This window comes from Pan paniscus, chromosome 1, assembly GCF_029289425.2.
Source record: "Pan paniscus chromosome 1, NHGRI_mPanPan1-v2.0_pri, whole genome shotgun sequence".
Lineage (NCBI taxonomy): Eukaryota > Metazoa > Chordata > Mammalia > Primates > Hominidae > Pan > Pan paniscus.
In genome coordinates, this window is record NC_073249.2 from 215,015,210 (window position 1) to 215,086,375 (window position 71,166).

General features: G+C 45.1%; 4 protein-coding genes and 1 pseudogene across 5 annotated transcripts in view; 3 read left to right on the forward strand and 2 right to left on the reverse strand.

The window, feature by feature from the left end:
• Positions 1–23,358: 23,358 nt before the first annotated feature.
• On the reverse strand, positions 23,359–26,326 carry LOC134728976 (PRAME family member 1-like). Of its 2 annotated transcripts, XM_063596263.1 has the most exons (3): positions 26,040–26,326; positions 25,050–25,628; positions 23,359–24,105 (listed from the first exon to the last, which is right to left on the reverse strand). In XM_063596263.1, exons 1-3 carry the CDS (start codon positions 26,324–26,326, stop codon positions 23,547–23,549), a joined length of 1,425 nt encoding a protein of 474 aa, XP_063452333.1. In that variant the 3' UTR covers positions 23,359–23,546. The 2 variants fall into 2 exon arrangements, with proteins under 2 accessions (XP_063452333.1, XP_063452334.1); XM_063596264.1 differs by lacking the exons at positions 25,050–25,628; positions 26,040–26,326 and adding an exon at positions 24,574–24,704.
• Positions 26,327–39,286: 12,960 nt separating this feature from the next.
• Positions 39,287–42,107, forward strand: LOC129395019 (endogenous retrovirus group K member 104 Rec protein-like; annotated as a pseudogene).
• A 6,298-nt stretch (positions 42,108–48,405) lies between these two features.
• Positions 48,406–55,332, reverse strand: LOC117978269 (PRAME family member 18). The gene is made up of 3 exons (XM_034951110.3): positions 52,407–55,332; positions 51,442–52,020; positions 48,406–50,314 (listed from the first exon to the last, which is right to left on the reverse strand). The coding sequence occupies exons 1-3, from the start codon at positions 52,691–52,693 to the stop codon at positions 49,780–49,782; spliced, it is 1,401 nt and encodes a 466-aa protein (XP_034807001.1). The 5' UTR covers positions 52,694–55,332; the 3' UTR covers positions 48,406–49,779.
• A 6,834-nt stretch (positions 55,333–62,166) lies between these two features.
• On the forward strand, positions 62,167–65,813 carry LOC100968969 (PRAME family member 17). The gene is given in 3 exon segments (XM_034951112.3): positions 62,167–62,453; positions 62,850–63,425; positions 64,449–65,813. Coding segments are annotated over 3 exon segments (1,422 nt in total). The 3' UTR covers positions 65,008–65,813.
• Positions 65,814–70,617: 4,804 nt separating this feature from the next.
• The window catches only part of LOC134728979 (PRAME family member 15-like), a 9,167-nt gene continuing 8,618 nt past the window's right edge, over positions 70,618–71,166 (forward strand). The window contains exon 1 of the mRNA XM_063596271.1: positions 70,618–70,681. The gene's annotated coding sequence lies outside the window, so the exon portion shown is untranslated. The remainder of the gene's footprint in view (positions 70,682–71,166) is intronic.

The following is a 71,166-nucleotide window of genomic DNA, read 5'->3' on the forward strand; positions in this document are numbered from 1 at the left end:
GGATTATGGAAAAAATGGCCCTTGTGATACTGTGGATACTCCATGTGTATCATGAAAGTCCAGCAATTGACCAGGCACAGTGGCTCACATCTGTAATCCCAGCACTTTCAGAGACTAAGGTGGGTGGATCACTTCAGTCAGGAGTTCGAGACCAGTCTGGCCAACATGATGAAACCCTTTCTCTATTAAAGACACAAAAATTAACTAGGGGGTTGAGCCAAGATGGCCGAATAGGAACAGCTCCAGTCTACAGCTCCCAGCATGAACAGTGCAGAAGACGGGTGATTTCTGCATTTCCAACTGAGGTACCAGGTTCATCTCAATGGAGAGTGTCAGAAAGTGGGTGCAGGACAGTGGGTGCAGTGCACCGAGCGTGAGCCAAAGCAGGGCAAGGCATTGCCTCTCCTGGGAAGGGCAAGGGGTCAGGGAATTCCCTTTCTTAGTCAAAGAAAGTGGTGACAGACGGCACCTGGAAATTCGGGTCACTCCCACCCTAATACTGCACTTTTCCAATGGTCTTAGCAAATGGCACACCAGGAGATTTTATCCCATGCCTGGCTCAGAGGGTCCTATGCCCATGGAGCCTCACTTATTGCTAGCACAGCAATCTGAGATCAAACTGCAAGGCAGCAGCAAGGCTGCGTGAGGGGCGCCTGCCATTGCCGAGGCTTGAGTAGGTAGACAAAGCAGCCAGGAGGCTGGAACTGGGTGGAGCCCACTGCAGCTCAAGGAGGCCTGCCTGCCTCTGTAGACTCCACTTCTGAGGGCCGGGCACTGCCAAACAAAAGGCAGCAGAATCCTCTGCAGACTTAAATGTCCCTGTCTGACAGCTTTGAAGAGAGTAGTGGTTCTCCCAGCATGCAGCTGGAGATCTGAGAATGGACAGATTGCCTCCTCAAGTGGGTCCCTGACCCCCGAGTAGCCTAACTGGGAGGCACACCCCAGTAGGGGCAGACTGACACCTCACATGGCCAGGTACTCCTCTGAGACAAAATTTCCAGAGGAACGATCAGGCAGCAATATTTGCTGTTCACCAATATATGCTGTTCTGCAGCCTCTTCTGCTGATACCCAGGCAAACAGGTTCTGGAGTGGACCTCCAGCAAACTCCAACAGACCTGCAGCTGAGGGTCCTGACTGTTAGAAGGAAAACTAACAAGCAGAAAGGACATCCACACCAAAACCCCATCTGTACGTCAGCATCATCAAAGACCAAAGGTAGATAAAACCACAAAGATGGGGAAAAAACAGAGCAGAAAAATGGGAAACTCTAAAAATCAGAGTGCCTCTCCTCCTCCAAAGGAATGCAGCTCCTCACCAGCAATGGAACAAAGCTGGATGGAGAAGGACTTTGATGAGTTGAGAGAAGAAGGCTTCAGATGATCAAACTACTCTGAGCTAAAGGAGGAAGTTCGAACCCATGGCAAAGAAGTCAAAAACCTTGAAAAAAAAATTAGAAGAATGGCTAACTAAAATAACCAATGCAGAGAATTCCTTGAAGGACCTGATGGAGTTGAAAACCATGGCACGAGAACTATGTGACAAATGTACAAGCCTCAGTAGCTGATTCAATCAACTGGAAGAAAGGGTATTAGTGATGGAAGATCAAATGAATGAAATGAAGTGAGAAGAGAAGTTCAGAGAAAAAAGAATAAAAGGAAGTGAACAAAGCCTCCAAGAAATATGGGACTATGTGAAAAGACCAAATCTATATCTGACTGGTGTACCTGAAAGTGATGGGGAGAATGGAACCAAGCTGGAAAACACTCTTCAGGATATTATCCAGCAGAACTTTCCCAATCTAGCAAGGCAGGCCAACATTCAAATTCAGGAAATACAGAGAATGCCACAAAGATACTCCTTGAGAAGAGCAACTCCAAGACACATAATTGTCAGATTCACCAAATTTGAAATGAAGGAAAAAATGTTAAGGGCAACCAGAGAGAAAGGTCGGGTTACCCACAAAGGGAAGCCCATCAGACTAACAGCGGATCTCTCGGCAGAAACTTTACAAGCCAGAAGAGAGTGGAGGCCAATATTCAACATTCTTAAAGAAAATAATTTTCAACCCAGAATTTCATATGCAACCAAACTAAGCTTCATAAGTGAAGGAGAAATAAATTCCTTTACAGACAAGCAAATGCTGAGAGATTTTGTCACCACCAGGCCTGCCCTACAAGAGCTCCTGAAGGAAGTGCTGAACATGGAAAGGAACAACTGGTACCAGCCACTTCAAAAACATGCCAAATTGTAAAGACCATCGAGGCTAGGAAGAAACTGCATCAACTAACGAGCAAAATAACCAGCTAACATCATAATGACAGGATCAAATTCACACATAACAATATTAACCTAAAATGTAAATGGGCTAAATGCTCCAATTAAAAGACACAGACTGGCAAATTGGATAAAGAGTCAAGACCCATCAGTGTGCTGTATTCAGGAAACCCATCTGATTTGCAGAGACACACATAGGCTCAAAATAAAGGGATGGAGGAAGATCTTCCAAGCAAATGGAAAACACAAAAAGGCAGGAGTTGCAATCCTAGTCTTGGATAAAACAGACTTTAAACCAACAAAGATCAAAAGAGACAAAGAAGGCCATTACATCATGGTAAAGGGATCAATTCAACAAGAAGAGCTAACTATCCTAAATATAGATGCACCCAGATTCATAAAGCAAGTCCTTAGAGACCTACAAAGAGACTTAGACTCCCACACAATAATAATGGGAGACTTCAACACCCCACTGTCAACATTAGACACATCAATGAGACAGAAAGTTAACAAGGATATACAAGAATTGAACTCAGCTCTGCACCAAGTGGACCTAATAGACATCTACAGAACTCACCATCCAAAATCAACAGAATATACATTCTTCTCAGCACCACACTGCACTTATTCCAAAAATTGACCACATAGTTGGAAGCAAAGCACTCCTCAGCAAATGTAAGAGAACAGAAATTATAACAAACTGTCTCTCAGGCCACAGTGCAATCAAACTAGAACTCAGGATTAAGAAACTCACTCAGTGTGTGATGTTCCCTTTCCTGTGTCCATGTGTTCTCATTGTTCAATTCCCAGCTATGAGTGAGAACATGCAGTGTTTGGTTTTTTGTGCTTGTGATAGTTTGCTGAGAATGATGGTTTCCAGCTTCATCCATGTCCCTACAAAGGACATGAACTCATCATTTTTTATGGCTGCATAGGATACCATTAGGAGGTATACCTAAGGCTAAATGACGATTTAATGGGTGCAGCACATCAACATGGCACATGTATACATATGTAACAAACCTGCACGTTGTTCACATGTACCCTAAAACTTAAAGCATAATAATAATAATAAAAGAGACTCACTCAAAACTGCTCAACTACTTGGAAATTGAACAACCTGCTCCTGAATGACTACTGGGTACATAACGAAATAAAGACAGAAATAAAGACATTCTTTGAAACCAATGAGAAAAAAGACACAACATACCAGAATCTCTGGGACACATTCAAAGCAGTGTGTAGAGGGAAATTTATAGCACTAAATGCCCACAAGAGAAAGCAGGAAAGATCTAAAATGGACAACCTAACATCACAATTAAAAGAACTAGAGATGCAAGAGCAAACATATTCAAAAGCTAGTAGAAAGCAAGAAATAGCTAAGATCAGAGCAGACCTGAAGGAAATAGAGACACAAAAAACCCTTCAAAAAATCAATGAATCCAGGAGTTGGTTTTTTGAAAAGATCAACAAAATTGATAGACTGCTAGCAAGACTAATAAAGAAGAAAAGAGAGAAGAATCAAATAGATGCAATAAAAAATGATAAAGGGCATATCACCACGGATCCCACAGAAATACAAACTACCATCAGAGAATACTATAAACACCTCTATGCAAATAAACTAGAAAATCTAGAAGAAATGGATTAATTCCTCGACACATACACCCTCCCATGACTAAACCAGGAAGAAGTTGAATCCCTGAATAGATCCATAACAGGCTCTGAAATTGAGGCAATAATTAATAGCTTACCAACCAAAAAAAGTCCAGGACCAGACGGATTCACAGTCGAATTCTACCAGAGGTACAAGGAGGAGCTGGTACCATTCCTTCTGAAACTATTCCAATCAATAGAAAAAGAGGGAATACTCCCTAACTCATTTTATGAGGCCAGCATCATCCTGATACCAAAGCCTGGCAGAGACACAACAAAAAAAGAGAATTTTAGACCAATGTCCCTGATGAACATCGATGCAAAAATCCTCAATAAAATACTGGCAAACTGAATCCAGCAGCACATCAACAAGCTTATCCACCATGATCAAGTGGGCTTCATCCCTGGGATGCAAGTCTGGTTCAGCCTATGAAAATCAATAAACAGAATCCAGCATGTAAATAGAACCAACGACAAAAACCATATGATTATCTCAATAGATGCAGAAAAGACATTTGACAAAATTCAAAAACCTTCATGCTAAAAACTCTCAGTAACTTAGGTATTGATGGGACATATCTCAAGATAATAACAGCGATCTATGAAAAACCCACAGCCAATATCATACTGAATGGATAAAAATGGGAAGCATTCCCTTTGAAAACTGGCACAAGACAGGGATGCCCTCTCTCACCACTCCTATTCAACAAAGTGTTGAAAGTTCTGGCCAGGGCAATCAGGCAGGAGAAGGAAATAAAGGATATTCAATTAGGAAAAGAAGAAGTCAAATTGTCCCTCTTTGCAGATGACATGATTGTATATCTAGAAAATCCCATCATCTCAGCCCAAAATCTCCTTAAGCTGATAGGCAACTTCAGCAAAGTCTCAGGATACAAAATCAATGTGCAAAGTCACAAGCATTCTTATACACCAATAATAGACAAACAGAGAGCCAAATCATGAGTGAACTCCCATTCACAATAGCTTCAAAGAGAATAAAATACCTAGGAATCCAACTTACAAGGGATGTGAAGGACCTCTTCAAGGAGAACTACAAACCACTGCTCAATGAAATAAAAGAGGATACAAACAAATGGAAGAACATTCCACGCTCATGGGTAGGAAGAATCAATATCGTGAAAATGGCCATACTGCCCAAGGAAATTTAAAGATTCAATGCCATCCCCATCAAGCTACCAAGGACTTTCCTCACAGAATTGGAAAAAACTACTTTAAAGTTCATATGGAACCAAAAAAGAGCCCATATAGCCAAGTCAATCCTAAGCCAAAAGAATAAAGCTGGAGGCATCATGCTACCTGACTTCAAACTATACTACAAGGCTACAGTAACCAAAACAGCATGGTACTGGTACCAAAACAGAGATATAGACCAATGGAACAGAACAGAGCCCTCAGGAATAATGCCACATATCTACAACCATCTGATCTTTGACAAACCCGACAAAAACAAGCAATGGGGAAACGATTCCCTATTTAATAAATGGTGCTGGGAAAACTGGCTAGCCATATGTAGAAAGCTGAAACTGGATCCCTTCCTTACACCTTATGCAAAAATTAATTCAAGATGGATTAAAGACTTAAACATTAGACCTAAAAACATAAAAACCCTAGAAGAAATCCTAGGCAATACCATTCAGGACATAGGCATGGGCAAGGACTTTATGTCTAAAACACCAAAAGCCATGGCAATAAAAGCCAAAATTGACAAACGGGATCTAATTAAACTAAAGTGCTTCTGCACAGAAAAAGAAACTACCATCAGAGTGAACAGGCAACCTACAGAATGGGAGAAAATTTTTGCAATCTACTCATCTGACAAAGGGCTAATATCCAGAATCTATAATGAACTCCAACAAATTTACAAAAAAAAAAAAAAAACCCCATCCAAAAGCAGGTGAAGGATATGAACAGACACTTCTCAAAAGAAGACATTTATGCAGCCAAAAGATACATGAAAAAATGCTCATCATCACATGAAAAAATTCTCATCATCACTGGCCATCAGAGAAATTCAAATCAAAATCACAATGAGATCACCAGTTAGAATGGCGATCATTAAAAAGTCAGGAAACAACAAGTGCTGGAGAGGATGTGGAGAAATAGGAACACTTTTACACAGTTGGTGGGACTGTAAACTAGTTCAACCATTGTGGAAGTAAGTGTGGCAATTCCTCAGGGATCTAGAACTAGAAATACCATTTGACCCAGCCATCCCATTACTGGGTATATACCCAAAGGATTATAAATCATGCTGCTATAAAGACACATGCACAAGTATGTTTATTGCGGCACTATTCACAATAGCAAAGACTTAGAACCAACCCAAATGTCCAAAAATGATAGACTGGATTAAGAAAATGTGGCACATATACAACATGGAATACTATGCAACCATAAAAAAGATGAGTTCATGTCCTTTGTAGGGACATGGATGAAGCTGAAAACCATCATTCTCAGCAAACTATCGCAAGGACATAAAACCGAACACTGCATGTTCTCACTCACAGGTGGGAATTGAACAATGAGAACACAGGGACACAGGAAGGGGAACATCACACACAGGGGCCTGTTGTGGGGTGGGGGGAGGGGGTAGGGATATCATTTGGAGATATACCTAATGTTAAATGGCGAGTTACTAGGTGCAGCACACCAACATGGCACATGTATTCATATGTAAGTAACCTGCACATTGTACACATGTACCCTAAAACTTAAAGTATAATAAAAAAAATTAACTAGGCATGGCGGCATGTACCTGTAGTCCCAGCTACTGGAGAGGCTGAGGGAGGAGAATTGCTTGAACCCAGGATGTGGAGGTTGCAGTGATTGAAGATCGTGCCACTGCACTCCAGCCTGGGCAACAGAGCGAGATGCCATATCAGAAAAAAAAAAAAAGAGAAAAGAAAAGAAAACAAAAGAAAGTCCAGCACGGTAAGAGGTACATAGAGGTACATGTGGGTGAGCTTCATTTGTTTTTCATCCTTTTTCCCTTCTCTGGACAGAATTCTCAATGCAAAACATTCCAAAAACACAGAGCAAATGTCTTCTATAATCTTCCCCTTATCTGTGACTTCCCTTCACAGTGTATGTGCTAGCGTCTTCCAGACTTTTTTGTATGACGTGCTATACAGAAGATCAGATCAAATGGGCACATTCCCAGTCCTAGTCAGTGGTGACTTGCCAGATCTGGACTCACATTGCAGGGTGCTGGGACCTCTGCCAGAATCAAGCAGTAGCTCCAGGAGCCAGGGCTTTGGGTCTCTTCTGTGCATCTTCAGGAGCTTTTATTGACCTTTCTCACCACGACCCCTTTCTCAATTACCAACTTCCAATCCGAAAATGACATCCAACTAGATCCTGAACTTCCATCCAGTTAACCCTGATTGAGTTTTCAACTTTCTTCTTATTAAGTGATTAAATTAGATATAGATACATAAAAGTGAAAGAATTAATAATAGGGTGAAGGTCTAAAACTCATTTATTCACTTATTCCATAAACACTGGTAAAGTTTGACTAATATGTGACTTTCATAGTGATACAGGAAAGGGTTTAATCTGTTTCTGACATTAGAAAAAAAAATATATATATATATGTGGTATCTTTATTAGAGAACCTTTGGCCACATCAAAAGCATCAAAATGTTTTAGAGTTAAAACAACTTTAAGAAGACAGTGATGTCATCCCTGAAAAACACAATAAAAATCTCCGTGTATCCACTGGTCACCTGGGTTTTGTGCTACCTAACATGGTAGATCATATGCCCATTCAGGTGGAAGACAGGAACTACTGAGGGTGTAATTTATCTCAAGGTTAAGGTCAAGGATTCACTGAAAGAAATCAGGCCTAAATTACAAAGTGAGATGGGGGCTGGGCTGGACAGGACTGAGTGTTTTCATGGGACCCTGGGAGGGAAGCTAGACAACATAAAACATGGCAGGTATTTTGTGGGCATTTAGACAAAAGGATTGAAAGACTTCCTTCTAGATTGAGTTTAAAAATTTTTAAAAAACATAATTACAAAAGAGATAATGCAGATTCTTAAAGCATCACAGTGTCTTTGAGGACAGAGAGAGCAGACACAGTCTTGGCTCCTACCTGAAGGTGAGGCATCATTACTCACAAACGTGTTGGGCTTCCCTCAGAATACCAGCTTGGGAAGAGTGAATGTGAGTGTGTGAGCTGGGGCAGAGCCCAGAGAGGAGCAGTGTGGTCAGACATAAAGAGGCAGACTTTTCAATCTGGAAGCATGAATGGTGGAAGCTGTGTATCTGCAGAATTTGTGAGAGAAATGAACCCCTTGGGGAAATCCTGCACCATCCTCAGGACCCCAGTGAGAATCCTGCAGTTTGGGGGGTCTTTCTACCATGTCCTGGTTGCCTGTGCTTCTGAAGGTGCTCCTCTGCTGTCCAGGTCAGTGCAGCCTTTTGAGTCCACCTGAAGGGATGGCTTAACCTCAGTTCCACTCACTGAATTTCTACTGGGATTCCAAATCTTCTCCAGGCTTTTCATCGGGGGTTCTAAAGTATTTCTGAACTTCCATTTTCCTCCCCCAGCCTGAGCTGTCAGAGAAGCTGAGTCCTCTGCTTCCTGGAAATGTCAGCCGATCTCTCCTGCACCCAGGAGTATGGCCACAAACAATGCTAAGAAACACTCTCCCTGGAATCAGCAGTGACTCATACATTCCCCCAAATTGTACTGAGCTATTTCAGTGCCCACAGCAAGGCATAAAGCAGGGAGCTCCTCAGCTGCTGCTCTGGACCTAAAGAGGCAACCGGGACCAATGGAGGGGAATCTTGTCTACCTTGCACAGGAAGAGCTGACTCCTCTGGTTCTCCTAGAAGTGCCAGGCTGTTGGCAGAGCCTGGGATGGTCCCAGTGTGGGGGCCATCCCTTCCCAGGCTCCGCTGGCCCAACCTTAGAGCTGAGGAGGCTGCACCCGGAATGCAGCGAGTCTGTTTCTGAGTCAGCGCTTTTCCTGTGGTGTTTGCCCTCTGTGCATTTCTAACAGTCAAAAATCTCTGGTCAGGCCCTGCTGGCCTCCTCTAGTCCTCAAGGGGGTTTTATTCCAGATTGCATTTATAACTATCTTCCCCAAGACCAGGGGCTGCCGCTCTTTTTTCCTCCAATAAAGATATGAGGAGAAGGTCACTCTGAGAGCAGACAGTGGATGTTGAGGGAGGTGCCTGTAGCAGCCTGGGGTCCAGGAGATCTGGGAACTCACTGCCGCCAGATGGAGCCAGGGGGACTCCTGAAAGGGAGTGGCCCAGAGGAGCTGATGGGGGCCAGAGTAAATGAGGAGGAGAGAGATGGCAGCAGCCCTGGGGACCGGGTTCTCTGGCTTTCACAGAGCCACATCCCTGATAAACTGGGAACTTGGATCTGAGACTCTGAAAAGACTGGGGCCTGGATGTGGGGCTGTGAGTTTCCAAGTCCCTTTGATTTTGCCGTGGTCTACATGAGGTTCCATTGGCTGCCCCACCCAACCCCAGGGGCAGAAAGTCAGTCTAGCAGGGAAACCTGGGGAGAGAGGGTCAGTGGCAAGCATCCACCCTAGATGCAAAGACAAGGGACACGTCAGAGGGAAGAAGCCTTGGCATGAGTCCAGGGGAAGGGAGGCACTTTGGATAGGTGCAGTTCTGTTTCTGCACTTGCCACAGCCTCAGAGGACTGTGAGGATTGAACTTTGCAGGAGGGAATGAGGGAGAATGGGGTCTGGACTGGAGTCCCTGTCATCCAAGTGACCCCCTATCTACTCCTGCAAACCAGATGAAGGTCTTGCTAGATGTAAGTCAAACCAGGGCCTATCAGGCTAACCAGCACTTTCTGGTGGATCCAGAAGGAGCACAGTGATCCTCGGTCAAAAAAATCTCACATTGTCCAGGGCTGAGGATTGTCAGGTGGCGCTGAAGGGGGAGACTCTGGGGAAAATACAGAGAAGATTTTGGTACATTTCACACTCTCAACGCCCAGTGCTTCCCCCTTCCTGTTAGTCAGGCGTGGTTCCAGGATAATCACTTGAACCCGGGAAGCAGAGGTTGCGGCGAGCTGAGCTAGAGCCATTGCACCCCAGGCTGGGTGGGCAACAGGAGCGAAACTCTACCTCAAGAAACAACAACAACAAGAACAACAACAAGAAAACTTCCACTGAGTGCCTGGGTCGTGCCGCCTGCTATTCTGGGTGCTGCTGAGAAAGATAAACAAGACGCAAGGCAGCTGGAAAATGAGCTCAGCAGAATATACCTGGCTCAGAACTGCAGTGCAGATCAGAAAAAGAATGCCTGTGCAGGATAAAACACGAACAGCCATCTTTTCTTTTCTTTTTGTTTTTTTTTTTTTTTTTTTTTTTTTTGGTTTCTTCTTCTTTTTAAAGTCAGGGCCTCACTCTGTTTCTAAGACTGGTGTGCAGTGGTGCAATCTCAGCTCACTGCAGGCTCGGCCTCTCAGGCTGAAGTGATCCTCCCATGTCAGCCTCCCAATTTGCTGGAAATACAGTTGTGTGCCACCATGCCTGGCTCATTTTGTTTATCTTTTGTAGAGACGACGTCTCACTGTTGCCCAGGCTGGTCTTGAACGCCTGTACTCAAGTCATCCTCCCAATTTGAGCTCCCAAAGTGCTGAGATTACAGGGGGGAGCCCCATGTCCTGCAAAGCCATCTTCATATCCATGTGGAAAATGATGGTTATCCCAAATCCTTTCATCACTCTTTGTCAGAACATTCACTACTCTCACTGCCAATTAGAAATGTACAGGAGAATGAAAGAAAAAAGTTAATATTGTCCAGGTGCGGTGGCTCAGCCCATAATCCCAGCACTTGGGTGGCCAAGGAGGGCAGATCACCTGATGTCAGCAATTCATACCAGCCTAGCCAACATAGTGAAACCCCATCTCCACAAAAGCAGAAAAATTAGGTTGGCATGATGGCAGGTGGCTGTAATCCCAGCTACTCAGGAGGCTGAGGCAGAAGAATCTCTTGAACCAGGGAGCCGGAGGTAGCAGTGAGCCGAGATTTTGCCTTTGCACTCCAGCCTGGGTGACACAGTCAGACTCCATCTTAAAACAAAACAAAAAGAAGTTAATATTTATTAAGTGCACCGTAATTCAAAACACTAAGAATTCAAGTGCTTTATTTCCTTGGAAAAACTCACCAAGAAGCGTTAAAACGGTGATGGCCTTCCCCACAGCACAGCACAGAGGAGGCAGCTGACATCTTCCAGGCCTTGGGGCACTGTCTTGCTTCTTTCTAAGTGGGGATCCGCTCCCAACACACTCTCCTTTGTGCCCCTCAGGCCATGAATATCTCTGAGGTCTGTGAGTGCGAGGTCTCTTGCTGGTGGCGTTCCTTCCTGTTTCTTGGGACTTTCTTTTTTGGTGGGTCTCTTGGCATAAGGAATGTGAGCCTGGTGAGAACAGGCTGGACTCTGCATCAGGACACAGAGGCCCTGGAGGGGCAGACAGTGGAGCAAGCAGGGGCTGAATTTACCTGCTTTTTACTCAAAGGAAGCCCCTCACCACTGTCTTCCCTGCCACAGCAGCTCCAATAAAAAGAAAAAAGGTGTTAACTCAGCACATTCCCTGGAACAGCAAGAAGAAAACATCCCTCTTGGTATTCGTATAAGTATTAGGACTAGTGTTCACTGGTTTCTCTCTCCTTTTGACATAATAACTCAAGGTACCCTGGGGATCTCGAGTGCATGGACCAGTGAGTCTCAAGGAGTTTGTTCTTTGGATATGAACCCATGGGAAGTGGATGTGTATTCCGTGGCCAAAGTCACTGGCCTCTTTTATTAGAGGAGACAGAAGTGCCCAGGAACCACCCCCAGGCCTGTGCTTCCAGGGACCGCTCTCTCTCTTTCCATGTGCATGCCTGAGACGGTTCTGGGTCTTCACTCATCACCATTTGCTCTTCTAGAGTTGATGCATCTACTGTATACTTGCAGGGGACCCGGTGAAGAAAGAAATCCAAGAACCCATGTGGGTCCACATAGAGTGAGGTTGCCTCCAGACAGGCACAGGAACCCCGAGCCTCTTAGCCACTGCCAGAGCCTGAGACTGGGGCACTCACATGCAGACAAATGCATGGGACTTTAGAAGAAGCAGGGTTGGAGGGAGGAGAGGAGGGCATGGATGGAACGCATGGGTCACTGGAAGCTTCAGGGCCTGAGGCACTTGGGAGGGGGAAGGCATCATCAACAGAAAGGTCAGAGCTCCTTCCATGCCCTGAGGTCACAGTGGGTGTCCTTCTCTCCCAGCTCCTCCCTGGGCTCTTGTGTCTGGAGTCAGGGCTGGCTCAGCTGGGGTTCTTTGGTGAGTGGGAAGGACATAGGGCACTCAGGGTCTCAAGTGCAACTTTTAAAATGATACTCAAATGAGAGGTTTCACACAGTGGCCTCCTGTCCACAGATCCCATGTCTTCTTGCTGGACTCCTGGGGGATTTGCCCAGCCAGGGACATGAGGTATTTTACATTTATCTGCCAAGTGCAAAACATCTTAATCTATATGAGGCCAGCTCCATCCTGGAGGGTTGTGACTTTCTAAGTGCTCACACCACATACACATATATGTACATACCATGAAGTCATTGCAGAGATGCCCTCTGGGCCTGGGGTTCTCTCACAGAACCCAGTTGATAAAAGCCTCCCTTCCACTCACCTGAGACCTAGAGACATCAGCCACCCCCTGCCCCATTCACCCAGCATTTTTCCTAAAGTGGAAACCAACTCAGAACGCACATAAATGAACACAGCCTCTAACTCATGGACTTAGGGGGAACAGACAGAATGAGAAGACCAGGGTAGAAAGTGGCATGTCGTGAAGTGGCACAGGCAGATGAGGCTGGAGAGGTGCAGTCAGAGGCAGGGGTGGCCCAGGAGTCATTGGCAGTTTTGGACTGGGGTGGTGAGGCCACCTGAGGCCTGTTTTCCAGTTCCCCATTATGGCCGAGAGGACTTTGATCCCTGAGAGAGGTAACCAGGAGGCAGGGGCAACAATAAGGTGGCCACTGCAATGCCCAGGCAGGAGGTCTTGGCATCACCTGGTGTGGCTGCAGACAGCCTGGGGACATCCTGGAGGTAGAGTCAATGTGACTTGCTCTTATGGTTTCAGGAGTGGGTGTGAGACCTGAGGAAAAGCGATGGGTTGACGGCACCTCCTAGAGTTTGGTCTTGACTCAGCGAAGTTGGGAAGAGTAAGTGAAGAGCCAACATGAAGACAACAACTCAAGGTCTTTGTAGGACATTTTAAATTCAAGGCATTTATGTTATTGAGAGAAAAAAACCCAAGAACAATATAACACTCATGAAATAACCCTGTTCAATAAAATTGTAAAGGTGTATACAATTTATTCATTCTTAGGACTCACACGATAGATGTTCCCAGATGCTTCCCATGGACTATATATCCTGCTGGTGTAGGTGGGAGTAAGGTGAGAGCCAGGATTCCAATCCCAGCAGTTTTCAAATCCCAGACCTTCAACTAAGGTCAACCTCAGATCTGGAAGAGGAAAGAGGTGCAGTTTCTTTTCTAATTCCATCAGGATCATTCTGGGTCTGGCCACAGGGCACACTGCACTGTTCTCCCATCTCAGAGGAGAGGGTGGGATCCCAAAAGCCAAATGTGTCCAGATATGTGTTGGCATAACGTTTTAAAAAATAGAGTTTCAGTTAGAAAGGAGGAGTGAGTTGAATATCTATAGCATAGTAAGGTGACTATAGTTAGTAATAATATATTATATAATTGAAAATACTGAGACAGTAAATTTTAAATGTCTCCCCATAAAAAGAGTAAGAATGTGAAGTGGTAGGAATGCCAAATAGCTTGATTTCACTATTCCACATTGTAGAGTATGAATATATCGAAACATCATACTGTACCCCATGAACAGATACAATTTTTATTAATAAAATTTTTATAAAATAGACGAAAAAAACCTTATGGGCATCACATAGGAATACCAGTGATTGGTCTCAGGAAGACGGAAAACTGCAAAGATAAAATAAGAACTCAGCAAAGGAACACAAGGTAAAACAAAACTCAATATAAGAGCCAGAAAATGGCAAAAGTCCCGGTCAGAGTGACTTGTCCAAGATTCTTCCAAAGAAACCCAAAGAAGGAAGAAAGGGGTGGTAATTTCAAGTCTCTGAAATCCTCTGCTTTCCTGGAATATCTAATGACTATTCTACCTGCTAATTAAAGAAACACCCCTGTCAATATTAGACAGATCAATGAGACAGAAAATTAACAACGATATTCAGGACTTGAACGCAGCTCTGGACCAAACAGACCTAACAGACATCTACAAAACTCTCCACCCCAAATCAACAGAATATACATTTTTCTCAGCACCACATCACACTTATTCTAAAATTGACCACATAATTGGAAGTAAAACACTCCTCAGCAAATGTGAAAGAATGGAAATCATAACAAACAGTATCTCAGACCAAAGTGCAATCAAATTAGTACTCAGGATTAAGAAACTTACTCAAAACTGCACAACTACATGAAAACTGAACAAGCTGATTCTGAATGACAACTGGGCAAATAACAAATTTAAGGCAGAAATAAATAAGTTCTTTGAAAACAATGAGAACAAAGACACAATGTACCAGAATCTCTGGGACACAGCTAAAGCTGTGTTTAGAGGGAAATTTATAGCACTAAATGCCCACAGGAGAAAGGAGGAAAGGCCTAAAATTGACATTGCAATTAAAAGAACTAGAGAAGCCAGAGCAAACAAATTCAGAAGCTATCAGAAGACAAGAAATAACTAAGATCAGAGCACAACTGAAAGAGATAGAGACATGAAAAACCCTTCAAAAAATCAATGAATCCAGGAGCTGGTTTTTAGGAAAAGATCAACAAAATAGACCACTAGCCAGATAAATTAAGAAGAAAAGAGAGAAGAATCAAACAGACACAATAAAAAATGGTAAAGGGGATATCACCACTGATCCCAGAGAAATACAAACTACCATCTGAGAATCTATAAACACCTCTATGCAAATAAGTTAGAAAATCTAGAAGAAATGGGTAAATTCCTGGACACATAGATGCTCCCAAGACTAAACCAGGAAGAAGTCAAATGCCTAAAGAGACCAATAAAAAATTCTGAAATTGAGGCAATAATTAATAGCCTACCAACAAAACAAAGTCCAGGACCAGAAGAATTCACAGTCAAATTCTACCATTCCTCTGAAACTATTCCAAACAATAGAAAAAGAGGGTCTCCTCCCTAACTCATTTTTATGAGGCCAGCATCATCCTGATACCAAAACCTGGCAGAGATACAACAACAAAAAAGGAAACTTCAGGCCAATATTCCTGATGAACATCGATGCAAAAATCCTCAATGAAATACTGGCAAACCGAATCCAGCAGCACATCAAAAAGCTTATCCACCAAGATCAAGTTGGCTTCATCCCTGGCATGCAAGGCTGGTTCCACTTATGCAAATCAATAAACGTAATCCATCACATAAACAGAACCAATGATAAAAACCACATGATTATTTCAATATGTGCAGAAAAGGCCTTCAATAAAATTCAACACCCTTTCAGGCTAAAAACTCTTCATAAACTAGGTGTTGATGGAATGTGTGTAAAAATAATAAGAGCCATTTATGACAAAGCCACAGCCAATATCATACTGAATGGGCAAAAGCTACAAGCATTCCCTTGGAATACCGGCACACTGCATGGATGCCCTCTCTCACCACTCCTATTCAACATAGTATTGGAAGTTCTGGCCAGGGCAATCAGGCAAGAGAAAGAAATAGAGTATTCAAATAGGAAGAGAGGAAGTCAAATTGTCTCTGTTTGCAGATGACATGATTGTATATTTAGAAAACCCCATCATCTCAGCCCAAAATCTCCTAAAGCTGATAAGCAACTTCGACAAAGTCTCAGGATACAAAATCAATGTGCAAAAATCACGAGCATTCCTATACATCAACAATAGACAAACAGAGAGCCAATCATGAGTGAACTCCCATTCACAATTGCTAAAATAAAATAAAATACTTAGGAATACAACTTACAAGGGATGTGAAGGAGAACTACAAACCACTGCTCAATGAAATAAAAGAGGATACAAACAAATGGAAGAACATTCCATGCTCATGGGTAGGAAGAATCAATATCATGAAAATGGCCATAATGCCCAAAGTAATTTATAGATTCAATGCTATCCCCATCAAGGTACCATTGAGTTTCTTCACAGAATTAGAAAAACTACTTAAAACTTCATATGGAAGCAAAAAAGAACCTGTATACACAACACAATCCTAAGCAAAAAGAACAAAGCTGGAGGCATCTTGCTACCTGACTTCAAACTATACGACAAGGCTACAGTAACCAAAACAACATGGTACAGTTATCAAAACAGATATGTAGACCAATGGAACAGAACAGAGGCCTCAGAAATAATGCCACACATCTACAACCATCTGATCCTTGACAAACCTGACAAAAACAACCAATGGGGAAAGGATTCCCTATTTAATAAATGGCGTTGGGAAAACTGGCTAGCCATATGCAGAAAACTGAAACTGAACCCCTTCCTTTCACCTTATACAAAAATTAACTCAAGATGGATTAAAGATTTAAATGTAAGACCTAAAGCCATAAAAACCATAGAAGAAAACCTAGGCAATACCATTCAGGACATAGGCATGGGCAAAGACTTCATGGCTAAAACACCAAAACCAATGGCAACAAAAGCCAAAATTGACAAATGGGATCTAATTAAAATAAAGAGCTTTTTCACAGCAAAAGAAACTGTCATCAGAGTCAACAGGCATCCTATAGAATGGGAGAAAATTTTTGCAATCTATCCATCAGAGAAATGACTAATATCCAGAATCTACAAGGAATTTAAACAAATTTACAAGAAAAAAACAAACAACCCCGCCAAAAAGTGGGTGAAGGATACTAACAGGCAATTCTCAAAAATAAAACGTTTTTCCAGCCAACAAACATATGAAAAAATGCTCATCATAACTGGTCATTTGATTTGCATTTCTCTAATGCAAATCAAAACCACAGTGAGATACCATCTCAGGCCAGTTAGAATGGTGATCATTAAAAAGTCAGGAAACAACAGATGCTGGAAAGGATGTGGAGAAATAGGAACGCGTTGACACTGTTGGTGGGAGTGTAAATTAGTTCAACCATTGTGGAAGACAGTGTGGCAATTCCTCAAGGATCTAGAACCAGAAATACCATTTGATCCAGCAATCCCTTTACTGGGTATATATCCAAAGGATTATAAATCCTTCTACTATAAAGACACATGCACAAGTATGTTTACTGCAGCACTATTCACAACAGCAAAGACTTGGAACCAACCCAAATGCCCATCAATGATAGACTGGATAAAGCAAATGTGGCACATATACATCATGGAATACTATGCAACCATAAAAAATAAGTTCATTTCCTTTGCAGGGACATGGATGAAGCTAGAAACCATCATTCTCAGCAAACTAACACAGGAACAGTAAACCAAAACACCTCATCTTCTCACTCATAAGTGGGAGTTGAACAATGAGAACTCATGGACACAGATAGGGGAACATCACACATCAGGGCCTCTCAGGGTGTGGAACACTAGGAGAGGGGTAGCATTAGGAGAAATACCTAATGTAGATGACGGGTTGATGGGTGCAGCAAACCACCATGGCATGTGTATACGTATGTAACAAAACTGCACGTTCTGCACATGTATCCCAGAACTTAAAGTGGAAAGAAGAAAGAAAGATAGAAAGAGAGAGAGAGAGAAAGAAAGAAAGAAAGAAAGAAAGAAAGAAAGAAAGAAAGAAAGAAAGAAAGAAAGAAAGAGAAAGAAAGAAAGACAAGACAAGACAAGACAGGGGAGGGGAGGGGAGGGGGAGCAAAGGGAAGGGAAGGGAAGGGAAAAGAAAAGAAATACCCATAAAATAGGAAAGCTGGCTGGTCACAGGAGAAGCATGAAAATATCAAGCAGTGATTTCATACAGCAGCAAGAAAAGAGCTTGTAAAATTAGCTACAAGAATAAGGATAAGCCTTGACCAATAAGACCCAAACAAGCAGGACGGGGCTAAGCTGGCTGACACTGAGTTGGTCAGACATGGCACTGGGTTTGACCCTTGCCCTACCCCAGGCCTAATTATACACCCATTATGACAGTAAATCACACACCAGTGCCAGGACGGTTCTGAGAATGCCCATATTTAGTATAAAAATAGGTGACACTAGCCAGGCCCAGTGGCTCATACCTGTAATCCCAACACTTTGGGAGCCCAAGGTGGGTGGATCACCTGAGGTCGGGAGTTTGAGACCATCCTGACCAACATGGAGAAATCTCGTCTCTACTAAAAATACAAAATTAGCCGAGTGTGGTGGCACATGTCTGTAATCCCAGCTACTCCAGAGGCTGAGGCAGGAGAATTGGTTGAACCCAGGAGGCAGAGGTTGCAGTAAGCCAAGATCATTGCACTCCAGCCTGGGCAACAAGAGCGAAACTCCATCTCAAAACATAAATAAATAAATACATAAATACATAAATACATAAATAAATAATAGGTGACACTTCAGTTCTAAGAAAACTTCACCATTTTTTCTTAAAATCCTAACGATTATTTCAACCTCTCCTTAGAGATCCTATAAAATTAGAAACCCAAACTCCCTTCTACACAACTCACTCTCCTGAATTGGCCCTCTCTTGAGTATCTACCTTTGCTTTGCAATAGACACTTCTTGCCTTTTGCTTCATTCTGCCTACTTCCTAAACTCTTTCTTGCAGCGATGACAAGAATGTGGACACTGGTTGGTGATTGAGTCTCTGGGTACCTGGAGATGACCTAATCACTATGGCAATAGTCAGAGTCTAAAAATCACACCGGATATTACAATTCACTCTGGTTTTTCTTGGGGGAAAAATCCAGTAACTTTGGCCCCATTTCTCCAAAGGGCATCACTCAGCACAAACTGATAAGCAGCAGTTCTACCACTGGGTTGTAAGTAAATGGCTTTATTTCTGGGTTCTCTATTCTGTTCCATTGGTCTATGTCTTGACCTTCATACTGGCACCATGCAGTTTTGCTTACTATTGCCTTACCATATAAATTGAAGTCAGGTAATGTGATGCCTCCACATTTGTTCATTTTGCTTAGGATTGCTTTGGCTCTTTAGCCTCTTTTTTGGCTCCAAATGAATTTTAGGATTCTTTTTGTAATCCTGTGGAAATGATGTTTGTATTTTGGTGTATGCAATTTTTAGATTGATGTTTGATGTTTGCAATTTTTAGATTGCTTTGGGCAGTGTGGTCATTTTCACGATATTGTGTCTGTCAATCCATCAGCATGGGACGTTTTTCTTCTTTTTTGTCATCTATGATTTTTTTCAGCAGTGTCTTGTAGTTCTCCTTGTAGAGATCCTGTACCTAATGGTTAAGTGTATTCCTAGGTTGTTTTTGTTATTGTCAGTTTTTGTTGTTGTTTTGCAACTATTGTGAAGGGATGGAGTTCTTCATTTGATTCTCGGCTTGCTTGTTGTTGGTATAAAAGGGTGTTACTGATTTGTACATACAGATTTTGGACCTGAGACTTAAGTGAATTCATTTATCTCATCTACGAGTCTTTTGGTGGAATCTTTCAGGTTTTCTAAGCACATACGATCATATCATTGGCAAACACAGGTAGTTTCACTTCCTTCTTTCCAATTTAAATGTCCTTTATTTCTTTTGCTTACCAGATTGCTCTGACAAAAACTTTCAGTCCTATGTTGATTACAAGTGGATAAAGTGAGCATTTTTGTCTTCTTCTGGTTCTTAGTGGGAATACTTTCAACATTTCTTCATTCAATATGATGTTGCATATGGATTTGTCATTTTTGGCTTCTATTATTTTGATGTATGTTCTTTCTAGGCAGAGTTTGTGTAAGTGTAGTCCATTATTTTACAAGCTTAGATTTGTATTCTGTTTTACCTGAGTTCGTTCTGAGATTTGGCATCTATTTTACCTGACATAAGTACAGATGCTCTTGCTGTTTTTTGGTTTCCAGTTGCATGGAATACTTTATTCTACCCCTTCACTTTCCATCTACATGTATCCTTATAGGTGAAGTGAGTTTCTGGAAAACAGCATATAGTAGGGTCTTATTTTTTTACTCATTCAAAGACCCTATGCCTTTCACTTGCAGAAGTGAGATAAATTATATTCATTGTTTTTATTGATAAAGGCTTAGTACTCCCATTTCATTTCTTGTTTTTTTGGTTGTTTAGAGACTTCTCTCTTCCATCCTTTTCTTATTGTCTTTCTTTGTGTTTAAGTAATTTTCTCTTCTGGAATCCTTGGAATGTGACTTTTCTGGCCAGAAACCTCTGTGGCTGGGGGCAGCTTTGCCAGAGTTTTGATGGGGTTCACTGGGTTCGTTCTGCCCGTGCAGCCTGGTAGACTATGCTTGACTCATGTTTTAGGCCTGGAGCACATGCCTATTAAGGGCGGGTCAGGGGTAGAGCAGTGAGGGGTGTGTGAGTGAGCAGGGGGTCTGGCCACTTTGGACAGTCACTGGCTGCTGCTGCAGCAGTGGGGCAGGCAGCTCCAGGTGCCAGCACGGGTGCCAGATTTCTTTAAGGCTGCAAATGAACCAGGAACAGCACAAGCAGCTTCCATGGTTGTCACTGGAATACACAGTGACACCAACACTGAAAGCTTGGAAATGCCAGAAACTGCAGAACACCCAGAAAGGAGTAACAGCCCTGGCTCAGGAAGCTCCCATGTCTGGGCTCCTGGAAGATTAGTAGCTCTTCTCTTTTTCTCTTCACCTACAACTTGGTGAGCAAGGGCTGTGTTTCAGCTTTGTTTGTGTTATTGCTCTTTTAGTCCCACCATTAGGCGGGTCCCAAGTTCTTGTTCGGTGACCAGGAAGAATGAATTATGCAGACAAGTGGAGGGTGAGTGAGATAAAGAGGAGCTTTACTGAGCAATAGAACAGCTCAGAGACCCACAGTGGGTAACTTCTTTCTGCAGCCAGGGTGTCCTGATGAGTGTTCAGCTCTGAGCAGACAGGAGGTGCTGGAGTGGGTGACCCCTCTCTCCTGGCAGGTTATTCCATCATCACCACTGCTCTCAGTAGAGAGGAGGCCCTGGAGTGGGTTGCTGCTCTCTGCAGGAAAGTCATCTCATCATCTCTACAGCTCTCAGCAGAGAAAAAGACCCAGAGTGGGTTGCTTGTCTCTGCAGGAAAATCATCCCAGTAGTGGGTAGTTCCTCTCTGCCACTGGTCTTCCTGATGTTCTCCCTGAGTCTGGGGTTTTTTCAGCATCAGACTGGAGAAAAGTATGTGCTCATTGGGTCATAGGTGGCCATGAGCAGGCACAGAAAAGGCAACATATGTTCCCATTCTGGTCCGTAGGACTGGTGGCCTAGCCTACGGGCTTCAGGCCCTCCTTGGTCAGAAGGTGAAGCCTCACCAGTGACTCTCACCTTCCTGTCCAGGATTCTGCCTCCCTCCCACCACCAACCATGTTGCCCAAGTCACTCGTACCAAGGAGCATCCAAAGACCAGGGCTGATCTGTCTGCAATCCCCCCTCAGCCCCCCTTCTATACTCATCAGGGCCCAAAGTCCAGAGGGTTCAAGGCAGCCATGGGATGCTGTATTTGCACTGACCAAAATGTTCACAGACCCACCTAGGCTGTGACAGCATCCGGGCTCGACCACAACCACACCCCAAAATTAGAGCAGGTGCCATGAGAGACCAGGCAGTGGGAACAGACACCCTGAAGCTGAAGGAGAAGGGGGGATCTCCTGGGCCCTCAAGAGCACTGGGGGACCTCAGTTGGTAACTGCGACCTGGGCAGATTCAGTTGCACCTTTGGAGCTACTGCCCTGCCAACTCGGGAGGACCAGGACTCCCTCTTGTCCTAGGCTCCCATCAGCTCCAAAGTGTACGCAGCCTTGGCTGTGCCCTCTCTCTGTGTTTCCCCACAGAGAGGACAGGTGAGATGCAGGTTCACAGCAGCTCTGGCCAACCCCGCACAAACAAACCCAATGCTCCTGGGTGTGGTTTAACAAGCCCCAACTGTACTCTCATCCAGGAGCTTGCAGGCTAACAGCAGGCAGTGGGCAGTGAGGTAGAGGCTGTGGTGGAGACTCCAGACCTGGGTCCAGGTTCCATTTTGCCATGAGAGGGTGTGGGTGGCACAGCTGGCTGCCTCAGGGACATGGAGCACAGGCCTGGCTCATGACCCTGCCAAGGGGGGGGGGGCCCAGGAGTGGTTCCTGGTTCCCAGGCCCAGCAATCAGACTCCATGGTCTCCCCTACAGGGGGCAGATATTGGAAAAACAGCCTGGGGTGGATCCGCATGGAACCTCCCTTCAAGACCCGGGAGCTTGACACTGTTAACAGGATGGGCACAGTGGCCAGATAGCTCGACAGGACCTTGAAGCAGGTGCCACTTGTGCTTCTCACCCTGGCCCCCTGATGGATGGCCCCAGCTCTGTTTTCTGGGCCTGGCATCCACACTTCTTGTGCGAGCGGGGCACCACCCCATTCCTATCTTCTCCTTGGGGCCCCTCTCTGCCCGTCCCTTTGTACCAGACCGAGCTGCTCCCTGCAGGCAAAAAAAGGAAGAAAAAAACTGATGACTGAAGAGAAGTAAAGAATGGGTGGAGATCATCTGCACACCTGTTTTCCCAGCACTTTGGGAGGCCAAGGTTGGTGGATCACTCGAAGACAGGATCTTGAGACCAGGCTGATCAACATGGAAAAATCCCATCTTTATTAAAAATACAAAAATCACCCAGGCTTGGTGGAATATGCCTGCAGTCCCAGCCATTTGAGTGGTTGAGGCACGAGAATCACTTGAGCCCTGAAGGACAGGATTGCGGTGAGCCCAGATTGCACCATCGCACTCCAGCCTAAATGACAAACTGAGATTTTGTCTCCAAAACAAAACAAAGAACAAGAATGGGTGGGAAATACTCAAAATGATCTAATTTTATTTGGTTGTTTTGATGTTCTACAACTGAAACTCAATCACAGACAAATTAGTATTTCGTTATTTTTCCATCCGTAACTCGATAACTAGAGATTTCTGATGGATAAATTGCACAACAGGTTAAAAGTTTTCATTCAGGTGCTCTTTATTGCTGATATTCCTTGGTAACCACCCTTGCAGGGATAACATTCTCATCACTGAAGAACTTTAGCTTCTCTTTCCGACTCTAGGACACGGGTCCCTGAAGTTCTCATTGATGTCACCTCAACATTTTCCTCCAGCCTTGCCCCCTGCTGTTATGTTTTTTCCCTCACACTGAGCACTTGCCTGTGCTTCCTTTAAGTTGCATGTGGCCTGGACACAGCCACTCATGCCAGTAATCCCAGCACTTTAGGAAGCTGAGGCAGGAGGATCCCATAAGCCCAGCAGTTTGAGACCAGCTGGAGCAACACAGCGAAACCCTGTCTCAAATTGTCTTTAATAAAAATTTTGGAACTAGTAAAAAAGGAAATAAGAAAAGAGAAAAATAACTTGCACCTACATAGTAGATTTTAGTGTCCAAGTGCCTGGAAGAGAACTTTGGATTTCTCTACCCCGCTAGGCACGCCTTCCCTAGCAGCAAAGATGGAGCTCCAGTTCCTCAGACGGTGATGAGCCACAGGAAGGGCAGGGGGTGGGGCCAATGAAGATCCTCTTGGGCTGCCTGACTTCCCTCGGTGTACACATCAGCTCAGCCCGAAGTGGGGTGAAGATCTCCCAATTGACACGAACCAAGGAATTCAAACTCTCCTCAGGGGCAGGATACGTCTCCAGGCTTAACTTGCTCAGCCCACTGGTGTGGCGCAGCAGGTCCTTCAGGGCGCCCATAGACATACAATTTCTGCCAAAGTAGAAGGTGGTGAGCTGGGAGCAGTGGCTCAGGCCAGGCAGGATGGCACTGAGTTGGGAGTAGTGGATCTGACAGCCCTCCAAGATGAGGGTTTTGAGAGAGGCAGCAATTTTCTCTAGCAGAGCTCCGAGGGGTTCAAGACTGATGCGGAACAGCAGCACGTAGCTGAGATTCAGATGCTTTAGGTAACTGAGGCTTGCGTACTGGGAGAGACACTTCATGTCTTCTTCCAATAGGTAGCCATAAGTTAATTCCAAGTTCTCCAAGGGGTTCTGGAGGCACCTGTGGAGATCAAGAAGTTAGTTCTGGGCAGTGATACCAGTTAGATGAAGGTAGTGCCTTCATCTAGGAAAATGCCTGCGTCAAACAAACACAAGTTTGTTGCCACCATCTGATGATGGTCCTCATGCAAGTTGCTGCATGATGAGGACCCTGCTCATTCAGTGGCTGTCCCATTTTAGCCTCAGCCCTTTCACCATTGCTTGTGTGATTGGTTCAAGGCCATAAAATCTCTAAAGCCTTTTTTTTTTCATCTTTTAGCAGAAAACTTCATCTCTGGGCCACAGGTACCCGGTGGGAGATGTGCACAAAGAACTCAACTGAGCAAGGTCTAGGGACATCAGCTAGGGCTACATGTCGGCAGGGGCTCCCTGACATGCCTGCATCTGCAAACCAACTGTCACTTTTTACCACTCTCACGCCTACTCCCTCAGCTCCATCCCGGAAGCACGCATTTCCCATGTCAATTACCTTTCCTGGAGTTCAAAACAACCTTTTACAGACAGGGAATTAGAGACAGGATCATTCGTGATCACTAAGCTGGTGAGGACAGACCTTCTATTGTGAAATGGACAGGTTTGATGCGCTTTCCCTCCTTTCATACCCTCCTCTATTATCTCTTTGACATCATATCAACTTGAAACACACTTTGTAACAGGAAATTCACACGTGCACCCCCAATAGAGCTGAAACCCCCACTAACTAGCTTGTACATGATGTCCCTCTCTAGCTTCTACCCCAGGTGACCCCTCTCCCCTTATTGGAGCGATCCTGTGATAGCCACTCCAGGACATGGAACACTGAATGGGACAATGTGTTGACATTCTGATGTCCCCTTCACTGTGACGTTGCCACTGGCTGGCACACAGTATACGCCTTCTAATGTTTGCTGTAACAGAACAAGGCTATGCTGTGGTCTGCATACAAAGTGCATGATCCTTTCTCACCTGATCAGCTGTTCCAGGTGCCCACTGAAGAAGGTGATCAATTTTATTTTAAGCAACTGGAGGTGTTCCAGCCTGAGGAACACAGAGCTGAATTTGGCGACTAACCGTCCTTCGAGTTCATTATCTGACGTGTAATGATGGCACCTGGAGTAAACGAGTTTGCCAAGAGTCTTCATCTCCTTCAGGTAACAACGAAGCTTTCTTATCAGACGTGGCCAGGACATGTTGCGAATTTCCTGCTCTTGAATACTATTCAGGTATATTATTTTCAATGACTTTCTGAGATATTTAATTGGTGTTAGATAATTGACCAGCTTACTACAGCACAGGTGTACTAAACCTCTCCTTTGGTAAACCCACTGAAAGAGGTATCTCAGGCATTCATCCTGGGGTATTTCCTTGAGGCAGATGTCTATGAACACCTTTAAGGGCTGGTGCTCTCCCATCCTTGGACAGTCCTCTGCTGTCTGCCCCTTACTCATGGTCTCTGGGGAGGAGGACAGGGCCCAGACTCCAGGCCATATGGCCCAGAAATTCTCATCAACATCCCGCAAATCCAGCACTTGAAGTTTCCACCTCCTGTGGGTAAAATAAGGGAGAGGCTCAGAATTTAGAAGGACTCATCCCTGACCTTTGCTTTCATTCTCATCCCATAAATCAGCTGCTCCTGTCCTCAGTGCTCCCTGTTCTCTTTGTCTTTTCTCAATCCCTGTTCCCTTTTGATTCCCTTTTGATTCTGACTTTTGATTCCCCACTTCTATTCCCTTTACCTTCCACTGAGTAAAGGCAGGTTTCTGTTCCCACAGTGGACCCTGTATGGTGAGCAGTCCTTTTTCTGAGGATCTGGACAATGGCCAAAGCCTCCCTGAGCTTCCTCGCCAACACCATCAGAAGACTCTGGGCCACACTTGGGCTACTTCTCTGCCTGACCCTGCTGTTCTTTCCCTGGACACCTGAGCCCTATCTACCAGCCCTCCTGGGTCACCTCACCTGGGGCGATCCTTCTGTGTAAGCAGCATATGAAGCCCTTCCAGCAATGCTTTTAAGGTCTCCAAATGAAGCGTCTTCATCAGTGATCCCAGAGGGAGGCAGGTGAAGGGCCAGGCCTGCACCATCACCGTCAGAGTCTGGAAGTGTCTCCTGCTGAAGGCCTCCATGAAGAGTGGGAGATAGAGCACCCTGGGCAGCTCCTCCATGGCAGAGATGGACAAGGCCTGGTCTCTCAGCAGGCTCTGCCCTGCCAGCTCCAGGAGTCTGGGTGGGGCCTGGATGCTCATCCTGATAGATCTGCAAGGAAAATCTCTAGAGGACAAATCCAGGGAAAATGTGTCACTCTCAGGGCAAACACAATCATCTGCTTCTACTGGTACCAGGAAGAATGTCTTCCAAACACCAAGGAGGGAGGGGTCATGGAGACCACTGACTTATTAATTTTCATCCATTGCTCCACTGAATCCCAGAACCACCGGACAGTGCCACTGAGGATCCTGAAAGCCAAGCTCTACCTCTTTGAGGAAAAATTTCTTGTCACTTACCACCCTAAAGCAATGAGAATGAGAGTGTCCTGTGGGCCCAGACAGCCTTCATTCTCAGTTCACACCATGAACATGCTGGGGGAACACTAAAGGGACTCCCTAAAATCGATGCCATTATTTTTTGTTTTGAAAATTTTCTACCAGAAATGGACCAGGTGCTGTGGCTCATGTCTGTAATCCCAACACTGCCGGACACCAAGGCAGGCAGATCACTTGAGGTCCGGAATTCGAGAATAGCCTGGGCCTACATAATGAAACCATGTCTCTACTAAATACAAAAAAATTAAGAATCATTTGACTCCAGAAGGCAGAGGTTGCAGTGAGCCGAGATCACACCACTGCTCTCCAGCCTGGGTGACAGAGTTGGACTCTGACTCAAAAATAAACAAATTGATAAATTAATTAATTTAAATATTAGCCAGGTGTGGTCATGCATGACTGTAATCCTAGCTACTCTGGAGGCAGAGAAAGGAGAATTACTTAAAGCCCAGAGGCAGAGTTTCCAGGGAGCCCAGCTCAGGGCCCTGCACTCCAGTCTGGGTGACACACTCAGAGTACATCGCAGAAAAAAACAAAATTCACTGGAACTGTAAAAGTGGTGTGATGGTATTCCACAGCATTTGGAAGGTATGTATAGAAATGCTAACTGTAGCTGGGCATGCTGGCTCACTCCTGTAATCCCAGCACTTTGGGAGTCTGAGGTGGGCAGATCTCCTGAGGTCAGGAGTTTGAGGCCAGCATGGCCAACATGGCAAAACCCCGTGTCTACTAAAAATACAAAAATTAGCTGGGCATGGTGGTGAGTGCCTGAATCCAAGCTACTCAGGAGGCTGAAGCAGGAGAATCGCATGTAACTAGGAGGCAGAAATTTCAGTGAGCCAAATCACACCATGGCACTGCAGCCTGGGCAACAATAGGGAAACTCCATCTCTAAAAAAAAAAAAAAAATTAACCAGAAACTGTGAAAGTGCTACCATGCTATTCTAGAGCACTGTAACTCTAAGATGAAGGTTCCTATACACATCACTTCCACATACTCACAATTACTCACTTTTGGACGGATCCTAGGGGCAAAGATAAATCCCACGATCTGAGCAAAACTGCACTCTTGAGATTGCTGTGTGGGATACCTTTAAGGATTTTATGAAAATGAAAGCATACTTGGAGAATCACAATAACACCAAGTCTATGAACTGTAATTGAAGGGCACAAAAAACAAATAACTTCAAATGTCAAGAAATAAAACTTCATCTCACTGTAAATTTTTAATATATTTTTTAAAAACCTGCTTCGATAAGAATTTTAAAATGACAAAAACCAAGCACAAATCACAATTTGATGGATGAAGACAAAACTACATTTAGAGGAAAAATGAAAGCCTAAATCTGTTCATCTCATGAAACAGACAGAAAAATATTGTGTGCCACTTTGGGATGTGTGTCACCGTCCCTGACTGGCTGGCTGCTGATCAGATGGGCATGACCCTAAGCAGGTGGTGACTTACCAGCGCTGGACTCACTTTGCAGAGTTCTGGGACCTCTCAGGGAACCAACCAGTAGCTTCAGGTATGAGTGCTGTGGGTCTCTTCTGGGTACCCTCAGGAGCTTTTATAGACCTTTCTAACCCCACCCTTCCCTTCTCAATCACCAGCTTCCAATCAGAATGTGATACCTGATTAGATCCTGTAGTCACACCCAGTTAATCCTGATTGAGTTTTCAGCTTTCTTCTGACTAATTGATTGAATTAGATACACATTTATGGAAGTAAAAGAATAAATAATAGGGTGAAAGTCCAAAACTCATTCATTCATTTATTCCCCAAATACTGATGAAGTTTGGCTAATACACGACTTTCATAGTGATACAGGGAAGGGATTAATCTGTTCCTGATATTAGACCAAAAAAAAAAAAACCTTAAGGTGTCCTTATTGGAGGATGTTTGGCCACATCAAAATTGTCAAAATGTTTCAGAGCTACAACAGCCTGAAGAAGATAGTGATGTCATTCCCAAGAAAACAGAATAAAAAGCTGTGTATATCGAATGGTCACCTCGGTTTTATGCTATCTAACATAGCAGATCATATGCACATTCAGGTAGAAGAAAGGAACCCCTGAGGGTGTGATCTATCTCAAGACTAAGTCAAGGCTTCACTGAAGGAAATCAGGACAAAGTGACCAAGTGAGGTGGGGACTGAGCGGAGTGAGACTAGTTGTTCTAATGGGAACCTGCAAAGGAAACAAGACAATGTAAAACATGGCGGTTATCTTGTGGGCATCTAGATGTCAGGACTCAAAGTTTTTTGTCAAGATTGAGTTTATTTATTGATTGTTTGATTTTCAGACTGGGCCTACATCTGTCACTCAGGCTGGAGTACAGTGGCACGATTTCAGCTCACTGCAGCCTCAACCTTCTGGGTTCAAGCAATTCTCTCACTTCTGCCTCCCAAGTAGCTGGGAATTACGGGTGCACTCCAACAAGCCCTACTAATTTTTGTATTTTAGTCGAGATGGGGTTTCACCATGTTGGCCCGGCTGGTCTCAAACTCCTGACCTCAAGTGATCTCCTCACCTCGGCCTCCCAAAATGCTGGGATAACATGCATCAGCCATCTCACCCACCCTAGATTGAGTTCAGAAATTAAAAGGAGAATCATCAAAAGAGATAGGGCAGACTTAAACCATAACATTCACTTTGAAAACACAGGGGGCAGGTATAGTCTTGGCCCTACTAGAAGGTAAAGGGTGTTTACCCACAAAAAAGATGGGCTCCTCTCAGAAAACCAGTTTGCAAAGATGGAATCTGAGAATGTGAGCTGGAGCAGAGGCCAGAGAGAAGACTGTGGCTAGATCTGGGAAGGGTGGCTCTCCCAAGCTGGAAGCCACCCAGGTAGAAACTGTGGGCTCTACAGGATGTGAGAGAGAAATGAACGAGGGTCCATATGTCCGTCATTGTTCTATCATCTGGAAACCTTTCCTTTAGACTCTGGGATCTTCCCACAGTGGAACATTTCCCAGCAACCATTGGCCCCAGTCATTTTCCAGGACCCTTCATCCAAATCTTAATCTCACCCACTCCCTTCCTATTCTAATTTGATAATTCATGTTTCCTCCTTCTTAGAGTCCTTTCCTGTCACTAATATTGAACATAGAGATTCTTATCAGAGCATCACCATTAGGCCTACAAAGAAAGCTCAGACCCAGGCACAGTGGCTCATGCCTGTAACATCAGCACTTTGAGAGGCCAAGGTGGGCTTATCACGAGGTCAGTATATCAATACCATTCTGGCTAATATGGTGAAACTCCGTCTCTACTAAAAATACAAAAAATTAGCCGAGCATAGTGGCAGATGTCTGCACTCCCAGCTACTCAGAAGGCTGAGGCAGGAGAATTGCTTAAACCCAGGATGCGAAGTTGCAGTGAGCTGAGATGGCGCCACTGCCTTCCATCCTGGGTGACGGCATGACACTGTCAAAAAGGAACAAAAGAAAAAGCAAGCAAGCAAGAAGGAAGGAAGGAAGGAAGGAAGGAAAGAAAGAAAGAAAGAAAGAGAGAAGAAAAGAAAAGAAAAGAAAAGAAGGAAGGAAAAGAAAGAAAGACCTCAGGCCTCTAATCCCAGCCCTTTGGGAAGCCAAGAAAGGCAGAGTGCTAGAGCTCAGGAGTTTGTGAGGAATATGGGCAATGTGATGAAACCCTGTCTCTAATACAAATACAAGATATTAGCTGGGGGGAGGCAGTGTGCACCTGTAGGCCAAGCTGCCCAAGAAGTTGAGGTGGGAGGATCACCTGAGCCCAGTGAGGCTTCTACTTCCCATGCCCCACTTTGTAAACCTGAGGCTGAGGGTGAGCTCAGCATCAATAATGGTTGTGAGAATCTGTGTTCACTGAGCATCCACGAGGCACAACAGACGGCTGGTACCGATCATCTCGGACCTCAGCTCTTCTTCATGGAGAATCTAAGGCACGTTGCTATTTTCCCCATTTGTAACCTGATAAACCTGAGATTTGGCCAGAGAAAAACCTGCCCATGTTCTGGCAGCAAATGATTGGCAAACCCCTCAGGTGAGGGGCTCAGTGGAACCCCCAAGGTGTTCAATAAGCTAAATATTGGAAAGAACTGGCTGACTGACTCCCTCTTCCTGCCCATTTCAAGGGGTGCAGTAGCACCCCCAGGACCCCAGTGAGAATCCTGCACTTGGGGTCTTTTCTACCATGTTCTGTCGCCAGTTCTTCTCGAGGTGCTCATCTGCTGCCAAGCTCAGAGCAACCTTCGAAACACATCTCAGGAAATGACCTGACCTATTCTCCACTCCCAGAATCCACACTGGGATTCCAAAGCTCCTGTGAGGCCCTTGCTTAGGCTCTCTAGAATATTCCTGAGCCTCTGTTTTCTCCCCCAGCCTGAGCTGATGGGGCCGGCGTCACTTTATGCATCCCAAGGCCATCAGCCCATCTCTCCTGGACTTCGGAACATGGCCACAATGCAGAGAGACCCAGCAGTAATTAACAAATTTTCCCCAATTTATATTGAGTGATGTTGTTGAACATGGCAAGGCACAAAGCAGGAAACTCCACAGCTGCTGTTCTGGACCTAAAGAGGCACCCTGGACTTCTGGGTGGTGACACTGCCTGGCTTGCAGAGGAAGACCTGACCCCTCTGGTCTTCCAAGGCTGCCAGGATGATGACAGAGCCTTCGACCGGTCCCAGCACAGGGGCCATCCCTTCCCAGGTTCCCCTGGTCCAGCCTTAGAGCTGAAAAGGATGCACCTGGAATGCAGTAAGTATTTTTTTGTCCAAGCCAGGTCTCTTCTTAGCCTTAGGTGAGGCTTTTTTCAGCTGGGTGCTATGGAAGAACCCCAAGCCCAGTGGGCATCACTGCAATGGCCACATGGTAAGTGTGTGTGTGTGTGTGTGTGTGTGTGCGGCCACCTAGAAAGGCACAACTCTACCTGACAGAGATGGTTCCATGGAAGAGAAAAGTATAACATCCCATGTCCCTGGTAGGACAACTTCCTCTGGGAGTCCAGCAAGAAGACGTGGGATCTGCGGACAAGAGATCCCTGGGTAAAAGCCCTCATTTGAGGATAAGAGTAAAGTTGAACCTTAGACCCTGAAGGATCTATGCCCTTCCCACAGGGCTGCAGCGGAGCCAGCCCTGACTCCCAGGCACAATAGCCCAGAGAGATCTTCGGAGGGAAGTAAACCTGCTGGGGCCTCAGGGCTCAGAAAAAGCCCTGGACCTATCTCCCAGTCATGCCTCTCCCACTCCCAAGTGCCTCTGGCCCTGGAACTGTCAGAGACCCCTGTGTCTTTTCCATGTGCTCTTCTTCTCCTTTCACTCAGCCCTGCCTTTGCCAATGCTCCCCGCATTTGCCTCCATGTAGGGCCCCCAACCCCAAGCTCTGGCAGTGGCTGGGGAGCTAGGGGTTTTTGTGCCCACCTGGAGAAAGCCTCACTCAGCATGGGCCCGTGTGGGTTCTGCAATCTTTTCCTACACAGGGTCACCTACAGGTGTTATAGATGCATCTCCCCTAGAAGAGCCAATGGGGATGGGTGAGGAATCTGAAATCACTCAGGCACCCCACATACAAATGAGAGCCAGGGTCCCTGCAAGCACAGGCCCCGGGGTAGGTCCTGGCCCTTGTTGTTGCCTTCTGATCCCAGAGGCCTTGGGTTTGTGGTCACAGGAGCCCTACCTACTTCCCATGCACCCCCAGCCCAAGATAAACAAACTCCTGCAGACTCCCCGGTCCAGGTACTTGAGATCTCCAGATAGTGCCACTTCACTCCAACCTGGGTGACAGGGCGAGACTCGGGGCCAAAAAAAAATTAGCTGAGCATGGTGGCAGGCACTTGTAGTCCGAGCTATTTGGGAGGCTGAGGTAGGAGAATCGCTTGAAGCCAGGAGGCAGAGGTTTCAGTGAGCTGAGATAGAGCCACTACACTGCAGCCTGGGAAATAGAGCAAGACTCCGTCTCAGGAAAAAGAGACAAGAAAAAGAGAAAATCAGAAGCACTGAGCTGTGTTTTTAATGAGGTCCTGCCCCAGGAAGTCAGGCATCCAAATGAAATTTCCTCATTTTTATCAATTCCCTCCTGTTCTTTACTTCTCTTTATAAATCTATTACCTCCTTGCTTTGTTCTGTGGCTGATCAGTGGGTTAATACCCACAAGATGCACACACAGGGCCGGGAACATTCTATGTGGGCAAAGAGTGTGAGTCACTCAAGTAAAGCCCCTTCTCAGGGTCCCTCCCTGCTAACCAGATGCTGAGACCCTGTTCAGTCCTAATGGACAGATTGAGAAGAATCCATTTCTGACCATTAGCTGTGCTGGGACAGAGCTTCACTGCACAAGGCATGGCCCCTGCTTTGGAAGGGGACATTCACCTCATTGATTACCTGGAGCTTCAGGGCATCACCAACCCATACCTGTCGTCATGGTGGGCAGTGCTCCTTCCTTAATTAAACTAGTTGTGTCTTATAAAGATATCAAAATTCCCTTTTAGCAAAATACTACCTATAATATATAAATATGACCAGGCGTGTTGGTTTATACCTATAATAGTAGCACTTTGAGAGGCTGAGGCAGGAGAATCACAAGATCAAGAGATTGAGACCATCCTAGCCAACATGGTGAAACCCTGTCTCTACTAAAAGTACAAAAATTAGCTGGACATGTTGGCACATGCCTGTACTCCCAGCTACTAGAGAGGCTGAGGCAGGAGAATTGCTTGAAACCAGGAGGCGTAGGTTGCTGTGAGCTGAGATTGTGCCACCACACTTCAGCCTCATGACAGAGTGAGACTCCATCTCAAAAACAAAACAAAACAAAACAATATATAAATACTAATAATCATATAGACATAAAACATGGTTTAAATATTTCTTTACCACATTCAAAAATCAAGCATGCTTTTTGGGGGCCAGGTCATATTGATGAGAGATCCTTTCTTAACACCCTTCCCATATCTAGCAGACTAAAGAAGAAGACTAGTGTATGCAGGGAAAAGAAAGAGAGATCAGACGGTTACTGTGTCTATGTAGAAAAGGAAGACATAAGAAACATCATTTTGATCTGTACCCTGACTTTGCCCTGAGATGCTGTTAATCTGTAACTTTAGCCCCAACTTTGAGCTCACAGCAGCATGTGTTGTATAGAATCAAGGTTTAAGGGATCTAGGGCTGTGCAGGATGTGCTTTGCTGGCAAAATGTTTACAGGCAGTATGCTTGATAAAAGTCATCACCATTCTCCATTCTCAAGTAACCAGGGGTGCAATACACTGTGAAAAACCTCAGGGACCCCTGCCCTGGAAAGCCAGGTATTGTCCAAGGTTTCTCCTCATGTGATAGTCTGAAATATGACCTCATTGAATGGGAAAGACCTGACCTTCCACCCAGCTTGACACCCATTAGGGGTCTGTGCTGAGGAGGATTAGTAAAAGAGGAAGGCCTCTTGCAGTTGAGATAAGAGGAAGGCTTCTGTCTCCTGCCTGCCCCTGGGAACTGAATGCCTCAGTATGAAACATGATTATACATTTGTTCTATTCTGAGATAGGAGAAAAACTGCCTATGGTGGGAGGCGAGACATGTTGGCAGCAATGCTGCTTTGTTACACTTTACTCCACTGAGATGTTTGGGTGGAGAAAAGCATAAATCTGGCCTATGTGCACATCCAGGCATAGTACCATCCCTTAAACTTATTTGTGACACAGATTCCTTTGCTCACATGTTTTCTTGCTGATTTTCTCCCCACTATCACCCTGCTCTCCTGCCGCTTTCTCCTTACTGAGTTAGTGAAAATAGTAATCAATTAATACTGAGGGAACTCAGAGACCGGTGCCAGTGTGGGTCCTCCGTATGCTGAGCACCAGTCCCCTGGGCCCATTTTTCTTTCTCTATACTTTGTCTCTGTGTCTTATTTCTTTTCTCAGTCTCCTGTCCTGCCTGATGAGAAATACCCACAGGTGTGGAGTGGCTGACCCCCTTCATCTGGCGCCCAACATGGGCCTTTCTCTAGGGTGAAGGTACGCTAAAAACGTGAGCATTGAAGACAGTCAACGAGAGATTCCCAAGTACTTCCATGATCAGCCATGCGGTAAGCTTGTGCGCTCAGAGGAACTCAGGGTAACAATGGGACAAACTGAAAGTAAATATGCCTCTTATCTCAGCTTCATTAAAATTCTTCTAAGAAGATGGGGAGTTAGAGCTTCTACAGAAAATCTAATTATGTTATTTCAAACAATAGAACAATTCTGCCCATGGTTTCCAAAACAGGGAACTTTAGATCTAAAAGATTGGGGGAAAATTGGCAAAGAATTAAAACAAGCAAGTAGGGAAGGTAAAATCATCCCACTTACAGTATGGAATGATTGGCCCATTATTAAAGCAACTTTAGAACCGTTTCAAATAGAAAAAGACAGCCTTTCAATTTCTGATGCCCCTGAAAGCTGTGTAGTAGATTGTGAAGAAGAGGCAGAGACAAAATCCCGGAAATTAATGGAAAGTTCACATTGTAAAAATGTAGCAGAGTCTGTAATGGCTCAGTCAATGCAAAATGTTGACTACAATCAGTTACAGGAGGTAGTATATCCTGAATCATCAAAACTGGTGGAAGGAGGTCCAGAATTATTGGGGCTACTAGAGCCTAAACCACCATGGCCATCAACTCCTCCTCCAGTGGTTCAGATGCCTGTAACATTACAACCTCAAATGCAGGTTAGACAAGTGCAAACCCCAAGAGAATATCAAGTAGAAAAGGATAGAGTCTCTATCCCAGCAATGCCAATTCAGATACAGTATCCACAATATCAGCTGGTAGAAAATAAGACCCAACCACCGGTAGTTTATCAATACTGGCCGCCAGCTGAGCTTCAAATTCAGTATGGGCCGTCTCCGGAGGTTCAACACAGACCTCAAGCGGTGTGTCCCATGCCACATAGCACGGCACCTCACCAGCAACCCAGTGGTGTTTAATCCTACATCACCACCTAGTGGACAAGGTAGTACACTGCATGAAATCATTGATAAAGCCAGAAAACAGGGAGATCTTGAGGCATGGCAGTTCCTTGTAATTTTACAACCAATACCAGCTGGGAAAGGGGGCAAGCTGGAGCGTCTGTCCAAACTGAGGCTAGATATGAATCTTTCACCATGAAAATGTTAAAAGATATGAAGGAAGGAGTTAAACAATATGGACCCAACTCCCCTTATATGAGAACTTTATTAGATTCCATTGCTCATGGAAATAGACTTATTCCCTATGATTGGGAAATGTTGGCTAAATCTTCCCTTTCACCCTCTCAGTTCCTACAATTTAAAACCTGGTGGATTGATGGAGTACAAGAACAGGCATGAAAAAATCAGGCTATTTATCCCGCTGTTAATATAGATGCAGATCAATTGCTAGGAACAGGTCCAAATTGGAGCACAATTGGCCAACAATCAGTAATGCAGAATGAGGGTATTGAACATCTAAGGGCTCTTTGCCTCAGGGACTGGGAAAAAATTCAGGACCCAGGCACCTGGGTGCCCCACGCACCGCTTGCCCAGGCATCGCTTGCCCAGGCACTGCTTGCCCTTCTTCTAGTTCAATTAGACAAGGCTGCAAAGAGCCATATCGAGACTTCGTGGCAAGGTTGCAAGATGCGTCTGAAAAATCTGTTTCGGATGATAATGCCCAAAAAGTTATTGTAGAAATAATGGCTTATCAAAAGTCAAATCCAGAATTTCAACCAGCCATAAAGCCATTAGAAGGAAAAGGTCCAGCAGGAGTTGATGTAATTACAGAATATGTGAAAGCTTGTGATGGGATTGGAGGAGCTATGCGTAAGGCAATGCTAATGGCCCAAGCAATGACCGGAGTCACTTTAGGAGGATAGTTAGAGCATTTGGGGGGAAATGTTATAATTGTGGTCAAATCGGTCATCTAAAAAAGAACTGCCCAGTCTTAAATAAACAGAGTAAAAATAAAGAGCCACCTGGCCTGTGTCCAAGACATGGAAAAGGAAAACATTGGGCTAATCAATGTCGTTCTAAATATGATAAAAATGGGCAACTATTGTCAGAAAAAGGGGTGAGGGGCCAGCCTCAGTCCCAACAACAAACTGGGGCATTCCCGATTCAGCCGTTTGTTCTTCAGGGTTTTCAGGGACAGCAACCCCCACAGCAAATACCACCACTTCAGGGAATCAGCCAATTACAACAATACAACAGCTGTCCCCCGCCACAGCAGGCAGCACAGCAGTAGATTTATGTTCCACTCAAAAGGTTTCTTTACTCCCTGGAGAGACCCCGCAAAAGATTCCTACAGGGGTATATGGCCCACTGCCAGGAGGGACAGTAGGCCTCATTTTAGGGAGATGAAGTCTAAATTTGAAGGGAGTCCAAATTCATACTGGGGTAATTGATTCAGATTATAAAGGGGAAATTCAGTTAGTGATCAGCTCCACTGTTCCCTGGAGTGCCAATCCAGGTAATAGAATTGCTCAATTATTGCTTTTGCCTTATATTAAAATTGGGAAAACAAAACGGAAAGGACAGGAGGGTTTGGAAGTACCAACTCTGCCAGAAAAGCCACTCAATGGGCTCGTCAGGTCTCAGAGAATAAAACTGTGTGTACAGTCACTATTCAGGGAAAGCAGTTTATAGGATTATTGGATACCGATGCTGATGTTTCCCTTATCGCCTTAAATCAATGGCCAAAAAATTGGCCTAAACAAAAGCCTGTTACAGGACTTGTCGGTGTGGGCAGCGCCTCAAAAGTGTATCAAAGCACCATGATTTTACGTTGTCTAGGACCTGATAATCAAGAAAGTACAGTTCAACCTATGATTACTTCTATTCCAAATAATTTTTTGGGCCGAGACTTGTTACAACAATGGCATGCAGAGATTACTATCCCAGCCTCCTTATACAGCCCCACCAGTCAAAAAATCATGACTAAAATGGGATGTCTCCCTGGCAAAGGACTAGGGAAAAATGGAGATGGCATTAAAATCCCAACTGAGGCTGAGGGAAATCAAGAAAGAAAAGGAATAGGATATCCTTTTTAGGAGTGGCCACTGTAGAGCCTCCAAAACCCATTCCATTAACTTGGAAAACAGAAAAACCTGTACGGGTAAATCAGTGGCTGCTACCAAAACAAAAGCTGGAGGCTTTACACTTATGGGCAAAAGAGCAATTAGCAAAGGGACATATTGAGCCTTCATTTTTGCCTTGAATTCTCCTGTGTTTATAACTCAGAAAAAATCCGGCAGATGGCGCATGTTAACCAACTTAAGAGCCGTCAATGCTGTAATTCAACCTATGGGGGCTCTCCAACCTGGGTTGCCCTCTCTGGCCATGATCCCCAAAGACTGGCCTTTAATTATAATTGAGCTGAAGGATTGCTTTTTTACCATTCCTCTAGCAAAACAGGATTTTGAAAAATTTGCTTTTACTATACCAGCCATAAATAATAAAGAACCAGCCACCAGGTTTCAGTGGAAAGTGTTGCCTCAGGGAATGCTTAATAGTCCAACTATTTGTCAGATTTTTGTAGCTGAAGCTCTTCAACCAGTTAGAGACAAGTTTTCACACTGTTATGTCTTTCATTATGTTGATGATCTTTTGTGTGCTGCAGAAACGAGAGACAGATTAATTGACTGTTACACATTTCTGCAGACAGAGGTTGCAAACGCAGGACTGACAATAGCATCTGATAAGATTCAAACCTCTATTCCTGTCCATTACTTGGGAATGCAGGTAGAGGAAAGAAAAATTAAACCACAAAAAATAGAAATAAGAAAAGACACATTAAAAACATTAAATGACTTTCAAAAATTGCTAGGAGATATTAATTGGATTCGGCCAACTCTAGGCATCCTTACTTATGCCATGTCAAATTTGTTCTCTATCTCGAGTGGGGATCCAGAATTGAATAGTAAAAGAACATTAATTCCAGAGACAACTAAAGAAATTGAATTAATTGAAGAAAAAATTTGGTGAGCACAAGTAAATAGAATAGATCACTTCGCCCCACTCCAACTTTTGATTTTTGCTACTGCACATTCTCAACAGGTGTTATTGTTCAAAATACAGATCTTGTGGAGTGATCTTTCCTTCCTCACAGTACGATTAAGACTTTTACATTGTACTTGGATCAAATGGCTACATTAATTGGTCAGGCAAGATTACAAATAATAAAATTGTGTGGAAGTGACCCAGATAAAATCATTGTTCCTTTAAACAAGGAAGAGTTTAGACAATCCTTTATCAATTGTGCTGCATGGCAGATTGGTCTTGCTGATTTTGTGGGAATTACTGATAACCATTACCCAAAAACAAAAATCTCTTCCAGTTTTTAAAATTGACTACTTGAATTTTACCTAAAATTACCAGACATAAACCTTTAGAAAATGCTCTGATGGTGTTTACTGATGGTTCCAGCAATGGAAAAGTGGTTTACACCAGGCCAAAAGAACGAGTCATTGAAAATCAGATTCTGCATATGTAGTACAGGCTACAAAGGATGTTGAGACAGCCCTAACCAAATATAGTATGGATGATCAGTTAAACAAGCCCTTTAATTTGTTACAACAAATTGCAAGAAAAAGAAATTTCCCATTTTATATTACTCATATCTGAGCACGTACTAATTTACCAAGGCCTTTAACTAAAGCAAATGAATAAGCTGACTTGCTAGCATCATCTGCATTCATAGAAGCACAAGAACTTCATGCTTTGACTCATGTAAATGCAACAGGACTAAAAAATAAATTTGATATCACATGGAAAGAGGCAAAAAATATTGTATAACATTGCACCCAGTGTCAAGTCCTACACCTGCCCACTCAGGAGGCAGGAGTTAATCCCAGAGGCCTATGTCCTAATGCAATATGGCAAATGGATGTCACACATGTACCTTCATTTATAAAATTGTCATTTGTCCATGTGACAGTTGATACTTATTTGCATGTTGTATGGGCAACCTGCCAGACAGGAGAAAGTACTTCCCATGTTAAAAGACATTTATTATCTTGTTTTGCTGTCATGGGAGTTCCAAAAAAAAATTAAAACACATAATGGGCCAGGATACTGTAGTAAAACATTTTAAAAATTGTGAAATCAGTGAAAAATTACACATACAACAGGAATCCCCTATAATTCCCAAGGACAGGCCATAATTGAAAGAACTAATAGAACACTCAAAGCTCAATTGGTGAAACAAAAAAAGGAAAAAGACATTAAGGAGTAGAACACTCCCCAGATGCAACTTAATTTAGCACTCTATACTTTAAATTTTTTAAACATTTATAGAAATCAGACCACTACTTCTGCAGAGCAACATTTTACTGGTAAAAAGAACAGCCCACATGAAGGAAAACTGATTTGGTGGAAAGACAACAAAAATAAGACAAGGGAAATAGGAAAAATGATAACATGGGGGAGAGGTTTTGCTTGTGTTTCACCAGGAGAAAATCAGCTTCCTGTTTGGATACCCACTAGACATTTAAAGTTCTACAATGAAACCATCGGAGATGCAAAGAGAAACGCCACCACGGAGATGGAAAACCCGCAATCGAGCATCATCGACTCACCGGGTGAACAAAATGGTGACGTCAGAAGAACAGATGAAGTTGCCATCCACCAAGAAAGCAGAGCCGCTGACCTGGGTCCAATTAAAGAAGCTGACACAGTTAGCTGAAAAAAGCCTGAAGAACAAAAAGGGTAACACAAACTCCAGAGAACATGCTGCCTGCAGCTTTGATGATTGTATCAACGGTGGTAAGTCTCCCTGTGACTGCAGTAGCAGCCTCAACTAATCATACTTACCGGGCCTGTGTGCCTTTCCCGCCCTTAATTCAGGCAGTCACATGGATGGATAATCCTATTGAAGTATGTGTTAATAATAGTGCATGGGTACCAGGCCTCACAGATGATCGTTGCCCTGCCCAACCTAAAAAAGAATTGATGATAAATATTTCCACTGGGTATCGTTATCCTCCTATTTGCCTAGGGAAGGTACCAGGATATTTAATGCCTACAACCCCAAATTGGTTGGTAGAAGTACCTACTGTCAGTGCCACCAGTAGATTTACTTATCACTTAGTAAGTGGGATGTCACTCGGGCCACAGATAAATAATTCACAGGACTCTTCTTATCAAAGATCATTAAAATTTAGGCCTAAGGGGAAGCCTTGCCCCAAGAAAATTCCCAAAGAATCAAAAGGCCCAAAATTTCAGTTTGGGAAGAATGTGTGCCTGATACTGCGGTGGTATTACAAAACAATGAATTTGGAACTATTATAGACCGGGCCCCTCGAGGCCAATTTTATTATAATTGTATGGGCCAGACTTACTCATGTTCACAGCCCCATCCACCTGGCCCATTAATCTGGCCTATGAGAGTGATTTAACTGAAAGGCTGGATCAGGTTTATAGAAAGTTACAATCACCCTATCCATGGAAATGGGGTGAAAAGCGAATTTCATCACCTCAACCAAAGTTAGTTAGTCCTGTTACTGGTCCTGAACATCCAGCATTATGAAAGCTTACTGTGGCCTCACACCACATTAGAATTTGGTCTGAAAATCAAGCTATAGGAACAAGAGATCATAAGCCATATTATACTATTAACCTAAATTCCAATCCTACAATTCCTTTGCAAAGTTGTGTAAAACCCCCTTATATGCTAGTTGTAGGAAACATAGTTATTAAACCAGATTCCCAAACTATAACCTGTGAAAACTGTAGATTGTTTACTTGCATTGATTCGACTTTTGATTGGCAGCACCGTATTCTGCTGGTGAGGGCAAGAGAGGGCATGTGGATTCCTGTGTCCATGGACTGACAGTGGGAGGCTTCCCCATCTGTCCATATTTTAACAGAAGTATTAAAAGGAGTTCTAACTAGATCCAAAAGATTCATTTTTACTTTGATTGCAGTGATTTTGGGTCTTCTTGCAGTCACAGCTACTGCTGTGGCTGCTGGAATTGCTTTACACTTCTCTGTTCAAACTGCAGAATATGTAAATAATTGGCAAAAGAATTCCTCAAAATTGTGGAATTCTCTGACCCAAATAGATCAAAAATTGGCAAACCAAATTAATGATCTTAGACAAACTGTCATTTGGATGGGAGATAGGCTCATGAGCTTGGAATATCTTTTTCAGTTACAGTGTGACTGGAATATGTCAGATTTTTGTATTAAACCCCAAGCCTATAATGAGTCTGAGCATCACTGGGACATGGTTAGATGTCATCTATAAGAAAGAGAAGATAATCTTACTTTAGATATTTCAAAATTAAAAGAACAAATTTTTGAGGCATCAAAAGCCCATTTAAATTTGGTGCCAGAAACTGAGGCAATCGTGAAAGTTGCTGATGGCCTCACAAATCTTAACCCTGTCACTTGGGTTAAAACCATCAGAAGTTCAACTATTGTAATTTCATATTAATCCTGGTATATCTGTTTTGTCTGTTGTTAGTCTACAGGTGTATCCAGCAGCTCCAAAGAGAGAGCGACCAGTGAGAACGGGCCATGATGATGATGGCGGATTTCTCATAAAGAAAAGGGGGATATGTAGGGAAAAGAAAGAGAGATCAGACGGTTGCTGTGTCTATGTAGAAAAGGAAGACATAAGAAATTTCATTTTTATCTGTACCCTGAACAACTCCTTTGCCCTGAGATGCTGTTAATTTGTAACTTTAGCCCCAACCTTGAGCTCACAGAAACATGTGTTGTATGGAATCGAGGTTTAAGGGATCTAGGGCTGTGCAGGATGTGCCTTGTTTACAAAATATTTACAGGCAGTGTGCTTGATAAAAGTCATCGCCATTCTTCATTCTCAAGTAACCAGGGGCACAATGCACTGTGGAAAGCTGCAGGGACCTCTGCCCTGGAAAGCCAGGTATTGTCCAAGGTTTCTCCCCATGTGATAGTCTGAAATATGACCTCATGGGATGGGAAAGACCTGACCGTCCCCAAGCCCGACACCCGTGAAGGGTCTGTGCTGAGGAGGATTAGTAAAAGAGGAAGGCTTCTTGCAGCTGAGATAAGAGGAAGGCCTCTGTCTCCTGCCTGCCCCTGGGAATGGAATGTCTTGGTATAAAACCCGACTGTACATTTGTTCCATTCTGAGATAGGAGAAAAACCGCCTTGTGGCAGGAGGTGGGACATGTTGGGAGCAATGCTGCTTTGTTACTCTTTACTCCATTGAGATGTTTGGGTGGAGAAAAGCATAAATCTGGCCTATGTGCACATCCAGGCATAGAACCTTCCCTTGAACTTATTTGTGACACAGATTCCTTTGCTCACATGTTTTCTTGCTGACCTTCTCCCCACTATCACCCTGTTCTCCTGCCACATTCCCCTTGATGAGATAGTGAAAACAGTAATCAATAAAAGCTGAGAGAACTCAGAGACCAGTGCCAGTGCAGGTCCTCCGTATGCTGAGCGCCGGTCCCCTGGGCCCAATTTCTTTCTCTATACTTTGTCTCTGTGTCTTCTTTCTTTCCTCAGTCTCTCATCCCACCTGATGAGAAGAAACCACAGGTGTGGAGAGGCTGGCCCCACTTCAAGTGTATAGAATTCTGGTGTGACAGGTCCCATCAGGTTACTTAAGGGTGCATGTCCCCTGCCTGAACCCTGAAGGCCAGGTGGGAAGCCAAGTCTCTTGTGCCCAGCCAAGAAGCAGGTGTCCCCGAGAACCCAAACATCCCAGACAGTATCTGAGAACCTACCAAGCAGAAGAGGCTGATTGCTCAAAATCAGTGGACAAAGAGCCAGAAAATTCACTTAAAAGCAGTTTAGAGACAGGAGGTGGCACAGATCTTTGGGGCTGTGCTGCTGCTGCCCTGGAGTGCCCTGCATGTGAATCCTAATCAACTCATTATTTGCCAAGCTGGGCTCATCTGAGTCATCCTTTGATCTCTTGGCTCCTTTCCGGTTTGGCGGGGAAAATGATACGGCCCTGGTTTTTCTCAGAGCAAGTGTGTTTTGGAATCGCACATCCTTAGAGGGCAGATAATAGTCAAGTGCCTGTGGGTGATGAGTGACTTTCCCTATGGTGAGAAACCCTACAAAAAGGGCATCCGAGTGAGGACCCAGCTCAGGACTCAGATGAGAAACCCTACACAAAGGACATCCGAGTGAGGACCCTGCTGGGGACTCAGGTGAGAAATCCTACACAAAGGGCATCCGAGTGAGGACCCTGCTCAGGACTCAGATGAGAAACCCTACACAAAGGACATCCGAGTGAGGACCCTGCTGAGGACTCAGGTGAGAAACCCTACACAAACGGCATCCAGGTGAGAAGCCTGCTGAGGACTCAGGTAAGAAACCCTACACAAAGAGTATCTGAGTGAGGACCATGCTGAGAACTCAGGGCCTGGTGTTGTTGGGCAGGGACCTTGGGCGAGAGCCTCGGTTTTCCTGAAAAATGAGGATGATGATGTCCACCACTTGTGTGACCCTGGTAGAATCGAATGAGTTGGGGCAACTTAAGGGCTTGGCATAAGGCCTGGCATACAGGAAGAGTGAAATTAATGCATTTTTTCTACTTTTTCCCTCCCAGCAGAAGCCTCCATGATTATTCATCCCTCGTTCTGAAAACTAAAAATAAAATCCTAAGCTCCCCCTATGAACTGAACAGATTCCCTCTCGGCCAAGTGTACCCAGAGAAATCTTTAAAACTGAGTTCCTGGCCATGGCGGGATGGGAGGTTAGACACATCTCATTTTACTTCCTTCCTTTCATGGTTGAGACACAAAAACTGACCAGCATTCATGTTAAAATAGAGATTATAAGGCTGACTGAATTGACTATTTAGGGTAATAAGATACCAAGTTATATACAGGACCTAAGGTCTTACCAGGCAAGGGTTAAGTCAAGGGCCCCTACCCTTAAAGAATGAACTATATACTTTTTTTTTTTTTTGAGGCAGCGTCTCGCTTTGTAGTCCAGGCTGAAGTGCAGTGGCATGATCTTGGCTCACTGCAACCTCTGCCTCCCAGGCTCAAGCAATTCTCCTGCCTCAGCCTCCCGAGTAGCTGGGATTACAGGTGCATGCCACCACACCCAGCTAATTTTTTGTATTTTTAGTACAGACAGGGTTTCACCATGTTGGCCAGGCTGGTCTTGACCTGCTGACCTTGTTATCCACCCACCTCAGCCTCCCAAAGTGCTGGGATTACAGGCAAGAGCCACTGTGCCCAGCTGAATGAACTATATTCTAACTGCCACAGGGTTTTTCTCTCTCTAGCAGCTGAACAAGCACTGGCCCTAAGATAAGCAATATTGAAATGACTGCAGCTCATCCATCCCAGATTCTGACTAACTGACCCCCTGTTCCACAAGCCATGACTCCAGCTTTGATTGGACAAGAGATTGATTCCAGTAACTTTCTGCTGATGAGAGGCCTCTGAGCATTGACTGCTTCTGGCCACTTGAAAGAGACTTAGCACGCGAGCGTCTTCATGTCCCTGATGCACCATTTGATATGGGGGGTCTAGCTGCAATGCATTGAAACATGAAGTCTCGGCGCAGCACGGTGGCTCACGCCTGTAATCCCAGCACTTTGGAACACTCTGGGAGACCGAGGCAGCAGATCACCTGAGGTCAGGCGTTCCAGACCAGCCTGGCCAACATAGTGAAACCCTATCGCTACTAAAAATAGAAAAAGTGGGCCAGGTGCAGTGGCTCACGCCTGTAATCCCAGCACTTTGGGAGGCCGAGGCGGGCGGATCACAAGGTCAGGAGATCGAGACAATCCTGGTTAACACAGAGAAACCCCGTCTCTACTAAAAATACAAAAATTAGCTGGGCGTGGCAGCGTGTGCCTGTAGTCCCACCTGCTGGGGAGGCTGAGGCAGGAGAATGGCGTGAACCCGGGAAGTGGAGCTTGCAGTGAGCGGAGATTGCACCACTGCACTCCAGCCTGGGCGACAGAGCGAGACTCCATCTCAAAAAAAAAAAAAAAAAAGTAGCCGGGTGTGGTGGCATGTACCTGTAGTCTCAGCTACTTGGCTGACACAGGAGAATCGCTTGAACCTGGGAGGTGGAGGATGCAGTGAGCTGATACGGTGCCATTGCAGTCCAGCCTGGGTGACAGAGCAAGACTCTGTCTGAAAAAGAAAAAGAAATGTGAAGTCTCCACCCCAAAGTGAACATGGGACATAAGCCACATGTATGTTTATTCAGTATGCATGTGTTAGGCCCCCTTCAAGAATACTCATAGCCCATTTCATGACCTGTTGAGTGTGTATACTTGGCCAACCCACTCAGCATAAATTCCTGCCTCATCACTTCCTCCCTGGAAATACCAGTGAAGGATCTTTTCTGAAAGCTGCGCTTTCAAGCCTAAGGCATGGCGAGCCTACAGGCCATAAGCTACAGAAATATATCTTTTTTTTCCTTTTTAAGTAGAGACAGGATTTTGCTTTGTTACCCAGGCTAGAACTCCTTGGCTCAAGCAATCCACCCACATTGGCCTCCCAAAGTGCTGGAATTACAGACGTGAGCCACCTTGCTTGGCCTATAGAATTATAGCTTTTTTTTTTTTTTTGAGAGGGAGTCTCACTCTTTGCCCAGCCTGCAGTGCAGCAGCACGATCTCGGCTCACTGCAATCTCTGCCTCCCGGGTTCAAGCAATTCTCCTTGACTCAGCCTCCTGACTAGCTGGGATTACAGGCACGTGCCACCATGCCTAGCTAATTTTTGTATTTTTAGTAGAGACGGGGTTTCACCATGTTGGCCAGGATGGTCTCCATCTCTTGAGCTCGTGATCCACCCGCCTTGGCCTCCCAAAGTGCTGGGATTACAGGCGTGAGCCACCACACCCGGCCTAGAAATATATGTTATAATAAAATAGAGCCCTGTGTGGTGGCTCATGCCTGTAATCCCAATACTTTGTAAGGCTAAGATTGGAGCCCTGCCTGAGCCTGGCCGTTCTGGACCAGCCCGGGTAATATAGACACTCCAGTAACGTGAGACTCTAGCACATGTTGAGTGGGGGTGGTCACATGTGGATGCTCATCGCAGCACTATTCACAACAGCAAAGACGTGGAATCCACTGGAATGCCCATCAGTGGTGGACTGGATTAACAAAATATGGTACAGATACACCATGGAAACCTGCACAGCCTGAAACAAGAACAAGATAATGCCCTTTCATTAAGTCCTCATCCTCCTTTTGCTGCAACACGGATGGAGCTAGAAGCCGTTATGCTAAGCAAACTAAAGCAGGCACAGAAAACCAAACACCACATGTTCTCACTTATAAATGGGAGCCAAATATTAAGTATACGTGACATAATAATGGGAACAATAGACGCCCGGGACTGCTGGAGAGTGGAGGGTGGAAGGGGAGTGGGTATCAAAAAACTACCGAAACTGGCTGGACATGGTGGCTCACACCTCTAATCCCAGCACTGAGGCAGGTGCATCATTTGAGGTCAGGAGTTCTCCATGTCCAACATGGTGAAACCCTGTCTCTACTAAAAATGCAAAAACTTAGCCTGGCGTGGTAATGCAAGTCTGTAGTCTCAGCTACTTGGGAGGCCGAGGCAGGAGAATTGCTTGACTCTGGGAGGCAGAGGTTGCAGTGAGCTGAGAGCATGCCACTACACTCCAGCCTGGGTGACAGAGTGAGACGCCGCCTCAAAAAACAAACAAACAAAAACTACCAAAATTATTATCTGATAGTTTGTCTATTATCTATAGAACAAACCTGCATCTGTATTTCTGGAACTAAAATACAAGTTTGAAAACCTGCGATTTTCAGTGATTGGTTAGAGACCTGACAAATAGCCATCACATTAGAGTCACCCACTAGATTTCTGCTTTGTCATTTTGGGGAGGTCATGGTTTCCTGTTTGCTCTAGTTTGTTGTAGATATAGATCTGTATTTTTGCACTGAAGGAAGAATGATTTACTCCAGTTTTCTCTGTCTGGCTTGCTTTGGTTTGGACTGAATACATTCCCTTAGTGAATCTTCACCACTAGGTTGCTGCTTCCTTCTTGGCTCCAGGTGGTGGCTTAAGCCCAGGTTTACCTAAGTTTTAGTAAACCACGAGAGTGCTGCCAGTCCCAAATGGGGAAAGTCCCAAAGGGATTCTCATGGCAGTGTAGGAGCGCTAGCTAGGTCAAGCCCAGGTTTTCCTGCTTTTTGATAAGGAGAGAAGGGAGGTGTGATAGGAAGATCTCTCATTGAAATGAGTTAGTTTCCAAAAGGATGTATATTTCCATTAATATGGGCTGGAAATATTTAGAATGTATTATCCACCTAAATGATTTTAGCATTATTCTAAGAGAAATTGGATATCTTTACTGGACACAATCACTTTAATTCAGTAAACCCCACTAGTCACCATGAGGACAGGTCAGTGCCCTGGTTTTCCCGTTTTCTGATAAGGAGAGAAGGGAGGTGTTACAGGAAGATGTCTCATTGAAATGAGTTAGTTTCCAAAAGGATGCATATTGTTGTGGGCTAGAAATATTTAGAAAGTGTTATCTACCTAAATGATTTTAGCATTTTTCTAAGACAAATTGGACATCTTTACTACACACAATTATGTTAATTCAGTAAAACCCACTAGCCACCATGAGGACAGGCAAGGGTTGGTGATGCCATGAGGCTCCTGCTAGTACACACTATGGCCATTCCCTCCCAAGGCAGGGGGCCGCACCTTGTGCAGTGAAGCCCTTTCCTGACATGGCCAATGATCAGGAACAGATTCTCCCTGATCTGCCCATTAGGAGTGAGCAGGGTCTCAGTATCTGGGGAGCAGTGAGGGCCCCTGACAAGAAGAGGGTTGACTCAATGGTTCATCATCACTGCCCACATAGAATGTTCCAGGTCCCAGGCATGCATCTTTTGTGGATGAACCCAGTAAATAACCACAGGAGAAAGTAAGGAAGAGATGACTGGAGAGGTAAAGAATGGGCATAAATTAATCAAAGTTTAGGCTGGGCACGGTGGTTCACGCCTGTAATCCTAGCACTTTGGGAGGCTTCCTTGAGGTCACTTGAGGTTAGGAGTTTGAGACCAGTCAGGCCAACATCGTGAAACCCCGTCTCTACTAAAAACACAAATTCCCTTTAACCTGGGAGTTGGAGGTTGCAGTGAGCCAAGATCACACCACTGCACTCCAGCCTAGGTGACCAAGCAAGACTCCGTCAAATAAACAAAACAAACAAACAAACAAACAAAACAGGTCACGCTCAGTGGCTCATGCCTGTAATCCTAGCACTTTGTGAGGCCAAGGTGGGCAGATTACCTGAGGTCAGGAGTTCGAGACCAGCGTGATCAACATGGAGAAATGCCGTTTCTAATAAAAATAGAAAATTAGCTGGGCATGGTGGTGCATGCCTGTGATCCCAGCTACTTGGGAGGCTGAGGCAGGAAAATCGCTTGAACCCTGGAGGCGGAGGGTGTGGTGAGCCAAGATCGCGCCATTTCACTCCAGCCTGGGCACCAAGAGCGAATCTCCGTCTAAAACAAAACAAAAAAAGAAAAAAAGAAAAAAAAACCACAACAACAAAATGAAGTTTATTTTGATTCCTTTATTTCCTGCAGATGAACCTAAATCACAGATGAACTAGTACCTCTTTTTTTAATTCATCAGGAACTAAAGATTTCTGATGTATAAATTGCTGAAACAGGCTAATCAATCATGAAGGACAGCAGAGAGTTTCCATTTAGGTTCCCTCTACTTCCGACGTTTCTTTGTATCCATCCTTGCTGAGATAACTCCCTCACTCTAGAACTTCAGCTTTCTATTTCTGACTGTCTAGGACACAGATCCCTGAGTCTCATTGACTCCATTCAACTTTTTCCCCCAGTGCTGCCCCCTGCTGGGATTTTTTGTTTTTTGTTTTCCACTCACAGAAAGCACATGCCTGAAACAGAGGTTTCTCTGCTCCCTTTATAATGCACCTATAGACCCGGCACAGCTGCTTATGCCTGTAATCCCAGAATCTTGGGAGGCCAAGCAGGGGGCTCCCTTAAGCGTAAGACTTTGAGACCAGCCTGGACAACATAGGGAAACCCTGTCTCAAATTTTTAAATAAAAACTGTAAAATTGTAAAATAAGGAAAAAGAAAAATAAAAGACATCCATGTCCCAGATTTTAGTTTCCAAGTGCCTGGAGAAAAAGCTTTTTATACCTCCACCCCACTAGGCAGGCCTTCCCCACAAGCAAAAATTGAACTCCAGTTACTCAATGGGCGACGTGCCACAGCAAGGGCAGGAGACGGGACCAAAGAAGATCCTTTTGGGCTCCCTTACTTCCCTCAGTATACGCATCAGCTCAGCCTGAAGTGGGGTGAGGAGCTCCGAAATGACACGACCCCTGTTGTCAAGACTCTCCCGAGGGGCAGGATATGTTTCCAGGCTCAAATTGCTCAGCCTGCCTGTATGGCGCAGCAGGTCCTTCAGAGCATCCATGGACGTGTCATTGCCGTGAAAGCAGAAAGTGGTGAGGTTGGAGCAGCGGCTCAGGGCAGGCAGGATGACCCTGAGTTTGGAGTACCCAATCCCACAGTCCACTAAGAAGAGGGTCTGAAGAGTGGCAGCAACTTTCTCTAGCAGAGCTCGGAGGGGCTCAAGACGGATGAAGCGCAGTGCACCATGACTCAGATTCAGCTGCTTCAGTTGACTGAGACTTGGGTACCAGGGCAGCCATTTCAAGTCCTCTTCTTCTAGGAAGCCATAAGTTAATGCCAATGTCTCCAACGGGCTCCTGAGGCACCTGGGGAGAGCAAGAAGTTAGTACTGGGCAATGGCACCAGTTAGAGGACGATGGTAGAAAATAACATCAAGGGAAGAGCCTGTTTTGCCCAAACACAAGTTTGTTCTCATCATCTAATCATGGTCCTCCTGCAAGGTGCTGCCTGATGAGGACTTGGATCATTCAGAGGCAGTCCCATTTTAGGCTCAGTCCTTTCACCGTCACTGGTGTGATTGGTTCAAGGCCATAAAATCTCTAAAGCCTCTTTTCTTCATCTTCCAGCAGAAAGCTTCATCTCGGGGCCACAGGAGCCCAGTGGAAGAGATGCCCGAAGAACTGACCTGAGCAAGGTCTAGGGACATCAGCTAGGGCTACCTGCTTTCAGAGGCTCCCTGACATGGCCACATCTGCAAACTACCTGTCACTTTGTACCACTCTTGTGCCTACTCCCTAGAACTGACCTGAGCAAGGTCTAGGGACATCAGCTAGGGCTACCTGCTTTCAGAGGCTCCCTGACATGGCCACATCTGCAAATCACCTGTCACTTTGTACCACTCTCGTGACTACTCCCTCACCTCCATCCCAGAAGCACGCATTTCCCATGTCAATTACCTTTCCTGGAGTTCAAAACAACCTTTTACAGACAGGGAATCAGAGAGAGGATCATTCATGTTCACTAAGCTGTGAGGACAGAGCTTCCTCTGTGAAACGCACAGGTTTGGTGCACTTTCTCTTCTTTTACACCCTCCCCTCTGTTGCCTCTTTTTGATCATATTAACTTTAAACACACTTCCTAACAAGGAATTCACAAAAGCTATTCATATTTATCATATTAACTTTAAACACACTTCCTAACAAGGAATTCCTAAAAGGAATTCACCCTCACTAGAGCTGAACCCTCCACTAACCAGCTCCCTACACGATGTCCCTCTCTGTAGCTTCTACCCCAGGTCATCCCTCTGCCCTTACTGGAGCGATCCTGTGATACCCACTTCAGGATATAGAGCACCAAACAGGACAATGCATTCTAGTGTCCCCTTCCCTAGACATCTCCAGTGGCTGGCACACAGTAGATGCTGATTGGTGTTTATTGTAACAAAAAAAGGCTGTGCTATGGCCCCCAGAGAAAGCTCACCATCCTTCCTCACCTGATCAGCTGGTCCAGGTAGCCTCTGAAGAAGCGGATCCTTCTTATATAAAGCATCTGGAGGTACTCCAGCCTGAGGAGCACAGAGCTGAATTCAGCAACTAACCGTTCTTGGCTGTCAGAGCTTAGCAGGTAACGACAGCCATCGGAGATGAAGAGTTTGCGAAGATTCCTCATCTGGCTCAGGTAACGGCTAAACTCTACTATCATACACGGCCAGCACACGTTCCAAATTTCCAACACTTGGATACTGTCTGGGTATACTGTTTCCAATATGTTTCTGAAATTTAGAATGTTCATTGAATAATTCACCACCTTAGTACAGCACAGGTGTACTGAACCTCTTCTGTGCTGGACCCACCCAGAGAAGAAGCTCAGATCTTCATCCATGAATTTTTCCTTGAGGCAAACATCCATGAACACCTTCAAGGGCTGCTTCTCTCCTGTCCTTGGACAGTCCTCCACTGTCTGCCTCTTACTCATGGCCTCTGGGGAGCAGGACAGGGGCCTGGCTCCAGACCATATGGTCCAAAAATTCTCATCAACATCTCGCAATTCCAGCACTTGAAGTTTCCACCTCCTGTGAGTAACATAGGGGAAAAGCTCAGAACGTAGGCAAGGACCCACCCCTGACCCGGGCTTTCACTCCATATCAAGGACTTCAGCTGCTTTTATACTCAGTGTCCCTCCTTCTGTCTCTTCTCCATCCCTTTCCCCCTTGGATTCTGCCTGGTACCCACTTCTAGTGCCTTTACCTTCCACTGGGAGCAGGCAGGTTCCTGTTTCCCCAGTGGACCCTGTATGGTGAGCAGTCCTTTCCCAGAGGAGCTGGGCAATAGCCAAGAACTTTCCCAGCTTTCTCATTGGCACCATCAGAAGCCCCTGGGCCACCCCGGGTTCCCAATTTGTCTGACCCAGCTGTTTAGTCCCTGGACACCTGGGCCCTCCCCACCTGGGTCACCTCACCTGGGGCGAACCTTTTGGGCAAGCAGGCAATCAATCCCATCCACTACATAATGTAAGATCTCCAGATCAGGCGTCTTCATCAGGGACCCCAGAGGGAGGCAGGGGAAGGGCCAGGCCTGCACCATCACCCTCAGAACATCGCAGCGTCTGCTAGTGAAGGCCTCCACGAACAGTGGGGGGAAGAGCTCCCTGGGCAGCTCATCCAGGACGGAGATGGCCAAGGCCTGGTCCCTCAGCAGGCTCTGCCCTGCCAGCTCCAGGAGTCTGCGTGGGGCCTGTAGGCTCATCCTGATAAATCTGCAAGAAAACAAATCCAGAGAAAAGACAAACTTATCAGGCCAGTCCTCTCACACCCTGACTTCTCCTGGGCCAAAAGTCACTACTCTGGCAGGTGTGAAAGAGTCCTTAGTTTACCCCAATTCGACTCTGCAATAATTGGCCACAGAGACATAGTTCTGCCCTTCTGGTACCAAGAAGAGTGTCTCCCAACCTCCAAGGAATGGGCAAGATCACTCCTACTCCATGAATTTTCATTAATTGCTCCACCCAACTCTATTAGCTCTGGGAAGTGTTACCAAGAATCTTCAAAGCTCAGCTCCTTTTTTGAGAAAAAATGTCTTCTCAATTTAAGGATCTAAAACAATGGTCATGTGGCTGGGCTTGGTGGCTCACAACTGTAGTCCCAGCACTTTGGAGGCCAAGGCGGGCGGCTCACTTGAGGTCAGGAGTTAGAGACCAGCCTGGCCAACAAGGTGAAACCCAGTCTTTACTAAAAATACAAAAAGTAGCCTGGCATGGTGGCAGGTGCCTGTAACTCCAGCTACTCGGGAGGCTGAGGCACAAGAATCACTTGAACCCAGGAGGCGGAGGTTGCAGTGAGCTGAGACAGTGCCACTGCACTCCAGCCTGGGCAATAGAGTGAGACTCAGTCTCAAAAAAAAAAAAAAAAAACAAAATAAAACAACAAAACAATGGTAATGGGAGTCTCCTGTGGCCCCAAACAGCCTACAGTCTCAGTTCCCACAGTGAACTTGGCTGGGAGAGACTAAAGGGGTATTTTTAATTAGACACCATTATGTTCACTTTCAAAAGAGTAATGAGGGGCCACACATGGAGGCTCATAGCTGTAATTCCAACACTTTGGCAAGCCAAGGCAGAACAATCACTTAAGCCCTGGAGTTGCTGACCAGCCTGGGCTACATAGTGAGATCCTGTCTCTCCAAAAAATTACAAAAAATAGATGGATGTGATGACGCACACCTGTAGTCCCAGCTGCTCTGCAGGCTGAGGTGGAAGGATGGCTTGTGTCTGGGAAGCAGAAGTTATAGTGATCTGAGACTCTGCCACTGTACCCCCAGCCTGGGCAGAACAGCAAGACTCTGTCTTAATAAAATAAATAAATAAATAAAATATTACCCACTTTGGAATGGAGTCTAGAGAAACAAATGGATCCCACATTCAGAACAAAGACTCCATTCTTGAAAATGTTGTATGAGACCAGTCATGTTGGCTCATGCCTGTAATCCCAAGACTTTAGAAGGCAAAGTGGGAGGTTTGCTTGAATCTAGGTGTCCCAGACCAGCCTAGGTAACAAACCAAGACCCCATCACTATAAAAAATAATAATAATAGGCCTGGCACGGTGGCTCACACCTGTAATCTCAGCACTTTGTGAGACTGAGGCGGGCAGATCGCCTGAGTTTGGGAGTTTAAGACCAGCCTGGCCAACATAGTGAAACCCTATCTCTATTAAAAATACAAAAATTAGCCAGGTGTGGTGGCACACACCCACAGTCCCAGCTACTTGGGAGGCTGAAGCAGGAGAATCACTTGAACCCGGGAAGCAGAAGTTGCAGTGAGCCAAGATCATGCCTCTGCACTTGAACCTGGGCAACAGAGTGAGACTCTCTCTCAAAAAAAAAAAAAAGAAAAAAACAAAAACAAAAAAATTAGCCGGTTATACTGGTGCATGCCTGAATTCCAGCTATTCAGAAGGCTAGAACTTCTGAGTAGGGAGGATGGCTTGAGCCCAGAAGGCAGAGGTTGCAGTGAGTTGAGATCACAATACTGCATTCCACCAAGAATGACGCAGGAAGACAATGTCTCAAAGAAAAAAAAAAAAAAAGACTTCAGTCAATTGCATTATTTTTCAACTGCTTGATTCGGAACTCTGAAGCTGGGCATGGTGGCTCACACCTATAATCCCAGCACTTTGAGAGGCCTAGGTGGGCAGATCACGAGGTCAGGTGTTCGAGACCAGCCTGGCCAACATGGTGAAACCGTCTCTACTAAAAATAGAAAAATTAGCCGGGCATGGTGGTGGGCACCTGTAATCCCAGCTACTCAGGAGGCTGAGGCAGGAGAATTGCTTGAACCTAGGAGGCGGAGGTTGCAGTGAGCCAAGACCTCATCATTGCACTCCAGCCTGGTTGACAGAGCAAGACTCCATCTCAGAAAAAAAAAAAAACATTTGAAATGACATAAACTAAACACAAATAAAATATTCGGAGTGAAGAGATAAAACTGCATTAGAGAAAAAAATCAAAGCCTACATCTGTTCATCTGAAAAACATGCAGGAAAATTCTCTGTGCCACCTTGGCCTTCATGTCGCCATCTCTACTGGCTGACTGTGGGTCATAGGAGTGCCCTTGTGAAGGTCCCTGACTTACCAGATCTGGACTCACTTTGCAGTCTGCTCGGACCTCTTGGAGAATCAAGCAATAACTCCAGGTACCACAGCTTGGGGTCTCTTCTGTGGATGTTCACAAGCTTTCTTGGACCTTTCTGTTTTTTTGAGATGGAGTTTCGCTCTTGTTGCCCAGTTTGGAGTAAAATGGCGTGATCTCGGCTCACCGCAACCTCCACCTCCTGGATTTAAGTGATTCTCCTGTCTCAGCCTCCAAAGTAGCCGGAATTACAGGCATGCGCCACCACACCTAGCTAATTTTGTATTTTTAACAGAGATGGTGTTTCACCATATTGGCCAGGCTGGTCTTGGGAACTCCTGACCTCATGACCCACCCTCCTCCTCAGCCTCCCAAAGCGCTGGGATTACAAGCGTGAGCCACGGCTCCCAGCAACTTTCTTGGACTTTCCTAATCCCACCTCCTTTATCAACTTCCAGATTCCTATCAGAAAGTGATGCCTGATTGGATTTCCGAATTCCACCCAGTTAAGCCTGATTGAAGTTTTGGCTTTCTGCAGAATAATGGATTGAATCAGATATCCAATCATGAAACTGAAAGCACTGTAATTAGGGTGGAAGTCAAGAACTCATTTTGATGATTTTGATGTCACCAAAGAACTCCCAACCATAATATTTTCCGGTTTTGCTTTTCTGTCTAATCTCAGGAATAGGTTGAACCCTTCCCTGTCTTCCACTCAGGACTAGGAAGGTCACATATTACTACCACTCCATCTCTGCTTGTGGAGGGCATTAATGATTGAATTCTTGACTTCCACCCTCACAAACACTGATGGAATTTACCAGTATGTGACCTTCTTTGTCCCGAGTGTGAGACAGGGAACTCTCACTCTGTTCCTGACATTAGAGAGAAAAACAAAACCTAAAAAGATTAATGTTGGGGAAATCTTTGGCCCCATCAAAATTATCAAAATGGGCCAGGTGCGGTAGCTCATGCCTGTAATCCCAGCACTTTGGGAGGCCCAGGCGGGTGGATCACGAAGTCAGGAGATCGAGACCAGCCTGGCCAACATGGTGAAACCCCATCTCTACTAAAAAATATATACATATATATAAATTAGCCAGGTGTGTTGGGGCATGCCTGTAATCCCAGCTGCTTGGGAGGCTGAGGCAGGAGAATTGCTTGAACAAGGGAGGCAGACATTGCAGTGAGCCAAGACTGCACCATTGCACTCCACCCTGGGTGACAGAGTGAGATTCCATCTCAAAAAAAACAAAAACAAAAGCAAAACCCTGCAAATCACAGTTGGCGGGCTTCCAAACCAACCATCTGGGGAAGGACTTAGGATTCATGGCTTACATCCTGTCCCTGAGTAAATCATCTGATCATGAGCTTCTCAAACTCTTCAAGTACTGACAAAGGCTTCACCTTCTGACATTGAGAAGGACGCTGATTTGATTTTGATCATGAAGTTTGACTGTCTTGCACTTCAAGCATTTTGGCCTGTTCATTGTCAACCTTGGTCAATGATTGTAACCTCTGTGTTGTACCCATCATTGAAGAAGGACAACTCAGCTATGAGGAGTCCCACTGCTTTCTACACTCTCTCATGAAAGCATTCCAACTTATAATAGACTTTGGAACACACCCACTTTGTTGCTGTATGTTCCTGGGTCAATTCTCACATTCAGCTTCCAATAAACTTGTATCAAATTATTTCTCCCTCAACAGCCTTAATTTCCATTGACACCAGATTGTGTGATTGTGGTTTAAATTGGGATAGAGGAGCAAGCATGGTGGTTAACACCAGTAATCCCAGCATTTGGAAAGCCAAAGTGGGCAGATTGTTGAGTCCAGGAGTTCAAGACCAGCCTGGGCAATGTGGCAAAACCTCATCTCTACAAAAAATACAAAAATTAGCTGGGCATGGTGGCATGCACCTGTACTCTCAGTGACTTGGGGGGCTGAGGTGGAAGGATCACTTGAGCCCAGGAGGCAGAGGTTGCAGTGAGCTGAGATCTGCCACTGCACTCCAGCCTGGGTGACAGAGTGAGAACCTGTCTTATAAATAAATGAATAAATAAATAAATAAATAAATAAATAAGGCTGGGCACAGTGGCTCACACCTGTAATCCCAGCACTTTGGGAGGTCGAGGTGGGTGGATCACCTGAGGTTGGGAGTTCAAGACCAGCCTGACCAACATGGAGAAACCCCGTCTCTACTAAAAATACAAAATTAGCCAGGCGTGGTGGCACATGCCTGTAATCCCTGCTACTAGGGAGGCTGAGGCAGGAGAATCGCTTGAACCAGGGAGGCAGAGGTCGTGGTGAGCTGAGATCACACCAATGCACTCCAGCCTGGGCAACAAGAGTGAAACTCCATCTCAAAAAAAATAAAATAAAATAAATACATAAATAAATAAATGTAGGAAGAAAAAGTATTTTAATGAATTAGATGAAGTAGCCATTGCATGCTATCTCCATTAAAGGATAAGTAGGTTCCTCTACAAAATGCCCTGATTATTGATGCATCTAATAAACCAAACTATTGGCCGGGTGCAGTGGCTCACGCCTGCAATCCCAACACTTTGGGTGGCCAAGGTGAATGGATCACTAGGGCTCAGGAGTTTCAGACCAGCCTGGCCAACATGGCAAAACCTCGTCTCTACTAAAAATACAAAAAATTAGCCAGGTGTAGTGGAGAGCACCTGTAATCCTAGCTACTTGGAGGCTGAGGCAGGAGAACTGCTTGAACCCCGGAGGCAGAGGTTCCAGTGAGCCAAGATCATGCCATTGCTCTCCAGCCTGGGCAACAGTGTGAGACTCTGTCTCAAAAAAACAAAAACAACACAAACAAGCAAAAGAAGCTATTATTTATTTCATATAGTAGAACTGTAGAGACAATCCCTTTGCCTCTCATGTTTCCATTAAACCAATGTCTAGTTTTTTAGTTTTTTGTTTTTTGGATTTTTTATTGAGACGGAGTCTTGTTATGTTACCCTGGCTGGAGTGCAATGGCACGATCTCAGCTCACTGCAACTTCTGTCTCCCAGGTTCCAGCGATTCTCCTGCCTCAGCCTCCCAAGTAGCTAGAATAACAGGCACTCGCCATAATGCCCAGCTGATTTTTTTGTATTTTTTGTAGAGACGGGGTTTCACCACGTTGGCCAGGCTGGTCTTGAACTCCTGACCTCAGGTGATCTGCCTGCTTCGGCCTCCCAAAATGCTGGGATAACAGATGTGAGCCACTGCGCCCGGCCACCAATGTCTGGTTTTAGTAAGACGTTGATTACGTAGTAGAGGGTAACATGATCATGCTCATGTATTGTTTTGTTTTGTTTTGTTGTTTTGTTTTGTTTTGTTTTGCTTTGATTTAGACAGAGTCTCACTCTGTTGCCCAGGCTGGAGTGTAGTGTTGCCATCTCGGCTCACTGCAACCTCTACCTCCTGGGTTCAAGCGATTTTCCTGGCTCAGCCTCCCAAGTAGCTGGGATTACAGGGGCCTGCCACTACACCCAGCTAATTTTTCTTATACTTTTAGTAGAGATGGGGTTTCACCATGTTGACCAGGCTGGTCTTGAACTCCTGATCTCAAGTGATCTGCCCTCTTCAGCCTCCCGAAGTGCTGGGATTACAGGCATGAACTACAACCTCTGACTGTTGTTTTGTTTGTTGGTTTTTGTTTTGCTTTGTTTTGTTTTGTTTTTTGAGATAAGGCCTTCTTCACTCTGTTGCCCAGGCTAGAGTTCAGTGGCATAATCATAGCTCATAGCAGCCTTGAACTCCTGGACTCAAGTGATCCTTCTGCTGCAGCCTCCTAAGTAGTGGTCATGTTCTAATTTTATATCTATTTCCCTTACACATTGGCTTCCAATCTCCATAATGTGTGTCAAACCAAAGAGTCTGATTACAGAGGGAGTCTGGAACACTGCCTAGATCAACCCAGTTGCACTAAGGTTTTCTATGCACAGAAATAAATTTCCAGGCCCTGCTTGGTGGCTCACACGTGTTATCCCAGAACTTTTGGAGGCCGAGTCAGGCAGATTGCTTAAGCCCAGAGGCCAGGAGTTAGTGACCAGCCAGGGCAGCATGGCGAAACCCTGTCTCTACAAAAAAATAAAAAAACACAAAACCTAGCCAGGTGTGGTGGCACACGCCTGTAATCCTAGCTATTTAGGAGACTGATTTGGAGGATTGGTTGAGACTGGCAGGTCAAGGCTGCAATAAGCCGTGATCGTGCCACTTCACTCCAGCCTGGGTTGCAAAACAAGACCCTGTCTCGAAAAAGAAAAACAAAAACAAAGATTAAAAAAAAATGTTTACATAGCCAGCAATTGATTTGCTTAGTGAAAGCAGCTAAACTTTGAACAGTAGAACTTTGAGAATGTTCAGTTTGAGGCCAGGCACGGTGGCTTACACCTGTAATCCCAGCACTTTGGAAGGCCAAGGTGGGAGGATCACTTGAGGTAAGGAGTTCGAGGCCAGCCTGGCCAACATGGTGAAACCCCGTCTCTACTAAAAATACAAAAATTAGCCCGGCATGGTGGCGTAAACCAGTAGTTACAGCTACTTGGACGGCTGAGGCAGGAGAATCGCTTGAACCCGGGAGGCAGAGGTTGCAGTGAGCAGAGATGGTGCCACTGCACTCCAGCCTGGTGACAGAGGGAGACTTTATCTCTTTTTTTTTTTTTTTTTTTTTTTTTTTTTTGAGACGGAGTCTCGCTCTGCCGCCCAGGCTGGAGTGCAGTGGCGCGATCTCGGCTCACTGCAAGCTCCGCCTCCCAGGTTCATGCCATTCTCCTGCCTCAGACTCCCGAGTAGCTGGGACTACAGGCGCCCGCCACCACGCCCGGCTAATTTTTTGTATTTTTAGTAGAGGCGGGGTTTCACTGTGTTAGCCAGGATGGTCTCAATCTCCTGACCTCATGATCCACCCGCCTCTGCCTCCCAAAGTGCTGGGATTACAGGCGTGAGCCACCGCGCCCGGCCGGGGGACTCTATCTCAAAAAAAAAAAAAAAAAAATTCAGTAGTAAAACTTTTGGTTAGCCGGGCACACCTGGGTGACCCAGCAAGATTCTGCCTTAAAAAGGAAAAAAAATTTTATTTGTGCTTTGTTTTATGTGATTCCAAAATTCTTAACCAAAGAATTAAAAAAGAATCCAACTGGGCCAGGGACAGTGGCTCATGCCTGTAATCCCAGCACTTTGGGAGACCAAGGTGGGTGCATCACCTGAGGTCAGGAATTTGAGACCAGGCTGACCAACACAGTGAAACGCCTTCTCTACTAAAAATACAAAAATTAACTGGGCATGGTGGCACATGCCTGTAATCCAAGCTACTGAGGAGGCTGAGGCAGGTGAATTGCTTCAGCCCAGGAGGTGGAGGTTGCAGTGAGCCGAGATCACGCCATTGCACTCCAGCCTGGGCAATAGACTCCGTCTCAATTAAAAAAAAAAAAAAAGAATCCAATTAATTAATGTCTCATTCCTTGACATTTAAAATTTGTAGATTGTGTGCCCTTAATTTGCAGTTTATAGAGTATGTTATTATGATTTTAATTTCTTGAGACAAAGTCTCATTCTGTCACCCAGCTGTACTGCAGTGGTGTGATAATTGCCTCAGTGCAACCTCTGTCTCCTGTATTCAAGGGATCTTCTCACCTCAGCCTTCCCAGTAGCTGGGACTACAGACCCACACCATGAGGCCTGGCTAATTGTATTTTTAGTAGAGATGGGGTTGTACCATATTGCCCAGGCTGGTCTGGAACCCCTGGACTCCATGTGATCTGCCAGCCCTTAGCCTCCCAAAGTGCTGGGATTACAGGCAAGAGTCACCCCACCCAAGAATGCTATTGTGATTTTGAAAGATAGGCTTTGTTTTTTACTAAAATTATAAAGATATTCCTTCCACCATGCTCTATTAAATTTTTTTATAATGATGGGGTCTGGCTTTGTTAGCCAGGCTGGTCTGGAACACCTGGACTCAAGCAAACCCCCCACCTTGTCTCCTAAAGTCTTGGGATTACAGGCATGAGCCACCATGTCTGGCCCCATACACTATTTTCAAGAGTAGAGTCTTTGTTTTGAATGCAGGATCCATTTCTTCCCCTAGACTCAATCCCAATGTGTGTTGTTATTATTATTATTATTATTATTAGTTGAGACAGGGTCTTTCTCTGTTGGCCAGGCTGGAGTGTGGTGGCACAATCTCAGATAACTGAAACCTCTGCTTCCCAGGCTCAAGCCATCCTCCCACCTCTGTCTGCAGAGTAGCTGAGACTATAGGCATGTGCCACAATGCTCAGATAATTATTTAATATTCTAGTAGAGTCTAGTAGACATGGGCTATCACTATGTTGCCCTAGCTGGTCTGGAACTCCTGGGCTCAAGTGATTGTTCTGCCTTGGCTTCCCAAAGTGTTGGGATTACAGCTGTAAGCCGCCATGCTTGGCTTCCCTTTACATTTTTTTTTTTTTTTTTTTGAGACAGAGTCTCACTCTGCCACCCAGGCTGGAGTGCAGTGGCTAGATTTTGGCTCACTGCAAACTCCGGCCCTCGGGTTGAGAGATTCTCCTGCCTCAGCTTCCCAAGTAGCTGGGATTACAGGCAGGGACCACCACACCCGGCTAATATTTTGTATCAGTAGAGATGGTATTTCACCATGTTGGCGGGGCTGGTCTCGAACTCCCGACCTCATGATCCGCCCACTTTGGGCTCCCAAAGTGCTGGGATTACAGGCATGAGCCACCGTGCCTGGCCAAGAAGACATTTTGTTTTCTCAAAAAAGTGGAGATCTGAGCTTCAAAGATCCTTGCTAACACTTCCCAGTGCTATCAGTGTAGTGGTGCAGTGGCTAATAATTCATGGACCCTATAGGAGGGATCTTGCCTGCTCTTTGGAGGTTGGGACACACTCTTCTTGGTACCAGAAGGGCAGAACTATGCCTCTGTGGCCACTTATTGCAGAATGGAATTGGAGTAAACTGAGGGCTCTTTCACACATGCTAGAGAAATGACTTTGGCCCTAGGAGAAGCGGGGGTTGCAGGGGATAGGCCTGAGAAACTTGCCTTTTCACTGGATTGTCCTCTAGAGTTTTTCCTTGCAGATTTGTCAGAATGAGTCTCCAGTCCCCATCCAGACTCCTGGAGCTGGCAGGGCAGAGCCTGCTGAGGAACCAGTTCTTGACCATCTTCACCGTGGACGAGCTGCCCAGGGAGGTCTTCCCTCTGATGTTCATGGAGGCCGTCAGCAGGAGACGCTGTGAGGCCCTGAAGCTGATGGTGCAGGCCTGGTCCTTCCTCCACCTCCCTCTGGGATCCCTGATGAAGACACCTCATCTGGAGACCTTGCAAGCTGTGCTGAAGGGACTTGATACACTGCTGGCCCAGAAGGTTTGCCTCAGGTGAAGTGATTCAGGTGGCCTGGTGGGAAGGGTCCAGGCATCCAGGGAAGGGACAACTGGCTCAGGAGGAGTGGTGGGGTTGGGGAGCTAGGGTGGCTCAGAGGCTTCTGATGGTGCCCATGAGAGGCCTTGACCATTGCCCAGATCCTCTGGGAAAGGACTGCTCACCATACAGGGTCCACTGAGGAAACAGGAACCTGCTTTCTCCCAGTGGAATGTAAAGGTTCTAGAAGTGAGAACCAGGCAGAACCCAAGGGGGAGCGGGATGGAGAAGAGACAGAAGGAGGAGCACTGAGGACAGGAGCAGCTGATTGATGTCCTGGATGTGGAGTGAAAGTTCAGGTCAGGGGTGGATCCTTGCCTACATTCCGAGCTTTTCCCCTATGTTACTCACAGGAGGTGGAAACTTCAAGTGCTGGATTTGCGGGATGTTAATGGGAATTTCTGGACCATATGGTCTGGAGCCAGGGCCCTCTCCTGCTCCCCAGAGGCCATGAGTAAAAGGCAGACAGTGGAGGACTGTCCAAGGATGGGAGAGCGCCAGCCCTTGAAGGTGTTCATAGACCTCTGCCTAAAGAAAAGTACACTGGATGAATGCCTGAGCTACCTCTGTGGGTGGATCCACTACAGAAGAGGCCTAGTGCACCTGTGCTGTAATAAGGTGCAGAATTACTCAATGCCCACTTCAAGTTTCAGAAATTTATTGAAAAGGGTATACCCAGACAGTATCCAGGAGTTGGAAGTTAGGAGAAAGTGCTCTCTGAATAAAACAGGAAAGTTTGCCCCTTACCTCGGCCAGATGAGCAATCTTCGCAAACTCTTTTTAGCCTTCGGTTATGACGATGAATTATATGTAAGCGGCCAACAGCAGTTCGTTCCTGACTTGGACTGTCCATTCCTCTGCCTGTCCTACCCTCAGATGCTTTATATAAGAAAGGTCAATAATATCAAAGACCTGGAGCACCTGCTCAGGTAAGAAAGGATGGTGAGCTTTCTCTGCAGACCATACCACAGACTTTTGTTCTTTTTCACAGTAAACGCTAGTGGGCATCTACTGTGTGCCAGCCACTGGTGATGTCACAGGGAATGGGACGCTAGAATGTCAACTCATTATGCTGTTCAGTGCTCTATATCCTGAAGTGGGTATCACAAGCCCGCTCAAATAAGGGCAGAGGGATGGCCCGGGGCAGATGCTACAGAGAGAGACAGGCAGGGAGCTAGTTAGTCAGGGGTTCAGATCTAGGGAGGGTGCATTTGTGAATTCCTTTTTAGGAAGTGCGTTTGAAGTTAATATGATGAAACTTACTCTTCATATAGAGGAGAGTATGAAAGAAGGGAAAGTGCATCAAACCTACGTGTTTCACAGTAGAAGCTCCGTCCTCACAGCTTAGTAAACACCAATGATCCTGTCTCTAATTCTTTGTCTGTAAAAGGTTCTTTTGAACCCCAGGAAAAGTAGTTGACATGAGAAAAGCGTGCTTCTTGGACAGAGGTGAGGGAGTAGGCCGGAGAGTGGTATAAAGTGATAGGTGGTTTGCAGACGCGGGCACATCAGGGAACCTTTGCAGACAGGTGGCCCTAGCTGATGTCCCTAGACCTTGCTCAGTTGAGTTCTTTGTGCACATCTCCCACTGGGCTCCTCTGGCCCAGAGATGAGGTTGTCTGCTGAAAGATGCAGTAAAGAGGCTTTAAAGATTTTGTGGCCTTGAACCAATCACACAAGCAAGGCTGAAAGGACTGAGCCTAAAATGGAGCTGCCCCTGAATGATCTGAATCTTCATCAGGCAGCACCTTGCACACAGACCATCATCTGATGATGGGAACAAACTTGTGTTTGGGTGAAACAGGCTTCCCCATTGCAGTTACTATAACAGCTGTGTGGTAGTAAGGTGCAGAATTACTCAATGCCCACTTCAAGTTTACCATTGAGATGATTTCCCACTCCCCTCCTCTAACTGGCACCATTGCCCATAACTAATTTCTTGCTCTCCCCAGGTGCCTCAAGAACCTCTTGGGGGCCTTTATATTCTGTCATGCTTACCTAGCTGATCGGGACATGGAGTGTCTGTCTTAGTAACCAAGCCTCAGTCAGCTAAAGGAGCTGCATCTGATTCATATCCTAATGGGGACCACCAATCTTGAGCCCCTTGGAGCTCTGCTAGAGAAAGTTGCTGCTACTCTCGAGACCCTCACGTTAAAGGACTGTCAGATCCAGGACTCCCAACTCGGGCTCCTCCTGCCTGCCCTGACGCACTGCTCCCAGCTCACCACCTTCTACTTTCATGGAAATGAGACCTCCATGAATGCTCCGAAAGACCTGCTGCGTCACACAGGCGGGCTGAGCAAGTTAGGCCTGGAGTTGTATCCTTCCCGTCTGGAGAGTCTTGACAACAGGGGTCATGCCAAGTGGGAGATCCTTGCCCCAATTCGGGCTGAGCTGATGTGTACACTCAGGGAAGTCAGGCAGCCCAAGAGGATCTTTTTTGGTCCCGTCCCCTGCCCTTCCTGTGGCTCATGGCCATCTGAGAAAGTGGACCTCCATCTTTGCTCTTAGGGAAGGCCTGGTTAGTGGGATGGATACGCTTTCTTCTGGACCCTTGGGCACTAAAATCTAGGACACAGGTGCTTTATTTTTTTTGATGGAGTCTCGCTCTGTCCCGCAGGCTGAAGTGCAGTGGCACAATCTCAGCTCACTGCAACTTCCACCTCCCAGGTTCAAGTGATTCTCCTGCCTCAGCCTCCCTAGTAGCTGGTGTTACTGGCATGCACCACCACACCCAGCTAATTTTGTATTTTTTTTTCTTTTCTTTTTGAGACAGAATCTCGCTCTGTCACCCAGGCTAGAGTGCACTGGCACGATTTCGGCTCACTGCAACCTCCGCCTCCAGGGTTCACGCCATTCTCCTGCGCCAGCCTCCAGAGTAGCTGGGACTACAGGTGCCCACCACCACACCCAGCTAATTTTTGGTATTTTTAGTAGAGTCAGGGTTTCACCAAGTTAGCCAGGATGGTCTCGATCTCCTGACCTCGTGATCCACCCGCCTCGGCCTCCCAAAGTGTAATTTTTGTATTTTTAGTAGAGACAGGGTTTCACCAAGTTAGCCAGGATGGTCTCGATCTCCTGACCTCGTGATCCACCCGCCTCGGCCTCCCAAAGTGTAATTTTTGTATTTTTAGTAGAGACAGGGTTTCACGATGTTGGAGGAGGCTGGCCTCAAACTCCTGACCTCAAGTGATCTGACTACCTTGGCCTTCCACAGTGCTGGGTTTACAGGCATGAGCAGCTGGGCCCGGTCAGGTGCATCTTAAAGGAAGCACACAGCCATGTGTTTCAGGCACATGCTGACTGTGAGTGGAAAAACAAAGGTGACTCAGCTGGGGGCAGGACTGGGTGAAAATGCTGACTTGGCATCAATAAAGCCTTCAGGGACCTGTTTCCTAGACTCAGAAATGGAACCTGAAGTTCTAGAATGATGCAGGAGTTACCCTCGCAAGGATGGTTATTTAAAAATGTCAAAAATAAATGGAACCTGAATGGAAACTTTCTGGTGTCTTCCACGATTGATCAACCAGTTTTAGCCATTTATATATCAGAAATCTCTAGTTACTGATGAGAGGTACTACGTCATCTGTGATTGAGGTTCAGCTGCAGCAAATCAAGGCATCAAAACTGAAATGTGATCATTTTGATTAATTCTCACTCATTTTTTGCTTTCTTTCAGTCATCTGTTTCTTCCTTAATTTCTCCCATGCCTGTTCACTGGGTTCATTCACAAAGGATGCACACTTGGGGCCTGGAACATTCTGTGTGGGCAGTGATGATGAGCCACTGAAACCTACCCTCTTCTCAGGGGCCCTCACTGCTCCCCAGATACTGAGACCCTGCTCATTCCTAATGGACAGATCCAGAGGAATCCGTTCCTGATCTTTGGCCATGCCAGGAAATGGCTTCATTGGACCAGGAGTGAATTCACATGAAATTCACTGAAAGCTTCACATGAAGCTCAGAAAATTCCTGTGTTAGAAGCAGTCCAAATGACATTTGGACCATTTTTAGGAAAGTATGGCTTTTTATTAAGTGACAACATGGGGATGAGATTTGCTTTCTCTGTTAAGGTGATGCGTAAAGCTTTCTTTGGAGGGAGAGAAAACCCTAGAGTTTCCTGACCTTCCTTAACCTGAACTGCTTGGTTCCCTAGAAGCAGAAATTGATCATATTAGAACCCAAACTCATACCAACCTTGACCTTCATGAAGTACTCAACTGTTTCTGCTCTTCTTCCTCATGTGATGTAGAAAGTATTAAAAGTGATGAGTGTAGGCCGGGCACGGTGGTTCACACCTGTAATCTCAGCACTTTCAGAGGCGGAGGTGGGTACATCACCTGTGGTCAGGAGTTCCAGACCAGCCTGGGCAACATGGTGAAACTCTCTCTCTACTAAAAATACAAAAACTAGCTGTGTGTGGTGGCCTGTGCCTGTAATTCCAGCTAACTGGGAGACTGAGGCAGGAGAATCACTTGAACTGGGAGGCAGAGGTTGCAGTGAGCTGAGATCGCACCATTGCACTCCAGCCTGGAAAACAAGAATGAAACTCCATCTCAAAAAAAAAATTAATAAATAAATACATTATAAATAAATAAATTAATGCTTTAAAGAAAAAAGAAATAAACTTTGCCTACAAGTTTCATATGCAATTGAATACCTCTTAAATTTTCTTGTGAACCGACCGGGCATGGTGGCTGAGGCCTGTAATCCCAGCACTTTGGGAGGCCGAGGCAGGCAGACCACGAAGTCAGGAGATTGAGACCATCCTAGTTAACATGGTGAAACCCCGTCTTTACTAAAAATACAAAAAATTAGCCAGGTGTAGTGGCATGCACCTGTAGTCCCGGCTATTTAGGAGGCTAAGGCAGGAAAATTGCTTGAACCGGGGAGGCAGAGGTTGAAATGAGCTGAGATTGTGCCACTGCATTCCAGCCTGGTGACACAGCGAGACTCCATCTCAAAAAATAAATGAATAAAATAAATAAATAAATAAATAAAAATACTGTGACAGGAACCAACATTGCTCAACTTGTACACTAATGTCTTACAAAATCCTTTCCTTGTCACCTTCAAATCTCCATTTCAAATGCTACACTCTGCATAACTCTACCACTTTGTTGCCATTTTCTGATGATGGAGAAGACCATACATGTGTGTGTGGCATCAGAACTATTGACTCCTCCTATTGATGTTTAAGATATTCCATTACACAAACCTGGGTTCATACTTTTTTGTTGCTAGATCTTATGCCAAAAATGCGGCGAAAAATGCCAAGCAGGAAATGCTATCACTTCTGAAGATGAATTCATAGAGATGGAAATTCTTTCAGAATTTATTTTTCCAGCTTTTTCCTTTGTTTGTTTGCTCATTTGTGTTTGTTTCCTTGTTTGTTTGTTTGTTTTGAGACGGAGTCTCGCTCTGTCACCAAGTTGGAGTGCAGTGGTGAAATCTTGGCTGACTGCAACCTCCTCCTCCTGAGTTCAAGCGACTCTCCTGCCTCAGCCTCTCGAGTAGCTAGGACTATGGGTGGGCGCCACCATGCTCAGCTAATTTTGTATTTTTAGCAGAGACAGGGTTTCACCATGTTGGCTAGGATGGTCTCAATTTTTTGGCATCGTGATCTACCTGCCTTGGCCTGAAGTGCTGGGATAACAGGTGTGAGCCACCACCGTGCCCGGCCTTTTTTTTTTTTTTTCTTTTGAGATGGAGTCTCATTCTATTGCCCAGGCTGGGAATGGGACTCCTCCTATCAATTATTTTTTTAAATTTTCTTTTGTTTTATTGACCTGACAAGGCTCAAATAGAGTTGAGTTTTTGTTTTTGTTTTTTCCATTGGAAGGGACAATACAGAGGTTACAATCATTGGCTTTAGATGACAAGATAAAAGAATAAAACATATTACTTGCAAGACAACCAGCAAAACTTCATGATCAGCATCAAATCAGTGCCTTCTCACTGTCAGTGGGTGGAAGCCTTCATCAATACTTGAAGAGTTTGAGGCACTCATGAACTCACGATCAGACTCTTTACTCAGGGACAGGATGTAAGCCAAGCAAAAGACCTTCCACAGGTGGTGAATTTGGAAGCCTGCCCAATGTGACCTGCAAGTTTTCACTGGCAATATGCAGGTGCAGATATGACAAAGAATAACCATGACCTATACATCACCCCCAGCTGTTGAGGAATGGGATCCTTTTGACCGTTTCTGTCCATAGAGCCAGGTTACTCATCTTCTGTGGCAACAACATATGTGGTCTACTTAACAGAGAAGAAGACTCTGTAAAAAAAAAAGTTTATTATGAAGTAAGCAAAGAAATGGGAATAGATGTGAGATTATTTGGGGAGATAAAGGAAGTTGAAGGTTTTGAAAGGAAAAATAAGGAGGATTATACAAATTGTTTTGAAAGACTCATACTTGGTCATAAGGATTAAAACCAAAAGGGCATCAGTGCAATGTTAGATAGATTCCTCTTACACCAATTCAATAACCCCCAACATGTTCAGCAAGTCTTGGTTCACTCCCAGGTTCCCAATAAAAACCCAGCTCAACCCTGACCAGCTCCACCCTCACTTCCATTTGTAATTTTCACATGACTTTATTACAGGACCATCAGGTTCCTATGCCTGCTGCACAGTAGCTTAGCAATATTCTGAGACAGCAGGGTTTGCAGCAGAGAGTTTAATGATCACAAGGTGGCTGAATGAGAAGCTAGGAGGAGATCCTCAAATTCATCTCCCCAAGGAGTACTGAGGGTTTCCAGTGGATGCTGGATAGCAAGGGGCTGGAAAGTTGGGGTAGCGGTAAGAGGGAAGAAGTCAACAGGATGTAGAAACTGCATTCTTTGGTGAGTTGGTGCATTGCAGGGCCCTTCAGATCAGCTGGCATCAGTAGTTTCACTGACATGCAGAACCTGAAAGAATATCTCAGATGAAAAAGTTAATGTTTTGCAATGCTTAAATCGTTGTCTGCAGGGAAGTTAAGGGGAACTGTAATCTAAGGTCTATATGATTTTGGAACAGTAGGTTGCCAGCAACCATGAGGAACCAGGTCAGAGAGCAAGAAGACCTCCTGATGAATGCTGAATGTGTTGCAAGCTTGGTTTATTTTTGTTTCTCTCCCTCCCTTCTTCACTGATTAAATTTATAAAGTTTATCGATGTGGTTTCAATTTCTTCCAAAGAAGCCTTAACCTAAGCCCTGAGACCACTCACGCCCTCAGTGGCACCTCTCCTCCACCAGAACGAGCATGTAATCTGCTACCTTAGGTTATAAAAAATCCCAAAGACCATTCAATACATTGAGATTTTTATTCTGATTTCCCAGGGACGACTCCTCTGTTTTTATAAAGCTTTTTAAAGTATAAAGCATTTTTATATTTTGATGTGGCCAAGGATCTCCTAACAACACTACTTTCAGATTTTATTTTTCTGTCTAATGTCGTAAACAGATCAAACCCTTCCCTGCCTCACACTCAAGACTATGAAGTTCACATATTAGTAAAATACCATCAGTGTTTGTGGAGTTCATGAATGAATGATTTTTTTATTTTTTGACAGAATGTCCCTCTGTCACCCAGACTGGAGTGCAGTGGCACAATTCTGGCTCACTGCAACCATTGCCGCCTGGGTTCAAGCAATTCTCCTGCCTCAGCCTCCCAAGTAGCTGGGTTTCAGGCACCTGCCATCATGCCCAGCTAATTTTTGTATTTTTGTAGAGACGGGGTTTCACCTTTTTGACCTGGCTGGTCTTGAACCCCTGACATCAGGTGATCTACTCACCTTGTCCTTCCGAAGTGCTGGAATTACAGCTATGAGCCACCTCACCCACCCTTGAATGAATGTATTCTGGACTTCTACCCTATCCCTAACACTGTCAATTTCTTGCTTCACAGACTGAATATAGATATGTGATATGAATGGATATCTGACTCAATCCATTAATCTGGGGAGAGCCAAAAACCCAATCAGGATTAACTGGGTGGAGCTTCACAAATGCAATCAGATATCACTTTTTGATTGGAAGGTAGCAGCAGATACGTGGAGGTGCGTGGGTGGGAGTTGTGATTAGAAAGGTCAATAAAAGCTTCTAAAGACCCACAGGAGAGACCCAAAGTCTTCAAGCCTGGAGTTCCTGCTTGGTTCTTCTTGAGGTCTGAGCACCTTCTAGACTACATCCAGATCTGGTAAGTCACTAATTTCTGTAAGGACACTCCCATCTGACCTACAGTCAGCTGGTCTGGGATGTTGACACTGCAGCCTACGATGACAGAGAAGTGTATCCTGTCTTTCTCTTTTTTTTTATATGAACAGTTTAAAGCTTGAATTTTTTCCTCTAAATGCAGTTCTCTCTTTATTTCAAAAAAGTTGATTGTGCTTTGGTTGATGTCATTTCAAAATTCTTGAAGGGAGCAGTGACTCATGCCTTTAACCCCAACACTTTGGGATGCCAAAGTGGGAAGATCATTTCAGCCCAGGGGTTTGAGACCAACCTGGGCAACATGACAAAAACCCTCCTCTACACAACTTTCTTTTTTTTGAGGGTGGGGATGGAGTCTCACTGTGTTGCCCAGACTGGAGTGCAGTGGCACGATCCCAACTCACTGCAACCTTTAACTCCGGGGTTCAAGCAATTCTCATGCCTCAGTCTCCATCCTCAGAAGCTGGTGTC

What these genes read in the sequence shown, in the direction of transcription:
- LOC134728976 (XM_063596263.1), bottom strand. Translation starts at nt 26,326, where the DNA reads ATGAGCATCCAGGCCCCACCCAGACTCCTGGAGCTGGCAGGGCAGAGC. An exon ending in ACACAGAAGGATCGCCCCAG is followed by an intron (nt 25,629 to 26,039) that starts GTGAGGTGACCC and finishes TTTTACCCACAG; the next exon opens with GAGGTGGAAACTTCAAGTGC. An exon ending in CACCTGGAACAGCTGATCAG is followed by an intron (nt 24,106 to 25,049) that starts GTGAGAAAGGAT and finishes TGATCTCCACAG; the next exon opens with GTGCCTCCAGAACCCCTTGG.
- LOC117978269 (XM_034951110.3), bottom strand. Translation starts at nt 52,693, where the DNA reads ATGAGCCTACAGGCCCCACGCAGACTCCTGGAGCTGGCAGGGCAGAGC. An exon ending in GCCCAAAAGGTTCGCCCCAG is followed by an intron (nt 52,021 to 52,406) that starts GTGAGGTGACCC and finishes TGTTACTCACAG; the next exon opens with GAGGTGGAAACTTCAAGTGC. An exon ending in TACCTGGACCAGCTGATCAG is followed by an intron (nt 50,315 to 51,441) that starts GTGAGGAAGGAT and finishes TGCTCTCCCCAG; the next exon opens with GTGCCTCAGGAGCCCGTTGG.